Raw genomic sequence first — 72,089 nt, 5'->3', positions numbered from 1 at the left:
CTTTGACGACCAAGACACCGGACTGCCACCAAAGTATATGTTATAAGCATTGGTAGACACAAAGTTTGCTTTATCACGACCCCAATCAGCATCAGAAAACGCATGGATAGTAAGAGGAGCATCACGACGCAGAAAGATACCGTGGATCTCGTTCCAGCAAGATACAGTAACACTCTCTTCACAGCTTGCCAATGTATATTGGTAGGCCGATGCATAAACTATGAAAGGCGATTAACCGGGAAGGCAATATCAGGTCTTGTGAACGCTAGGTACTGCAGACTACCAACTACCATCCGATATTCTTTCGCATCAGCCAGTGGTGTACCAGAAAGGACCGTGAGCTGAGAGGAAGAAGACATTGGGGTCAGAACAGGTTTAGCATCCTGCATTTTAGTTTTGGCCAGAAGATCAGTAATGTACTTTCTTTGCATCAAATGAAGTCCGGAAGATGTGCGTGTTGCTTCTATACCCAAGAAGTAACTTAAAGGACCAAGGTCCTTAAGCAAGAAACGACGAGCAAGAGATGAGTGAAAAGCACGTACCAGAGACGCAAGACCAGTGATGATAATATCATCCACATAAACAAGGACGTACACATGTGAATCACCGTGTTTGAAAACAAACAAACTGTTGTCCCCAACCGAGGTCTTGTAACCAGAGTCAAGAAGGAACCGTCGTAGTTCTTGGTACCAAGCACGTGGTGCCTGTTTCAACCCATAGAGAGCTTTCCTCAAACGACATACGTGATATGGGCGATCATGATCAACAAAACCTGGTGGTTGAGATACATATACCTCTTCCTCTAAGGTACCTTGTAAAAATGCATTATTGATATCAACCTGTTGAATCATCCAATCCTTCTTAACGTCAATCTCCAAAACAAGTCGAATCGTAGTGGATTTAATTACTGGACTGAAGGTCTCGGAATAATCAAGCCCATATTCCTGATTGAACCCACGAGCAACCAATCTAGCCTTGTACCTAGAAATCGATCCATCCATGTTGTATTTGAGTGTAAAGATCCACTTACAGGTGATAACATTCTGAACCGATGTGGGAGGTGTGAGATCCCAAGAATGTTCCCACAGCTGAGCATTGATCTCCTCGACCATAGCAGCTCGCCAGTTTGGATCCCGAAGTGCAGCCGCGACCTTTGTCGGAATGGACGGTGTGGTGACAGCAGCAAGACTGTACTTGAGATTCGGTTTGTGAATATTGTTTTTGGATCGTGTGCGCATAGAATGAGGTATCGGAGGTTGCGGTGGCGATGGAGCAACCGACGGTGTGGAGGTTGCAGAGGAGTCCGATCAAGAAGGAGACGATAATGTGTTAACCAAAGATGGACTGATCGGATTTGGTGGTTGACTTGATGGGCCTAACGAAGTTGGGCCTTAGGAAGAGGAGGATTGAGGTTGGCCTATAGAAGCCCGTATGGAGGAGTCATCGTGAGCTCGCTTGGTTCGTCTCTCGTGATCCAGATCAACAGAAGTCGACGACGATGACCTCAAGACAAATGGAGACGAAGCCGGAGAAACCTTTGGCGAGGAAGATGTTGAAGCTGGATCCACAAAGGAGTCAGGATGAGGGTCATTGCACAGGGGTGAGTCCGATGGAGCGAGGGAAGAAGCCGGAGACAATGAAATTGGGGGCTGCGACACTGGAATCAAAATCGATGGATAAGGAGACGGCAAGACTGGTGACGAAACCGTCGTGGACAATGGAGTCGCAGAGAGGGGAAAATGATTCTCAACAAACCTCACATGACGCGATGTGTAGAGCCTCGTATTAGCAGTATCGAAACAGAGATAAGCACTCTGTGTGAGTGAGTAACCGAGAAACACACACAGTGTCGAGCGAGGCTCGAGTTTGTTGTTCCGATATGGACGTATCCAGGGAAAACACTCACAGCCAAAGACCCGCAGTTTGAGATAATTTGGATATGTGCGAAACAACTTGTGGTATGGTGAGTCACCGCCGAGAATGTCTGTGGGCATTCTGTTTATGAGATAAACCGCCGTAGCAAAAGCGTACGACCATTAACTCTAAGGAACAGAGGCATGACTGAGCATAGCAAGACCCGTTTCGACAACATGTCGATGTTTTCTCTCCGAAATACCATTGTGCTCAGGCGTATGAGGTGGCGTGGTGAAGTGAGAGATACCGTGTGACGACATAAACGTACGCAGGGCAATGAACTCACCACCATTGTCAGAGTACAATGTTCTAATCCGCGTTTGAAACCGATTCTCAACCAAAGCTTTAAAAGCAATGAAAACATCTATGACTTGGGACTTGAGTTTTAATGGGAAAAGCCATGTATATCTGGTAAAATGATCAACCAAAATAAGATAATACTTGAAGTTTTCAGAAGAAGTAATTGGAGAGGACCAAACATCTGTATAAATGTATTCAAGTGGTTGAGTAGAGGAGATTGTATTTGAAGAAAAAGGGAGTTTGTGACTCTTATGGATGAGACAATCTGAACAAGAGAATTGTTTTTGTGTGGATGAAGATAGAGGTAATAAAAACTTAGAAACAAGAGTGTTTAAAACAGATAACGAGAGGTGTCCAAGTCGAAGATGCGAAGATGAGAGGTCGATTTTTGATGTCACGGGCGCGGAGAAGACATTGATGGTATCACGATCAACTGGCCACTCATATAGTCCATTCTTAGTTCTCCCTTGGAGTAATCGGACCCCTGTGCTCAGATCCCTCACCTAAAAGTAAGCAGGATAGAATTCCACAAAAACCTTATGAGCATTACACAGACGATAGACGGATATAAGATTCTTGCAAATATCAGGAACGTATAGAACATCTTTTAAAGAAAGAGAACTAGAGGGTGTAGGGAGTAAGGCGGAACCCGTATGTGTGATCTTTAAACCAGAACCATCTGCAATCTGAACCTCTTCACCACCAGAGTATGGTTGATGTAGTGCAAGGTAGGATAGATCAGAGGTAAGGTGATGAGTGGCACCGCTATCCATTACCCAATTTACCGAATTGTACGTGGGGACAGCAACAACGTTAGCATGAGGAGTCCCATGCGAACCAGGAGACGGAGAGTAGCCGCCACCAATAGGTTGAAAACCACGAGCAGAGGCGGATAACTGAGAGCACCGCCGGGCACTATGACCAAAGACACCACACAACTGATAGCGACCTTGGTAACCTCTACCTTGACCATTGCGTGAGAAGGCGGAGGAACTACCACGAGAAGAAGAGCGTTGATGACAAGAGTTGTTGTTGGCATGACCATATGGCTTGTTGAAAACAGCATTTGTCGTGACAGGCACGACAGAGGAGATGGATGCATTGGATTGAAGCTTCAGCTCGAAGTTAATAAGCTTTTCATGAATCGCAGCCATGGTGGGAGGAGTATCACGACCCTCGATTTGATCAATGATTGATTTGTAATCGTCGGGTAGACCACCAAGAAGATACTCGATTTGTTCCTCATGTTCATAGGGTTTACCCAGTGCAGCAAGTTGATCAATACGAGACACTAAGCCTTGAACATAGTCATCAATCGTTCGAGTACCTTTCCACCACTGTTTGATCTGTTCCCGTAGTTGTTTGATATGACCTCAAGTTGGTTTGGCATATGTGGCAGAGAGAAAGTTAGAAGCAGTAAGCTTTGTAACATTTGACATGTTGATGTTGTGGAGAGCATTTAAAGAAGAAGTGTTGATGACATCAGAGGAAGCCATGGCACAAGATCTGAGAAAGAAGAAGGTAGAAGAGAGGAAAGGAGGAAGGAGAATAGCGGCGAAAAAAAAAAATAGGTCTAAGATTCACTGCTCTGATACCATGTAAGGAAAGGTTTAATTGTATTGATCATGAGGTTACAATATATATACTCATATACATAAGGGTTTTATACAATATTGATTACACATTTAGCCTTAGTTATACTTCTCTACTCTATACTTGGAACTGGAGCTTGTCGGTTGAGGAAAGTTGTGGGCAAGCTCGGAGAAGTTCAGATGAGACCCACACCCTCGGAGATAAAGAGATGCAGAGTCGTAGGCCACTGCGGCCATCTCGGCTGTCTCATAGCTCCCGAGCCAAATCCGGGTTTTCTTACCGGGTTCTCGTCTCTCCGACACCCATTTGCCCCATTTTCTCTGGCCGACGCCTTTGTAGGACACTTGGTCAATGGAAGAGAAGCATTGCTCTCGTTGACCAACATAACTGTTTTCCATATTATATTAGTACAATGTTTTTTGGTAATGTGTGTATGCTTGTGTGGTATATTAATGAAATGTGCTAATTAGTCTAGACGATAGAGTCTGTAGTTAAGTAAAGTTGTATATATATATAGAGAAATAAATGAGGGAATGGAATTTGTGGGAGGCTTGTTTGGTTTCAGTGGAGTGAGCTTCCCACGTAGTTACGTGTGAAGTGGAGATATGCTGTCATGCATGCATGGGTCTCTCTATTTCTACATGGACTTTGATGGATATTGTATAAATTAGCAAGGCTGTCTTTTTTAAGCGTGTACAAATAGTGTGTATTGGGCTTCTAATTTAATTTGGTATTATTTAAGAATATTTTGAGAACATTAATATGAGTTTAATAAAATTTAGTAAATGGCTTGCAAATAATCTGATGACTGGCCTTGATTTATATTTGAGAAATGAAAATAAATGTTTCATAATTAAGGATCATTTAATATCTTTACCGGCAGATATGATTATGGAATTATTTTCTTTTATGTTAATGTGACATACAATTGTGTTATGTTGTGTGAACTAGTATGAACAAATAAAAAGAAAATTTACTTAGTCCTTCTATATGTGTGGTTAGAAATTTAGGCTTTGCATCTATCTAGTTGATATCCCATGGAATAGCATTAAAAGACTTTTGTACCAAAGTCCATATACTGTATGTCATATCTCAAGAGTCAAAATGTAGAAAATAGCTCGAGTCTTGACAGCAAATGTGATACTTAAATATGTAACTACCGATAGACTATAAAATTGAACAAAAAAGAGAGAGTGTTGTTAATTAATAACGAAGGCACGGAGGAAAATCTATCTAAATAAACCATAATATGGTTCAACAAAATAGAAATACTAAAGCCAGATCGACAATTATTTCATCCTTTTATTAGTTATAGAAAAATGTTGTGTGTCCAATTCCTAAAGAACAAGAAACAAATAAAAAGAGAAGAAAGAAAGAAGATATGTCCGTGTGTATGACGTGGCTGCATATTGGTCACCACCGCTACTAACCACCACACCGTATCGTAGTACGTACCATCATGGTGGTCAAAAAGGTCTCCGGTCTCAATCTAACCATCAGGGGGCGGAGGCAGTTAAGAGAGAAGGGTCGGCTGACCGCACTAAATTTTTTTGGTATATTTTTTTATTTAGAAATACCAAAATGACTCTCCTAAATTTTGTATTTTGATCCTATTAAATTTAAAATTTTCATTCTGATACTTTTAAATTTTGCATTTTGACCTCATTAAAACAAAACTTTCAGTTTGATCCTCTAAAAAGTTTGCATTTTTACCCTATTAACTAAATAATTTTTTTTTTGACTTCCTAAATTTTGTATTTTTTCCCTATTGATTTTTTTTTTTTTTTTTTTGACCCCTCTAAAATCTGGCTTTGGCTCTGCCACTGCTAACCACCCTTTCTGTATTATTACTTCTCCACAAGTTCCTATTTTCGAAAAGACCCTACATGTGACTTGAACAATTATAAGAAATCTTGCTTTTCATGATTATGTTCTTTTGAACTCACATGTTCCTTTGTTCAAGAACTCATGAGTGAATTAATTGGAAAAAGAGTACCTAAGAATAAGATTATGTAGTAGAAATGTTGATCCTATATTCATTCCTATATAAACATCAGATCATATAATCTGACAATGTGTACTACTTCATAGGATTTTATCATTTATCTTCGTACTATAATATTCTTTCATTCTAGATTTTGTGTCGCACGTGCTATATAATACTCATTAATTTTTTTTAAAAACTTTTTTTGAAAATTCATTATACCAAAAACTTTGTAGTGACAAGAAAGGCTGAGTGGTTTGGCCATCAAATCTTATAAGATAGAATTGATCGAAGGACACAATATTATGTGATTTTTGTGAATACTTCTATAGGTACAACTACAAGTAAATAATCTTTTGTCTTTAGACTTTGATAAATTGACAAAGCTACGAACACCATATTAAAAGAATAATTGTATTAACTTTCATGATTATAATGATACAATGATACAATATGTATTCTTTCTTATATATAGTTTATAATTTTCTAATCTAATATATATATATATATAAATGTAAATAATACATTAGAGATAAATGTAAATTTTCCTAATCATGATCTTCTAAGTATTCATGATTTTTATAATTTCAACTTGTCATTTCGACTGTTGATCACTTGATCTGGTATACTATTTTTCTCCATCTCCCAATAGTTTCGTTAAAGTACTTTCTGTCTAATGCCTCTTTAAGCTTAGTCACGATACTTAATCATTTATCTGTGTTGCTTAGTACTATTTTTAGGTTCTCGAATTTAGATGATAACATGAAATTGGCGTAACACGAGTATTGAACCAAAGTCCATATATGCCCATATCTCAAGTGTCACGTTGTAGAAACAAAACTCGAGTCTCGACAGCATATGTAAACTACCCATAGACTAAAAATATGAGTACGTTGACCAAAATAAAATTGCATTGATCATACTTCATTACGAAGGTGCGGATAAACCCTTCTAGATATATACACCAAAATATGATGATTTAATGAAAATTATTTACTAAATCCAGACCAGTAGAAGATGCTCTGCTCTGTCATAACTTATTTATTTATAGTAAAATTCCTCGTGTGTCGAGTTCCTACAATAATAAAAAAAAAGTAAGAAATGGTTGCGTCATTTGGATGCATAATGTTACACCACCGCCACTAACTACCACAACGTATCGCAATCCGTATGGACCATCACGGTGGTCAAAAAGGTCTCCGGTCGTAATCTAACCGCCCATGATATATTATTGCTTGGTGTACGGACTTTACATGTGAATTCGACAAGCGTTACAAAATATTGCTTTCGTTCATATACATCATTGCTACTACATGTGACAAAATATTGCTTTCCATTCTATTCTTCTGGACAAAATATTTCAGTTCGTAAGCTATTTTCTACGAAACTAAGAACACAAACAAAATATGTTACTATTTAACAAAAGAAAAAAGAACTCATATGTTACTTTAGTACTACCTCTACTATTTAGTATGTATTTATCTCTTTTAGCATATTATCATTAGTTTTTTCTTAACATTGTTGTTTTCTTACTAACTTATTAAGATGATCATCATTATTTTGTTAACGTACTGTCTATCTCTCTCCATCTCAAAATGTCGACGATAATAATTTTTCTTTGTTTTGTTTTGTCGACATGTCACCAAAATATATAAAATCAATCCACGTTCAGGGTAAAAGAAAAGCACACAATGTTTTTAAAATAGTCACATTTTTATTTTGAGGAATCACAAAAACTGCACCTGATACTACAGGTTGGGCATTTCCATGCTGGGATCATCACTCTCTCTTAGGGATCATCACTTGATGCTTGGGATTAACATTCTGAGCTGCAGTTTGGAAACCTACAACATTCTGGGGACCTCCATGGTAAATAGGATCAGGCGCCAGCTGACGTTTTGAGGGATCATATACCAAATGACTAATAACCACCTCTTCAAAAGTGGCATTGGAGTAACGTCTATATTCATGCTGATACCAACCAGTTTTGAGTCCGTCTTTCACCAAATCAAATTTCTGCACATAGCCTATGATGAATTGACCATCTTGACTGTGAATACCTGTAGCCTTTCCTGCAACTTTCCACTTCCCAAATGAACCAACATCTCTGCTAGACTCGTACGACCATCTTCGAACAAACAACCAAAAGTGGTTCGCATGGAAATATGGAAAGGCAGTTGGCTCCCATGGACGCTGACCCGAAATAAACTGCCCTAACTCACCAAACTCTATCAAACCCGTACCACGTAATGGTGGTGTTTGCGAGAGTGTTGGTAGCAAAAACTTCTCAATTACCTATCTGGCATTAGGAGCAAATCGGGTACATAGAGGGACAGAGATATTACCTAAATGAATGAAACATGTGGAAGGAAACAAAATAAACAAAAACACCCTAATAAAATTTATATCTCTATCATCAGGAGTGAATCGAGTACATAGAGGAACAAAGTAATCACCTAACTAATGAAATTTACGTACCTAACAAATGAATTATATATACAAAACCCACTAACTGGGCCGAGTCATTGATATAATTGATTGATGATTTAATCATTATACCATAGTAACTAATAAAATTTTATAAATATGTTACCTCCTTGCGGTAACGGATTTTGCTGTGCAGCCATTGTCGTCTCTGAGCAACAGATCAAAGAAGAAGAGAGCAAACGGAGAAGACGGTAACAAAAACCGTAAAAATAACTCTGGGGTCGGGCTTTATATACAAGGGTTTAATTCTGCCAAATTTACAGAAACAGGCAATTTTCTTTTACAATTTTACAGAAATAGGTAATTTTATTTTTACAATTTTACGAAGAAAACTCTAAACTGTTCGACTTAATTAATATTCATAAATTATTTTCCCTAGAAAATAAATCACACTAGTCAAAACGTTATATAAAATTTTCAGCTGGTGTTTTATTCAGCTTACCGAATAATTTTGTGGTTTGAAAACCAATCAACCGGTTAAGAGATTTGATAACTAAACCGTCTTTTCTTTTCAATTTTTTTTTTCATTTCCCCGGGAAACTTTCCCGGTTATCTTCAGAACGATACAGTTTCACATTTTAAGTTGTATCATAAAATCCCTAATTCGCCGTGAATCGTCCTTCACTCCACTGATCAACACTTCATCCCCTCCGGCCTCTCTCCGTCATAGGTCAGATGATTACGAAACGTATTTTTTTTTTTTTTTTTTTTTATATTCCAGTCACTGATTTGATTTGTATTCATCATTCGTCTGTGAATTTTTCAAAAATCTGTTGTGTGTGTGAGAAATTTCATCAGTATCACTTTATTCAATTCTTCGATTGATTGTTTCGATTCAACCTTTTGTATAAATAGATTTGATCCATTTTTTTTTTCCTGAAAAAAACATACAGATTTGCTTATATGGATTCGTTTTCGACATCGGATTTTTCACCGGGAACGTCGTCGTTGAAACGGAACTCTGGTGATGTTGGATGGGAATACGGAACTTTGTATGACCCGAAGAATCCAGATAGAGTGAAATGCAAGCTGTGTGGGAAAGCAATGGGAGGAGGTGTGTATAGGATTAAGGAGCATATCGCTCACCGTAAAGGGAATGTATCCTCGTGTCCGCGGTCTACGAAAGAAGACCAGTCCAAATGTATGAAAGCGATCTTGGAAGCGAAGAACAAGAAGAGGAGAATGAATAGAGAAACGGATTTGTTTAGTTTCGCGGTTGGTATTAACAATGAGAGGGATAGAGAAGATGATGAATTGGTGGATATAGTTCAAGGTCCGATGGATAAGTTCGTTACTCCTGAGGATTCTTTAGGTGGTGAGACAGGACAAGAAATAGGTAATGATTTGGTTGTGCATCAGTATTGTGCTAGATGGATATATGATTCTGGTATTGCTTTTAATGTCGTTGAGAGCGATTCGTTTAGGTTGTTTTGTGAAGCTTTAGGAAGGTTTGGAACTGGTTGGGTTCCACCAAGCCAGTGTGAACTTAGGGGTACATTGTTAAAGGAGGAAGAAGAAGTTATTACTGAGAAACTTAAGAGTGTAGAGGTAGAACGGGAATATTATGGTTGTTCTGTACTGATAGATGCATGGAGTAGTGGCACAAAGAAGAACGTTGTGAATTTTTGTGTCAATTCAAGAGAAGGGACTAGTTTTGTTTCTTCTAAAGAGGTCTCGAAGGAATCTCAGACTGGTGCGTTTATCTTTGAGTATGTTGATAAATGCATAGAAGATGTTGGTGCTGAGAAAGTTGTTCAGGTGATAACTGACTGTGCGGAGAACAACTTGGCAGCTGCAAGGATGTTGAAAGAGAAGAGACCAGGTATATTTTGGTCAGCATGCGCTGCTGATACTGTTAAATTGATGCTTGAAGACATTGTTAAGTTGCCAAAGATTTCAAAGTACATTGATAAAGCTAAAGCTGTGACCACGTTCATATATGGTCATGAAAAAACGTTAGCTATGATGAGATGTCGTATAAAGGAAAGGGGTACTGTAAGGCGTGGAGTCACAAAATTTGCTACAACCTTCTTGACGTTGCAAAGCTTGTTGGAGAATAAAGAACAGGTTAAATTTATGTTTGTTAGTGATGAATGGGACAGATGCAAGGAATCCAAATATGTAAAGGGTAGAAGTTCTTACTACACCTGTTTAAGTCCTGCGTTTTGGAATGGGGTTGAACGAGTTGTGAAGGTTTTGGAGCCTTTGGTTAACGTTCTTAGGATGGTCGATGGAGAGAAAAAACCTTCAATGGGGTTTGTTTATGGAGAATTAGTAGAAGCGAAAAGATCTATCAAAGGGGCTACTAATAATTTGGAAAAGTATTACCAACCTATCATTGAGATCATTGATGAGAAAATCAAAGGTAGGTTGGATACTCCATTACATTTGACTGCCTACTTGTTGAACCCGTTTTACTTCTATAACGAACCAACCGTTCAGCTGGATGCGAGACTCATGACTGGCTTTCTCAATTGTGTTGAGACTTTTTACCATGGTGAGTTCGAGAAACAAGGTAACGTTGTCAATGAGTTTAAAAAATATGAGGATAAACTTGGATTTTTTGGAAAGCCTCTTGCTATAAGAGGATGTGAACAGAACACCGATAAGTTTGAACCAGGTTTTTCTCTCGCCTTTTTGTTTTACCTTCGATGACTTCAAGTTTTGTGAAACTATCTCTTATGTTGCAATTGGATTATTTTAGGGAATTGGTGGTCAACATACGGAACAGGTGTGCCTAATTTGTTTAAACTAGCAATGAGGATTCTCACTTTGACTTCTAGTTCATCTGGTTGTCAACGAAACTGGAGTACTTTCGAAGAGGTTTGTGTGTGTGTGTTTTTTTTTTATTTTTTTTTTGTTATTAACTCTGATTTTGTTTCTAAGTATTTGCTCAATGTTAACTCTTAAATTTATGTTGTAGATTCACAAAAGTGAGAGGAATAGACTAGACGTTGATCAAATGAACAGTCTAGTATATGTGCAGTTCAATTCAAAGTTATTCAACAAGCGAAAGAGGATCAAAGAGGACAATGCTGATGTGCTCGTTGATGGTGATGACGAAGATGTAGAGGAGTGGTTTATGGAGCTGGATGGAGAAGGAGAAGAAAATGAACTTATTGAAGATGGTGATGATCATCCCTTCCACATTGAGTTTGAATCAGAGGATGAGCAAGTGTGATTGTTGTGGGTGCGTTTGGAGGAGTAAACTATATTTAGTCTATTATGCTAGTATTTAACTTGCCTTTATTTTTAGTGACTGGATTTGAGTGCTACTAGCTAAAATATCAATATATATGATAAAGTAGCATTTGTAGGAAATTTAATTGGGAGAATTATAAATAAATGATCTTTTTCTAAAAATTTGGCCATCTACACTTTTTTTTTAAGATTGTCAATTGTGACGAAAATGCCCATACTAATAGAAATAGTGAAATTTTTAGGAGTTTGAACCAATAAACAAACAGAAAACCCATGTTAGTATACAATTGTGTAAAAAAAAATTTGAAATAAAAATGTTTTGGATGTCAAAAATCAGTTTGTAATTTGCTGATTTCTGGTCCAAATTGTTTAGAATAGACTTTCTATGATTTTTTCTCTTTCTGAAACATTTAGATTGTTCATTCTACAGTTTGTACATGTTCTACGAAGTTTAGACGGAAAATTTGTTCTAAAAATTTTAGATTCTGAATTTTGTCTGTTCTACAAAATTAAGAATATGAATTCTACGTTTTTCTTCATTCTACTTAAATTCAGAATTCGTTTTCTACGTTTTACCCTATATACTAAAAGAAGTAGAAGATATATCATAGAAATTTTAGAATTTGTAATCTGTAAACCTTAGAATACCCTTAAAATAGAAAGAAAATAAATTAAATAAGGAAAGTGAATATTTTTTAAATATTTTTTAAATATTCTTAATTTATGGTTAAGATTTCGTAATTATTGTTTAGATTTGTTCTAATATATTCTAGAATACATATTCTAAATTATTTAGAAGCTAAACAAATTAAGAAAAATCGACATTATACCTTAACGTGATCGGTCACCATCTCTTCCACCTTCCACAAAAGCTTTCACTTACCTGTTTATGATGCAAATCTATGTTACTTGTGGTGTATGGACACTGGATGCCAAGAAGGAGTGGAGATTTATTGATGATGAAGAAAAACTTGCTAGATTACTGACTTTGCAACCCACTACATCTCTTGAAGAGTTGAAGGTGATGGTTTCAGAAGACTATGAAATAGAGCAAAATATGTTTGATGTGGAATTCAGTTATCTACCCACAGAGGTTAAAGTTGATTGTCCTCCTGTTGTATTGACAAATAATAGAGGTATGAATAATTTTCTTGCATATCTGAAAAAGATAAACATGATTCGGTTGTGTGTTACATTCAAAAGAGTAGTTGATGGCGATAGGAGTAAAGTCCAGTTCGATCTGAATAAGTTGTCAGTTGATAGTAGCGATGGTTGTAATGTGGAAGTTGATGTGGGAAAATCAGTAGGTATTATTTCAAGGAATTCACCTAAGCCGACTAATGATGTATTAGAAAAGCCTACTGATGCTAATCTTGGTGATGCTGCTGGTTTAAAGTTGGAAGATTCAATGGTAAAAAATGGTGAATATTTCAGCAGTAAAGAAGCTTTACAGGGTACTATGGAAATGTATGCAATGAAATATAACTGCGACTATAGGATTACAAAATCTGATAAGAGATGGTGGTGTATACGCTGCATTGATAGTGCTTGTAATTGACGTCTCCGGGCTGAGTGTTTACAAGCATCTACATATTTCAAAATCAACAAGTTTGTGGGTAACCATACATGTGCCCCTTCAAAAAAAAACTCATTTTGTAGGACTCCATCTGCAAGAACAATTGGACATCTCATTAAGCAAAGCTATGAGGGCGTGAAGGAAGGTCCTAAACCGAATGATATAGTTAATATTATTCGTTCAAGGTACGGCTGCGAGCTAACATATCACCAAGCTTGGGAGTCTCGGGAGTATGCAGTTAACGAAGTTAGAGGAATTCCTGAGAAAAGTTATGCTAAGATTCCAAAATACTTGCACATGCTACAAGAAGCGAATCCTGGTACCTTCACGAATTATGAAATTGACTTTGATGGAAGATTTAAATATCTATTTATTTCTTTTGGTCAATCAACAAGAGGGTTTACAAGTCAATGCGGAAAGTGATAGTAGTTGATGGTACATTTTTGAAGAATAAATACAAAGGGGTTCTCCTAGTTGCTACAGCTGTAGATGGTAACTCCAATTTGTATCCAATCGCATTTGGAATTGCTGATTCTGAGAATGATTGTTCATGGGAGTGGTTTTTTATGCAACTTAAGATGGTTATAGCTGATGAAGAAGGTTTATCATTTGTGTCAGATAGACATACATCGATTGCTAAATCAAATGGAAACATCTATCCATTGGCTAAACATGGTATTTGCATCCACCACTTGCTTAGCAATGTGATAACATATCATAAGGGAAGAGGTGTCGCTGGTAAGGTTGCAAAAGCATCAAAAGCTTATAGAGTTGCTGAGTTTGAGAAAGAGTTTGGGCAAATTAACAATATTAGTCCTGCTATGGGAAGTTATCTAGAGGAAGCTGATGTGACAAAATGGGCTCGCTGTCATTTTCCGGGTTATAGGTATGATATTAACACCAACAATGCAGCTGAATCAATTAATGCTGCTTTGAGGACACCCAGAGAGTATCCAATAATTCCTTTGTTAGACAGCATCAGAGAAATGATGACACGCTGGTTTTATGAGAGTAGAGAGTTAAGTGCAAAGCATAAAGATCCTTTAACTGTTGAGGTGGAGAAAAAGATTTCAAGAAGAATAGAGAAAGGTAAATTCATGAACGGTTATTTGATGAGCAGATCGCAGATCCAGGTTAAAGGTAATGGAGTAGACTACATTGTTGACTTAGAAAGAAGGACTTGTTCATGTGGAAAGTTCAGCATCCAAAAACTCCCTTATAGACATGCTATAAAAGGAGCTTTTGATATAGGCAAGGATCTATATCCTTATGCTGATGATGTGTATACCACTACTGCATGGAGATCGCAATATGAGGAAACTGTTAATCCAATAGGTGTTCCTGAAGAAGAATGGCGAGTCCCACAGTATGTTGAAGATGCAAAAGTTCGACCACCTGAAACAAGAAGACATCCAGGACGGCGAAGAAAAAGAAGATATGAATCCGCTGAAGACAAGATAAAATCATCACAAAACTCACAAGGGTCAAAGAGACATAAGTGTGCGCGGTGTGGCAAAGAAAGGCATAACAGAACGACCTGTGATATCGTGATATAACAATGGTTTGTGCATCAACTTAAGATTCCTGTTTTTGAATTTTTGGTTTCACGGCAGCTGCTTTGTGATGAATGATGGTGTTTGATGGTTTTTATTTTCGATTAATAGACTCATTTGTTTTGAAATTCGTTGATGGTGTTGATTTAAGACATTTGAAGTACTCATGTGTTTTGAAATTCCTTGATGGTGTTTTCTTTCAATCAAACTTTCATTAAAACCAGAGTACAAAAAACAACACTAACAAAAAGTGTTAAGCATAACAACAAAATACAAAAAGCAAAGACATCATATCATCTTCTTATAAAGCCAGGCCATTGAAACTGCCAATACGACTAGTACACAAATCCTCTGCTTGTTCGACTTCTCCATACTCTCTTTCACAACCATTAGCTCTTGCCTGATGATCTCAATCATATTCTTCTCCATCTTTTCTTCCATCTCCTTCACCATCTCCTTTTGGAGCTCCACATTGTTTGTTACCATCTTTTTTAGGTCCTCTAAGAGTTGGTTTTGTTTGCTTTCAACCATCCTAATCTCCTCTAGAACAGCATCATCAACCCAACGGAACATGTGTTTCTCCTTCTTCTCCTAAAATCATTGTTTCGATAACAATATTTAATAAATTTCAGCTATTGTGATGAATAAGGACTGATAAAAGTAAATTACCTTCACACCAACAACACATCTGTAAAATCTCCTACAGGGATTCTCTTCCGTCTTTGAGGTGTAGGTTCTATTCTCTCCACCACACCAGCATCTACACGGAACTCCAACCTGAGAACTTCTCGACGGTAACCCTGACGATCCAGCCGAAGAACGTTGGCTCATGGCTCCTATCAGTTTTTACGATGAAGAAGAAGAAAGTATCGGAAAAGAAGAAGAAGAGAGTATTGGAGAGGAAGATCAATTATTGGAAAAGAAGATCCCTAATTTTAAGAAGAAGAAAGTACCGGGAAAGAAGAAGAAGAGAGTATTGGAGAGGAAGATCAATTATTGGAAAAGAAGATCCCTAATTTTATTTTTTTTCTTAATATTGAATTAAAAACCGGGTCATCGGTATGCTTACATCGGGTCAACATTTAAATTTGGGTCAATAGCTGGTTTAAATCTGATATGTTTAAATTATGGCAAATCGGATATGTTTTTGTGTTGTTATGTTAACATTTAAATCGGATATGTTATGTTTTTGTGTTCTTTGTGTTCTTATGCTTAGGACCTTATGTTATTGAGTCTCATATTAGTCAGTCCTAAATCAACACCATCGAGGATTAATACTAATGAGTCTGATATTGGTCTAACAAGCAAAAGCATCAAAAACCATCATTTATAAAACAATCATAAAGACACTTAAAAATTAGGCAAGGTCTACAAACTCAGCCGCATACACTGGACGCACATAAGTTTTCATTCGTTCCACTAGCACATGATCCTTTGCTGCTGACCAAAGATCGACTGCGAACTTCAAACGAGCTTGCTTGATGTTTTCATCGTCAATCAACTCATAAGATAGATCACGCATGTGACACTCGATATATTCAGGGCATAAACTCCACAATCACAACTTGACCGATTTAATTTAGGTGGCATACGAACCTGGATGATCTCGTATGGAGTCAACAAGGGAGCTTTTCCATCAACCTTTTTGTGAATCTCCTTCACAAGACGAGGGATGACATTAGCGAATGGCTCAACGTGTCTTCTATTTTGGTATTGATTACAGTCGAAGACTTCAATTGTTCTTAGTCTGAAGTTAATGCAAACTGAGATCCAGTGATTACCGTTAATGAAGACCGGTGCATAAATTCTATCCAAATCTACAGCCCAATTTTTTCCTGTCTTTCCATGAGATGGCAGTTCACCTTTGGCATATTCTAACAAAAAGTGATTCCAAGTGTGGGTTCGTCCTGCCGATCTAAACTTATTGTAGTCGGCCTTGACGTGCTCGCTAAACTGACAATTCATGAAACCTACACGATCCATCATTGCATCCATTTCCTGTAATTATTTAAAGACTCAGGTTTGTCTTACTTTAAAAATATAAAATATAATATTTAAAAAGATTGACACATACCTCGTTTCCAAGCCATTTGAAACCCATCATGACTCGGTTAAACAATTCTTGATCAAGTAAAGTTGGACCCAGTTGAATGCTTCTGTAAACGTAAAACAATTGTAAGATTACAAAAAAAAAATTTATAAATCATAACATGTATATAAAAATATTTGAATCACGTACTCGAGATGCCTACTCCACTCTTCGAAACCATTCCATAGATCATCAGAAACTGAAGTCAACACCGCATCCGGTTCATCTTTACCCGCGTCTTTGGGACTAAGTGTAGGATTAAATCCGGTCACAACAGACTTTTGAGATAAGTGTCCTACTGTGTTCTTTAGATAGTCTTGTGTATCTACATTGAGGTCTATCAACAGATTATCTAAATCAAACAGTTCAACCTGTCAAAAAAAAAAATTATGAAAGGCTTTAGTTAAAGTTACAACACATAAGTTACAACACATAATTTATGTTTACAACATACACATACAAACAAGGATACAACAAAAAGGAAAGACCACACAACATATTACAATCGAACAAGGCATTGAGCTACTTCTTACGTACCGAAGTTTTGGGCTTCACTCGTGATGGACTAGGATCCACTACTGCTGGCTTAGGATCCACTTCTGCTGGCTTAGGATCCACTTCTGCTGGTCTGGATATCAAGGCCTTGATATATGATACATCTTTCTCCATTGTTAGCAATCGTTCCCCAAAGGTCTCTGTGAAGCTCTTGAAAGAAGAGTCAATTAACTCCTTAAAGAACCGCTTTATATCATCTCCACATGAACAATGTGAAGTTGATGCTCTCTGAGATATCACCATTCTTTTCCGTGTCTCTGCTCCATGGTCAACTTGCTTCTTCCTCTTCTTCAAGCTAGACACTTCTGGGATATTAGCTTGCTTCTCACCACTCTCCTCTCCAACCGAAACTTCATTGTCCCCTCCAACAGTCTGAGATTGTTCCACACCAACATCCTCAATGTTATCATCTTCCACACCATATCCTTCGCCACTCTCCCAAATATGATCTCCAAAATCATAGCCAGATCTGATCAAAGCTTCCAAGTTGTCCACTTCACAATCTTTATTTTCATCAACCCTCAAATATTCAATGGACTCCAATACATCAAAGTTTCCAGTGGAGGAAATCCATGGATAAACAACATCCTGACAAAACAATAACAAAGAAACCAATAAAAAAAAAAAACTCAACGTACTCGAATTTAAACTTAAAAGAAAAAATAAGAAGTCAACTGACCTTGTTTCCAATTGATTTCTCTACAAGGAGGAGCTCATCATATGATACTTTAGCAGCACCTTTCCAATTAGAGATTCGGCTAAATGTAATCTCTGTGTCAATCTTCTCTCCCATAAGTTGTCCAATGAGAGGAATGGCTTCCATAACCCAAACTTGAAGAGCATATGAGAAACCGTTGAGGATGTAACTAATGGGGTTCTTTAGTTTCTTTCTTGCTTCCACTATAGAGCTAACTAAATGGTCAAAAGCTACAAGACCCCAAGGATAAGTCCTAACCTTCTCTAGATCCATGACCAGCTTGATGTATGAATTTGGTATAGCTTTCTTCTCATCCTTAGCCACTACCAACCCAACAATCACACAAACATACACAAACCGAATTCTATCTTCTTTTTTTCTCCACGATGGAGCTGCTTCAAGGTGGGTCTTCATCAAGTTTTGAATGGTAATGATACCACCTCTCTTCAACAATTTGCTCCAAAACCCATTATCATCTGTCCAACTCTCTGAATCATGACTGAAATCGGCATTGTACTTAAGACCAGTAACTGCATGGAATTCTTGCATTGAGAATCTAAGCGGCTTCTTACCAAACACAAACCACAGCTCATGTCTTCTCTTAGTCACCAACTGCCTACACATGATGCTGTGTATCAACCGAGCTGAGTACCCAAGACCATTCTCATACAATGCAAAGACAGATGCGAAAACTGGATCACCCTTCACAATCTCATACTCTTCTGGTAATGCCTTCTTGATTTTGTGTAAGATTGACATTCGACAAGTGTTATTTATCTGCCCAACTTGTGGCTTGCTTCCATCTTCCATAAGCCGTTTAGGGTACTTCTTTTCCATTCCTGCCGAAAAAAGTAAAAAATGAATTAGTATAAATTAGCCAAAACTGAAATAAATCAACAAAGATATGAGACTTCAATTTTACAAAACAAAAAAAACAGATTACTAAAAGTATGATTTAAGAACAAGAAAACTATGACTAATCATTTAGCTGCTAATAGAAACTTGAAAAAAAAAACAAAAAAACAAATGAGATACGACTTTTATAACCAAACTAGATACGACTTGTATATAAAAAAAAACTGTACTTTTGGCTCTTACTTGTTTCAGAATCTGATGGTGCTTTTGTTGAGGACATTGACATTTGCGACTTATGATCCAATTCTGCTTTCACCCATGGTAAGTCTCTGACAAATATAATTGACTGCAAAGAGAATATAAAGCGGGTCATGATTGATATAGACAGGTTTCCTGAACTAAAAAGAGCAAAAAAAGAAATCGAATTTTTAAAAAATTACATAAACTGTAAAGTGGTGACATCATTTGAGAATATTGCATTCAATAAATCCATATGATTAATGCAAACTTTCTCAAACACAGCTAAAATCAAGAGATGTATGCAAACTTTTTCACTAATGATGATAAAAACAAAACAACGTTACAATCTGTTGCTGCTACAAGTGTGGATACGCTTCAATCAACAACGTAATCGCTCATATCTACGCTCATATCACCCTAAACAAACAAACTAAGAAAACCAAAAAACGAAGAACTCATATGAAAAAGAGATTTATGCAAACTTTTTCACTAACCTTATTGTTCAAAAAAAGTTCACAACTGTTTCGATCATCACTCTTGTTCTTGTTAACTACCTTTATCGATCTTGTTTCATCAACCCTGGTACACAATTTTTCCTTTAAAGTCAATAGAATACAAAAAATAATAATCAACATGCAAAAAAATCAAGAATTATGTGATAAAGATGAAAAACGGATCTAAACTTATATTTACACAAATCTGGGTTGAAATCAAGTTATAAAGTTTACATAATCTCAAGAAACTAATACATCAAAATAATCGACATGCAAAAAAATAAAGAATTCTACATACCCAATTCATCAAGAGATGAACCGATGGTGAAGATGGAGATATGGTGAAGACGGAGAGAAGGTGAGCTGGAGAGACGTTGAGAGACGATGGTGAGAACCAGATAACGGAGAGAGACGGTGGACGGCGAAAGAAGGAGATATGGTGAAGACGAAGAGACGGTGAGATGGAGAGACGGTGAGAGACGATGGTGAGAACCAGATGACAAAGAGAGACGGCGGACGGCGAAAGAAGGTTTAGTTTCGATTAAAATCTTTTTCCCCTTTCCAAATTTTTTTGTATTCTCAATTGTAAGGTTATCGAGACCCAATAAAATCAAATAAGGCCCACTCAATTTCAAAATAAGACCCAACAAAAGCAAATAGTTTGTTTACACTGTTTTCTTAATTTCAGTTAATAAAAATCAACAAATTAAATCTGAAAATATAATTGAGGGTATTATTGGTTTTTTTTTAATCTTAAAACCTATTTGACCAAATTTTTTAAAAAAAAGTGTAGATGGCCAAATTTTTTAAAAATGATCATTTATTTATAATTCTCCCAATTTAATTTGGAGAGTGACGTTTACTAAATATCCTAAAAAGAACGACTCATTGTCCGTGTCCTTGTCAATGCAGTCAAGTGGTTGGGCCATTCAAAGTTTATCGAAAGACATTAACATCAGGTTGACGCAAAACCTGATTTCGTGAAATAGCCACTTGCAAGAAAGTAAAAAAAACAGGTTAGATATGGTAAGAGAAGGAAGATACAATTATGTAATTTCTGTTTCTTCTTCTGTTTCCTCTTACTATGTGTCTTGAAATGTGGTGATGATGAATTTGAAAGTAAATTGTGACAAAGGTATTTGTTACCGGAAAAAAAACAAAAATTACAATGGAGAAATTTGACTTTTATTTTTATTTTTTGTCGTCAATGGAGAAATTTGATTCTGACTAAAATAAAATCAGATTAAACATAAATAAGGTATTAAACTATGAAGAAAAATTAAAAAGTAACTGCTCCAGTTGTTCCGTCCATGAGATCATAGTGAGTCCACACGGACCTGACTTGTTATCCATCCACTGCGAGAAGCTGGGAAATTTTCGCTGCTCTGTGAAATATTGTGAAATATTGGAATATATATTTACATATTTATGTTATATTGTAATATACTCTAATATAGTTTAGGAAGTTATATAACTCGGTCTTCAAGTGTAGTGTATTCGGGTTTCTCTTTGTATATAAGCGAGATGTAATTGTTCAAGATCAATAACACAAACATTCTGAATACCTAACAATCTTAAATTTGACATGGTATTAGAGCCAAACACCTAAATCTAGTTTACTCATTTTAGTGTTCTTGTTTTTCTCGTCTCTCATCTCTGTTTTTGTTTCCAAGTTCTGGCTTTTTTGTTTCTCCCCTGTTTTTCTTGTTTCGTTTCGTCGTTGTCTTCGATCGATCACGATGACAGAAAAAAAAAGGATTGTTTCAAAAGCCTCTGACTCCATAGTCACACCTTATACTTTGTCCTCTGCTGATAACCCCAGATCTATGATATCTTCGGTCATGTTGACAAGAGATAATTATTCTGAGTGGGCTACAGAGATGTTTAATGCTCTGCAAGCCAAGAGGAAGATCGGTTTTATTGATGGATCAATCAGTAAACCACGTGAGAGTAGTTCTGAGTTGGAGTCATGGACAAGTGTGAATTCGATGGTTGTTGGCTGGTTGCGCACATCAATCACTCCGCGTGTGAGATCTACGGTGTCTTTTATTGATGATGCAGCAGAGTTGTGGGAAAATTTGAAGAGCCGTTTCTCTGTTGGAAACAAGGTTCGGATACATCAACTTGTGTATCAGCTTGCATCATGCAAACAAGAAGGACAGTCTGTCATGGACTACTACAAACGTCTCGTGAATTTGTGGGACGAGCTTCAAATGTATCGCCAGCTCCCGGTGTGTACATGTGGAGCGGCTGCGAAGATTGCGAAAGATCGTGAAGAGGAGAGGGTTCATCAGTTCGTCATGGGACTTGATGAAACTCGTTTTGGCAACGTTATTTGTCAGATTGTTGATGCAGAACCACTTCCGGATTTGGCTCAAGCGTATGCGAAGGCTGTCCGTGAGGAGCAGAGCCAAACTGCAAAGAAGAAAGAGCAACAGTATGATGCGGTAGGTTTTGTTGCTCGACAAGAATCTCAACAACCATCTTCGGGTTCAGTTTTTGTTGGCAACGACGTTGTGAAAGTTTCCAGTTTTACTACCCGTTCCGGTTCCTCAAATTTCTCTCAAGGAAACAACAGGAACAGAGAATGTTCGCTGCTCTGTTCTCACTGTGGAAGATCAGGGCATGAAAAAGGTTTTTGTTGGGAAATCGTTGGATATCCTGAATGGTGGTCAGATCGAAACAAAGGAAGTCGTCCGTAGGGTCGTGGTGGTTGAGGTTCGACTTTCGGGGGAGCAGGTCGTGGTAACAATTTTTCTGGTTGTAGGCGTGGTTATTCGACGGTTGTGCATGCTACAAGTCCACATGCCTCATACACGAGAACAGTGGCAAGCGATAAGCAAGATGGCATCGGAGAAATCCATCTCTAGTTCGGACAAACTTTATGGTAAGTTATTTTCTGGTAAGATACACGAGTAACTCATTCTTGATACCTGTAACATCCACGAACCAAATATCGCATTTTTGGTCTGAGTGTCGATCGACACCCTTGGTGTATCGATCGACACCAACATTCCTGGTTTCGACAGGTTTGTTTTAATTGCTGTATGGTTTGGTTTGGTTCAATTAGAAATCCCTAAACCGACTATATAAGTGGAGAAACGACGAATTAAGGGTTTTTGGTGTTTTGTCTGGTCGCCGTTGAGTGACAAAAGAGAGAAAGAAGAGAGAAAACGTTGGAGAGTGTTCTTGAGAGATTTTTGCTTGTTCTTGGTGGTTTTTGGTGAGATCTGTAGCTGTAGAAGGGAGAGTTGTTGTTGGGAACGAAGGAAAAGCTTCCTAAGGTGTTGTTTCCACTGTTTCTCAATAAAATCTTCCTGAAAAAGAGGTGAGTGCTGGACCATGGCTGATCTAAGCCTGAGATCTCTTTTGTTTGGTTGTTCTTTGTCTATTTGTGGGGTTTGCTTGCTTGGGTTTGTTGTTTTCGTGTTTCCCATAGGTTCCTGAGACATTTGGGTGAGATTGAGATGGTTTCGAGATGATTTGAAAGGGAGGATCGACGTTCGGGTTCGTGCAGTTCGCGTCTGCAGAAGCAGTGTCGATCGACACCAGTGTGGTGTCGGTCGACACCATGTTGTGCTAGTGTCGATCGACATCGACCTGGTGTCGATCGACACCGATCTTATCCGATGTTGAGTTTAGCCTTGTTTGATGTGTTGAATGTGTTTATTTGTTTAAGCTTAACAATGGAATCTCAGTTGCTTGTGTGTATAGCCCAGTAGATGGGAGGATGGCCTCACTGAGTGTTTTTAACAATACTCATGCATCTCAATATGTGTTTGTAGTGCAGGTAAAGGCAAAGTGTGATCGTGGAATCAAGGCGATGAGGAGGAGGATGTTCTAGAGGCTTGATTGATTGTGGTCTAGCTATTGTTAGGTTGCTAGTGTTGAGTTGATAGAACATTGTAGGATGTTGGAACTTGGTTATTTCATTGCTGGTTCTGTATTATCGCATTGTTGGTTATTGGATTGTTATTGTTGGAATTCTTATTCGTTTATTGGAATCTTTTGTTATCCGCTGTTGTTGATTGTTGCTAGGTTGTTAGTGGGTATGGGACCACTAGTGAGTTAATATTATTAATATATAAAAAAAACGGGAAGGGTTGTTTCAATACCGGAGCATCACATCATATGACCGGGAATCTTAAGTTGCTCGTCGACGTAACGTCAACTCCGGTGTGCTCCGTTGGTTTTGCCGATGAAAGTAAAACAATTTCGAAAAGCATGGGCGTGTTTCATGTTTTCGATCGGATTACTCTCCATGATGTTTTATATGTTCCGAATCTAAATTGTTCACTGATCTATGTCTCAAAGTTGCTAAAGCAGATTGGTGGTATTGCATTATTTACTGATACATTGTGTGTTGTGCAGGACCGTTTTTCGAAGACTTTGAATGGAGCCGAGGAAGAACGTGATGGGGTCTACTTTGTTACGGATGTGAATGTTGTGCGTGTGAACAAGGTTGAAGCAAGGTGTGATTCTACATTGTGGCATCGTCGGCTAGGGCATACTGCGTTTTCAGTTTGATCTACATTACCTTTAAGTTCTGGTGTTTTAAATTTGGCTAGTTCTGGTTCTTGTGACGTTTGTTTTAGAGCTAAACAAACACGAGAATTTTTTTATGATAGTTATAGTAAAGCAAAGGAATGTTTTTTGCTGATTCATGTTGATGTTTAGGGTCCGTATCGAGTTTTGGCTTCTTGTGGAGCTGTATATTTTTTTACTATAGTTGATGATTTTTCTAGAGCAGTGTGGACACATCTTTTTTTTGCTAGAAAAATCAGAAGTTCGTCAAGTTCTTGAGAATTTTTGTGCCTATAATGAACGACAGTTTAATAAACCTGTCCACATGGTTCAGAGTGACAACGGTACTGAGTTTTTGTGCCTTATATAGTTTTTTAAGCGCAAAGGCATTGTTCATCAAACATCATGTGTGGCTACTCCGCAACAAAATGGACAGGTGGAACGGAAGCATCATCATATTTTGAATGTTGCTCGATCTCTTCTATTTCAAGCTAGCCTCTCGGTTTTGTTTTGGGGAGAAACAATTCTAGCAGCCACGTATCTCATTAATCGAACTCCTACGAAGGTTCTTCAAAACAGTACTCCGTATGAGCTTCTTTATGGGGAAAAAACTTCCTATGATCATATTAAAATGTTTGGAGCGTCTTGTTATACGCATCGGTGTGATCGTGATAAGGACAAATTCGGAGAACAGAGTCGCAAATGTATATTTGTGGGCTACCCTTTTGGCAAGAAATGTTGGAAAGTATATGATCTTGACACCAAAGAGTTTTTCGTATCCCATGATGTGATTTTTCAAGAAGATCAGTTTCCTTTTGCTTTACAAACTGGAGATCCCCAATCACCAAACTTATATTTTACTATGATGATGTTGATGATGATTGATTGGTCCATCTTTCTCCTACGTATGACGACAGGGGGAGTACTCTTGTTGTTCGTGATCAACATGTGGTGAGTGAGATTCTTCCGTTTTCTACTAATGATGGGTCTACTTCTCATGATTCTCCTGTGGCTATGCCAAGAGAGATAAATGAGCCCACACCTGCAGTTCGAGAAGACATTGTTCCTACTGATAATATTGTTGTGTCATCTTCTGGTGGTGATGAGTTAGGTCGAGGACGGCGTCAAAAGTTTCAGTCTGTTCGGTTACATGATTATGTAACCTATTCCACTCGCTGTCTTCCTGAAACCCATCACGATTCACCCGAATTCGTCTCAAGTTCGTCGTCTTCGGTCCAAGGTACACATACTCTATATCCTCTCACAAACTATATCTCTGATGAAAAATTTTCTCCTGTCCATCGAGCATTTTTAACAGCAGTTATGGATGGTGTTGAACCGACTTCGTTTAAGCAAGCCATGCAAGATCCTTGTTGGACTAATGCTTGCGGTACCGAGTTTACAGCTATGGAAGACAGTGGTACGTGGAGCATTGTCGATTTACCTCCTGACAAAGTTGCTATCGAAAATAAGTGGGTGTTCAAAATTAAATATAATGCCGATGGTTCCTTAGAACGTTATAAAGCCAGGTTGGTTGCTTGCGATAATCGTCAAGTAGAAGGTGAAGATTATAATGAAACATTTGCCCCGGTTGTGAAGATGTCTACTTTTCGAAGTTTACTTCGTCTAGTTGCTGCTAAAAATTGGGAAACTCATCAGATGGATGTCCACAATGCGTTTTTACACGGTTATTTCGACGAAGAGGTTTATATGAAGCTACCCGTGGGTTTTCGTCATTCGGCTCCAAATAAAGTTTGTCGTCTTCATAAGTCTTTGTATGGGCTTAAGAAAGTTCCACGCTGCTGGTTTGCTAAGCTTACTACTGCGTTGATACAATTTGGTTTCGTTGAGTCGCATGAGGATTATTCTCTTTTTACCAACTCCAAGAATGGCGTTGAGATTCGTGTTCTTGTATATGTTGATGATTTATTGGTTCGTGGGAATCATTCTCACATGCTTAAGTAGTTTAAAGAGTATTTGGGTCGTTTTTTTCACATGAAAGATTTGGGTAAGGCAAAATATTTTCTTGGGATTGAGATTGCTCGAAGTTCTGAGAGTATCTATATGTCTCAACGGAAGTATGTTCTCGACATTGTGTCGGAAGTCGGTCTTCTTGGTTGTCAGCCATCACTAATACCGATGGAAGCGAATCATAAATTGGATCTAAGTAAGAGTGATTTTGTTCCCAATCCAGAGGTGTATAGAAGTTTGGTCGGACACTTTATTTATCTCCTTACTACACGGCCAGAATTATCTTTCTCTGTTCAGCTTCTTTCCCAGTTCATGAAGGCTCCGCGAGTTGATCATTTGGAAGGTGCGCTCCGTGGTTTGTGATATTTAAGGGGTACTCCGGGTCAAGGAATACTCTTAACTTCCGATTTGGATTTAACTCTCACGGCGTATTGTGACTCAGACTATAACTCATGTCCTCTTACACGTCGTTCGTTAAGTGGTTTTGTCATGTTTTTAGGTGGTTCACCTATTTCTTAGAAAACAAAGAAGCAAGACAAGGTGTCTCACTCATCCGCGGAAGCTGAGTATCGTTCCATGAGAAATGTTTTGACGAAAGTTTTATGGCTTTAGAAACTGTTTGTCGATTTGGGCTGTCTTCAGCCTCAGCCGGTTCGTCTGTTTTGTGACAGTCAAACCGCTATCTATATCTCGTCTAATCCGGTGTTTCATATCGAGTCTGATTGTCATGTTGTTCGGAATGCGGTTCAAGATGGTACGCTAACAATGGTTCATGTTGGTACTGATGATCAAATTACTGATATTTTTATCAAGGCTTTAAGACGTGTTTCATTTGAGAGACTATCATCCAAGTTGGGCATTTGTGATTGAAGAGTATTAGAATATATATTTACATATTTATGTTATATTGTAATATACTCTAATATAGTTTAGGAAGTTATATAAATTAGTCCTCAAGTCTAATATATTCAGGTTTCTTTTTGTATATATACGAAATGTAATTGTTCAAGATCAATAACACAAACATTCTAAATATCTAGCAATCTCAAGTTTGACATGAAACCAGCCTCACGAAATCCCTTCCGCTCTGAGAATCACGTGAGCCGAGCCTCCGCTCAAACCACATAACTCAGCTCCTGGCTTGGATCGGGCAAGTCAGTGTAAACCCAGAAAGAACTCGACCACTTGAACCGAACCAACATCCCAATTACTTAATTGCCCTCACTCGAGTCACAAGCTCACGCTACTAAGCTCAGCAATCACATACTTCTCTCTCATATAAAATGTCTCTTTGTGCATCACGTTATCCGATATGGGACTTTTAAAGTTTTTTTTTTTGTAATTGTGTCAGTTTACTTGTTAATTACTTAAACCAAAGATATTTTATATAAGGATATACACACAAGACAATTCTATGAAATAAAAAGAATGTTATTTTTGCCAATGATAAAAATAAGCATAATATTTATTTATCACTCTCTCGGTTGCTAAAAGACTGATGTTTTGGGCTCTATAACATACTGCGATCCTTTCACAAGAAATCGTTAAAAACCTGAACTGATTTTTCCACTTTATGCTTTTAGGCTAAATAATATGTTATCTAATGAAAAAAAAAGTTATCTAATGATTTATATTTTCTCATTCTTCTCGCTATTAGAACTTAATCTTCATGTTGTATACCCATTCGGTTTGGGTATAAATTATAATTAAAGATTATTTGGTTCCATTTTAAAAACTGAAGGATCAAAAGTAGAAAATAACAATATGATGAGCAGTGTAAATGATTCGTAATTGGCTTTATTGTGTTGTATCTAAAAAATTTCCATGAAAATGTGATCGCTTGAATGACCCAACACGTAATTGAGTTTGGCTTGGTAGGTCGGCTGGTATCTAATGGGGACATTATTAGCACCAATGAAGATAAGAAGATAATAACAGCGTGGTCCTAAACATAGTCCAAGTGTTACCTTGTAATAATAGTATATAGTTGGGAACTCCTTCGAAATTGCCAACTAATATCCCACTACACTTTCTGAAAAGTTTTAAACAAATTTATTGTCAGTTATTTCTAACTAATTTTTGACGATTTTATATTTTTGTTTCATGATGCTTGAATCGGATGGAATTTTTTTTTTTGGTCGAAAATTCGTGGGAATACTGTATTCTTGCTGACATTATCAATGTTGACACTTTCAATGTTTCTTTTGGTAGTGAAAAAAACACTTGTGACACAAAAATTTATCAACTAAATAGATAATTTTTTTTCCAGTGTCAAAATAGATATGAATATGTACAGTAAACAGTTGTTTTGTAATCATATTTTAATAATAGGAATATAGAAATAATATATTTAATTTGTAATTTAGTTCATGACTTATACTTTCACAAAGACTTTATACGCCCTCGTTTACGTATTCTTTTCTATTGTGATTGATGATCGGTCACAAATGAGTTTTGTTTCTTTCCGTGGCAAGTTGAGGTCACTGACAATGATTCGGAGCCCATCATAATACCATTTCCTTTTTTGTAAACTTCAGTTTTCCCTGCATATATCTATGCTATTTTCAGACAATTTAATGTAGTTATCTCTATCACCTAAGAAACATAAATGGACATCATCTCAGGACAATCTATGTTTCTCCTCTTCTGTTTCGTTTTATCATGTTTTCTTTTCTTCACCACCGCAAGATCCCGCCGGAGCCTTAGTCAAGTTTCCATATCACCTCCGGGACCTCCACGGTTACCCATAATCGGAAACATCCATCTTGTCGGAAAGAACCCACACCACTCGTTCACGAACCTCTCGAAAACATATGGACCAGTTATGAGTCTTAAGCTTGGATGTTTAAACTCAGTGGTCATAGCATCAAGAGACGCAGCGAGAGAAGTACTAAGAACACACGACCTACTCTTGTCTGCACGGTACATAAGTGAAGCGACACGATCCAACAATCATCATGAATTTTCCGTTGGTTGGCTTCATCCATCGTCTCCTCGTTTCAGGTAACTGCTTTTTATATAAAGAACATGTTTTTGACTGGTCTAAGCTAACCACACTTGAGTTGTTTCTAAATGGTTACGTATGATCATCGTTTCTACTAATGTAATGTTTTTCAGAATGCTGAGGAGATTATGGGTTACTCAGCTGTTCTCACCGCAGCGTATCGAGGCTACCAAATCTTTGAGGATGAAGAAGGTGCAAGAACTTGTCAACTACATGAGTGAAAGCAGTGAGAGAGGAGAAGCTCTTGATATTTCTCGTGCATCCTTCGTCACATCTCTCAATATCATATCGAATATTTTGTTTTCAGTCGATCTCGGTAGTTATGCTTAGAAAGATCCCACTGCGTTTCAGGAGATGGTGACTGGTTACCAGGATTCCCTCGGGAACCCAGACCTTGCTAACTTCTTCCCTTTTTTGCGGTTTCTTGACTTGCAAGGCAATAGTAGGAAGATAAGGGGTGCTCAGAGAGCTTGTTTCAGGTATTTAGAGGGTTTATGATGCTCGGGTTATCGAAAACTCATCGCGTACAGATGAGAAAGATGTTTCGAGCAGAGACTTCTTGGATGCGCTTATCGATCTCCAACAAGGAGATGAACCTGAAATCAACATTGACGAGATCGAACATCTACGTCTTGTAAGTCTTAGCTTATTAGCATAACATGATCTGTATTTATATATATGTTCACTGATAAATATAAGTATAACATCTACTTGTATGTGTCGATTAGGATCTGTTTGTAGCGGGGACAGATACAAACTCTAGTACCGTGGAATGGGCAATGGCAGAGTTACTTGGAAACCCGAAAACGATGACAAAAGTTCAAGAAGAGATCAATCATGTGATAGGGCAAAACGGCGACTTCCAAGAGTCTGATATCTCAAAACTGCCGTATTTACAAGCGGTCATTAAAGAAACATTCCGATTACACCCGGCTGCTCCATTTCTCCTCCCAAGAAAAGCCGAAACCGACGTAGAGATTCTTAGATTCCATGTGCTTAAAGATTCTCAGGTTCTTGTGAACGTCTGGGCCATAGGAAGAGACCTTAGGTTGTTAGAAACAAATCAACTTGATATTTGGCTTAACTTCAATGCATTGATCATGTCTTGACTGCTTACATATCACACTCTTTTGGATTTACATCCTTTATGCTACAACTACATAATGGTATTGAAACACCTTTCATCACATCTGATCATCATAGCCTATGTCTGTTTGTTTGTTATCATTCATTCATCCATAAGTTTATCCTAGAAAAAACCCATGTTTCAATTGACGCTGTTGCCGGGGTGGGGGGGGGGGGTGGGTGTTTATATGTTTTGTAGTCGAGATTTCAATGTTTCAAGATTAAGTTATGTTACATATTATTCTATGACTCACCTCTTTGTTTTTCTGGTGTTCTCGTAACGCCCCGACCGCCACCTCTTAGTGGGCCATATGCCCAATCCCAGTCCATGAGCCCACTTTTCTTAATGGGCCTCATCTCCTTTCACTAGGTCTGTGAGCCCATCCATATCCGGCAGTCATTTTGCTACGTCCGAGAGGCTTTAAAGACTTGTTACCATACCTACAAATCACCACATGATTTTTCCCTGTGTTTTGTCCTCACTCGCACAGTTCTGACAGTCACTACCCAAAAGGTCACCCATCCTGAGACTACTCCAGCATAAGCACGCTTAACCGTGGAGTTCTCTCAGGATCTTTGACCGAAAAGATAAGTGCACTTTGGTGACATAGGTGGCCAAATCAATTCTTTCAAATCTCTCCGCAAGTCTTTGAAACCGGGGTGTCGTAATTCACCCCCACTAATAGATCGCAACGTCCTTGTTGCACACCAAGACTCTCACCCCCGACGGTGTGAGCTCACTCGACTCCACACTCGTCTGGGTTAGGCTCTGATACCACTTGCAACTCCCCGACCGCCACCTCTTAGTGAGACACACACTACAAAAAAATGGTCTTATTGAAACCAAATATTTCGTCTCAATAATAACAAATTCGTAACAATAAAAAATTTGTGACGAATTTGTGACAAATTTTAAACAGTTGCAAAGTCGTAACAAAAAAAACTTTGTAACAGATGCGTCACAATATTGTGACGAATATATCTCGTAACTATATTGTCACAGTAAGTGACAAAAAATAAGAGTAACAAAAACGTTATAAATACCGACTAAAAAATTGTCTCAAAACTGTCATATTTAATAACTATCAAAACGTCTCAGTTATGTCACGCATTGCGACACCACTGTTCTCACTAAATATTCGCAAGTGATGACTACAAAATATAGTCACACTTACCGACTAAAAATATAATCTCAACACTGTCATAATTTGTAACTATTATAACGTCTCAAATATGTCACCGTAATAAGCATACCTACAAATTACCACATGATTTCTCCCTGTGTTTTGTCCTCACTCGCATAGTTCCGACAGTCACTACCCGAAAGGTCACCCATCCTGAGACTACTCCAGCATAAGCACGCTTAACCGTGGAGTTCTCTCAGGACCTTTGACCGAAAAGATAAGTGCACTTTGGTGACATAGGTGGCCAAATCAATTCTTTTAAACCTCTCCGCAAGTCTCTGAAACCGGGGTGTCACAATTCACCCCCACTAATAGATCGCAGCGTCCTCGTTGCGCACCAAGACCGTCACCCCCGACGGTGTGAGCTCACTCGACTCCACACTCGTCTGGGTTCGACTCTGATACCACTTGCAACTCCCCGACCACCACCTCTTACTGAGACACACACTACAAAAAAATGGTCTTATTGAAACCAAATATGTCGTCTCAATAATAACAAATTCGAAACAATAAAAAATTTGTGACGAATTTGTGACAAATTTTAAACAGTTGCAAAGTAGTCATAAAAAAACTTTGTAACAGATACGTCAAAATATTGTGACGAATATATCTAGTATCTATATTGTCACAATAAGTGACAAAAAATAAGAGTAACAAAAACGTTATAATTACCGACTAAAAAATTGTCTCAAAACTGTCATATTTAATAACTATCAAAACGTCTCAGTTATGTCACGCATTACGACAGCACTGTTTTCACTAAATAGTCACAAGTGATGACTACAAAATATAGTCACACTTATCGACTAAAAATATAATCTCAACACTGTAATACTTTGTAACTATTATAACGTTTTAAATATGTCACCGTAATTACCATACCTACAAATCACAACATGATTTTTCCCTGTGTTTTGTCCTCACTCGCACAGTTCCGACAGTCACTACCCGGAAGGTCACCCATCCTGAGACTACTCCAGCATAAGCACACATAAACGTGGAGTTCTCTAAGGACCTTTCACCGAAAAGATATGTGCACTTTGGTGATATAGGTGGCCAAATCAATTCTTTTAAACCTCTCTGCAAGTCTCTGAAACCAGGGTGTCACAATTCACCTCCACCAATAGATCGCAGTGTCCTTGTTGCACCCCAAGACCGTCACCCCCGACGGTGTGAACTCACTCGACTCCACACTCGTCTGGGTTCGGCTCTGATACCACTTGCAACTCCCCGACCGCCACCTCTTAGTGAGACACACACTACAAAAAAATGGTCTTATTGAAACCAAATATTTCGTCTCAATAATAACAAATTCGAAACAATAAAAAATTTGTGACGAATTTGTGACAAATTTTAAACAGTTGCAAAGTAGTCACAAAAAAACTTTGTAATATATACGTCACAATATTGTGACGAATATATCTAGTATCTATATTGTCACAATAAGTGACGAAAAATAAGAGTAACAAAAACGTTATAATTACCGACTAAAAAATTGTCTCAAAACTGTCATATTTAATAACTATCAAAACGTCTCAGTTATGTCACGCATTACGACAGCACTGTTTTCACTAAATAGTCACAAGTGATGACTACAAAATATAGTCACACTTATCGACTAAAAATATAATCTCAACACTGTAATACTTTGTAACTATTATAACGTTTTAAATTTGTCACCGTAATTACCATACCTACAAATCACAACATGATTTTTCCCTGTGTTTTGTCCTCACTCGCACAGTTCCGACAGTCACTATCCGAAAGGTCACCCATCCTGAGACTACTCCAGCATAAGCACACATAAACGTGGAGTTCTCTAAGGACCTTTGACCGAAAAGATATGTGCACTTTGGTGATATAGGTGGCCAAATCAATTCTTTTAAACCTCTCTGCAAGTCTCTGAAACCAGGGTGTCACAATTCACCTCCACCAATAGATCGCAGTGTCCTCGTTGCACCCCAAGACCGTCACCCCCGACGGTGTGAACTCACTCGACTCCACACTCGTCTGGGTTCGGCTCTGATACCACTTGCAACTCCCCGACCGCCACCTCTTAGTGAGACACACACTACAAAAAAATGGTCTTATTGAAACCAAATATTTCGTCTCAATAATAACAATTTCGTAACAATAAAAAATTTGTGATGAATTTGTGATACATTTTAAAATGTGCAAAGTCGTCATAAAAAAAACTTTGTAACAGATGCGTCACAATATTGTGACGAATATATCTAGTAACTATATTGTCACAATAAGTGAGAAAAAATAAGAGTAACAAAAAAGTTATAATTACCGACTAAAAAGTTGTCTCAAAAATGTCATATTTAATAACTATCAAAACGTCTCACTAATGTCACGCATTACGACAGCACTGTTGTCACTAAATAGTCAGAAGTGATGACTACAAAATATAGTCACAGCTACCGACTAAAAATATAATCTCAACACTGTCATGCTTTGTAACTATTATAACGTCTCAAATATGTTACCGTAATTACCATACCTTCAAATCACCACATGATTTTTCCCTGTGTTTTGTCCTCACTCGCACAGTTCCGACAGTCACTACGAAAAAGGTCACCCATCCTGAGACTACTCCAACATAAGCACGCTTAACCGTGGAGTTCTCTTAGGACCTTTGACCGAAAAGATAAGTGCACTTTGGTGACATAGGTGGCCAAACCAATTCTTTTAAACCTCTCCGCAAGTCTCTGAAACCGGGGTGTCACAATTCACCCCCACTAATAGATCGCATCGTCCTCGTTGCGCACCACGACCGTCACCCCCGACGGTGTGAGCTCACTCAACTCCACATTCGTCTGGGTTCGGCTCTGATACCACTTGCAACTCCCCGACCGCCACCTCTTAGTGAGACACACACTACAAAAAAATGGTCTTCTTGAAACCAAATATTTTGTCTCAATAATAACAAATTCGTAACAATAAAAAATTTGTGACGAATTTGTGACAAATTTTAAACAGTTGCAAAGTAGTCACAAAAAAAACTTTGTAACAGATGCATCACAATATTGTGATGAATATATCTAGTAACTATATTGTCACAATAAGTGACAAAAAATAAAAGTAACAAAAACGTTATAATTACCGACTAAAAAATTGTCTCAAAACAGTCATATTTAATAACTATCAAAACGTCTCAGTTATGTCACGCATTACGACAGCACTATTGTCACTAAATAGTCACAAGTGATGACTACAAAAAATAGTCACACTTACCGACTAAAAATATAATCTCAACACTGTCATACTTTGTAACTATTATAACGTCTCAAATATGTCACCGTAATTACCATACCTACAAATCACCAAATGATTTTTCCCTGTGTTTTGTCCTCACTCGCACAGTTCCGACAGTCACTACCCGAAATGTCACCCATCCTGAGACTACTACAGCATAAGCACGCTTAACCGTGGAGTTCTCTCAGGACCTTTGACCGAAAAGATAAGTGCACTTTGGTGACATAGGTGGCCAAATCAATTCTTTTAAACCTCTCCGCAAGTCTCTGAAACCGGAGTGTCACAATTCACCCCCACTAATAGATCGCAGCGTCCTCGTTGCGCACCAAGACCGTCACCCCCGACGGTGTGAGCTCACTCGACTCCACACTCGTCTGGGTTCGGCTCTAATACCACTTGCAACTCCCCGACCGCCACCTCTTAGTGAGACACACACTACAAAAAAATGGTCTTCTTGAAACCAAATATTTCGTCTCAATAATAACAAATTCGTAACAATAAAAAATTGTGACGAATTTGTGACAAATTTTAAACAGTTGCAAAGTAGTCACAAAAAAAACTTTGTAACAGATGCATCACAATATTGTGACGAATATATCTAGTAACTATATTGTCACAATAAGTGACAAAAAATAAGAGTAACAAAAACGTTATAATTACCGACTAAAAAATTGTCTCAAAATTGTCATATTTAATAACTATCAAAACGTCTCAGTTATGTCACGCATTACGACAGCACTATTGTCACTAAATAGTCACAAGTGATGACTACAAAACATAGTCACACTTACCGACTAAAAATATAATCTCAACACTGTCATACTTTGTAACTATTATAACGTCTCAAATATGTCACCGTAATTACCATACCTACAAATCACCACATGATTTTTCCCTGTGTTTTGTCCTCACTCGCATAGTTCCGACAGTCACTACCCGAAAGGTCACCCATCCTGAGACTACTCCAGCATAAGCACGCTTAACCGTGGAGTTCTCTCAATACCTTTGACCAAAAAGATAAGTGCACTTTGGTGACATAGGTGGCCAAATCAATTCTTTTAAACCTCTCCGCAAGTCTCTGAAACCGGGGTGTCACAATTCACCCCCACTAATAGATCGCAGTGTCCTCGTTGCGCACCAAGACCGTCACCCCCGACGGTGTGAGCTCACTCGACTCCACACTCGTCTGGGTTCGGCTCTGATACCACTTGCAACTCCCCGACCACCACCTCTTAGTGGGCCACATGTCCAATCCCAGTCCATGGGACCACTTTTCTTAATGGACCTTACGTCCTCTCACTAGGCCCGTGAGCCCATCCATATCCGGCGGTCAGTTTTCTGTGTCCGGGAGGCTTTAAAGACTTGTTACCGTCCCTACAAATCACCACATGATCTTTTCCTGTGGTTTGTCCTCACTTGCACAGTTCTGACAGTCACTTTCTGGAAGGTCACCCATCGTGAGACTACTCCAGCATAAGCACGATTAACCGTGGAGTTCTCTCAGGACCTTTGACTCGAAAAGATAAGTGCACTTTAGTGACATAGGTGGCCAAATCAATTCTTTTAAACCTCTCTGCAAGTCTCTGAAACCGGGATTTCACAGTTCTGTTTTGATCCTCAGGTACCACTCGACCTGGCACTCTGCCTAGCACCTCAAGTCAAACGGTCAAGTGCATGTTCGAGCACCTGTCAGAGTCTCAAAAACACAGAAGAAGAGATGGAAATAGAACTCCCACAGGATAAGAATGAACCTCAAAGGAGAAGGAAGATTGGTGATAGTGATGCTCCCACTACTCCTACTCAGAGGTATGGGATAGTGCCTCCTCCTGTCCACAACACAACCTTCATAATCAAGAGTAGTCTGATCTCAATGGTTCAAAGTAACAGATTTCGTTGAAGGTAGGAGAAGGCAAATACGACAAAGAACTCTTGATAACAGTGGCTATAAGATCATAATCTCTAGCCAATCCATTCAGAAACAAAACAACCTTCATCGACTCATTGACATGCATTCCTATCGAACTGAGATTATCACAAACATCACAAAACTCTCAGCAATAGACAGAAAAAATTCTATCTTTCATGTTCAGAAGAATGAGACGACGCAGTAACTCACATTCGCTAGCCACAGAACTTCGATTGATGCTAGACGCAAGAGACATCCATACCTCTAGAGACGTAGGCAGAGCATGAACAAGACCAAGAACCTCTTCAGAGAGAGTTCCAAAGAGCCACGAGTTGGTGAGCTCATCAGTTTTGATCCAAGCTTCGTATGCTGGATTAGGATTGGTGACTTGAACATTGCTGATTGTGGTGACACAAGTAGCCGCAAGTGCTGGAATCTGACCATTGACAAAACTAAGCAGCTTCTGAAAACGAAGTAAATATTTAAACTGAGTCTTCCACAAGAAGTAGTTTGTGTCATTCAGCTTGATGGTGACAGAGCTAGCAACATGAATATTGGACGGAAAATGATAAGAATCGAGTTTTGCTGCCATGAAAGCAACCTGTTTGGGTTTTTAGAAAAGCTCTAATACCATCAGAACAAACGAAAAAAGGATTTTTTATTGTTGAAACTTTTGTTGTATTATTGATATCTTGTTCATTACATCAAAACTGTATTTATATATCTAGAAGAACATTGTAGACTATTTCAACAGTCTAAAGATCTTATGACAAGTGTTTATCATCTACTCACATTCTAATGATAAGAGAAAATCATAACGGCTAGATAGAACCGGCGCACATCTCTCTTCAGCTGGTTCATCTACCTTCGTATCTTTGTATCTTTGTCATTTTGTTGCAGAGAAAGTGGAACAGCTTGTTGGACTACTGAACTGGTATTTGTTATTGAGCTTGAAGTAACCAAAACATTTTCTATTGCCTATTCTCAATAGGAGGACCATATTGACAGTGACTCATGACTTTTAATATCTAAGCTCTATCCGTGAGTTTTCATCTTCAGTTTATGGTTTCCTTTGAGTTATTTATTTTTTATTTTTAATGCACATACACACCAATTTAATGATATAGAATGAAAATCATGTTTGTAACTAATAATTAGGCATACACAATCTCTTCTTCTTCCTTTTAAAACTAAGTTTTTACTAAATCTTCATGTTTAAATTAGAAATATCCTTTCGGTTTGGGTTTAACTAACGAACTGGTTCAAGTCATGATATAAAATATACATTGTTGAAATAACTTCATATATATAACCTAATACAACATACTAAAAATTTATTTTAAAATATAAAATACAAAATTTTGTATAAAATAAAATTTAACCATTGTTATAGCACGAGTACTTATCTAAAATCATTAACAAATATAGAACTTACAAAGTAGATATCTTTTTTCAAGCCATCATATCTAGCATATGGTTTTATTGCATAATGATTTATTCAAAAAATCTTTTCAAAACAATCACATAAATTATATTTTATATAAAAATAACAATACTATATGGTGAGTGATGAGCGGGTGTAGCAAAATTTGTAATTGGCTTTCTTGGGCTGTATCCAAAATTTCCAGGAAGATGCAACACGTAATTGAGTTTGGCTTGATTAGTTGATTGATCAGCTGGTATCTAAGGGGGACATTATTAGCACCAATGAAGTTGAGAAGAAAATAACAGTGTGTTTCTAAAGATAGTCCCAGTGTTACCTTGTAATTTAGTTGGGAATTCCTCGGAAATTGGCAACAAATATCGGACTTCATTTTCCGACCCCAGTAATTTTTTCTATGATTTTTTGACGATTTCTGTTTTTCATGCTTTGTAACTGATACGTTATCTGACTGAACGGGCAAAAAAAACTTTAAGTCGCAGAACTGAACAGAATTTAACCGAAATAAATGATTTGGTTTGGTTATAGTTTAGATCATTTGATTTTTATTTTTATTAAGTTGTTGATCTAGTTTAATTATATAATTCTAATTGTTCCACTTATACTGTGTTAAATAATGTTCTGTAAGATTTTTTTTTTATTGGGCGTATAAATATTTGATTTCTATTATCTACATTTCATTCTTTGACTTATTTAGGATCTTTCGGTTTACGAAAATAAACTTTTAAAAACAAAACGTAAAAACATGGAATAACATTATGAACAACATGAACCAAGCCAGCTGAAATACATATGATTTTAGAGGAGTGGACATTTAAACCGAACCAAATCAAACCAAACAGAACCAATTGAATTCAAATTGACCCAAACCAAACCTAATGGTTTGGTTCGGTTCAGTTTAAACCCGAACCAAACTAATAACCAAATGTGTTTCTTAAATTAATTAATAATATTAATAAAATTATAAATATGTGATATTATCTATTACCACTAGTATTTGTTTTATACATTACTTTATTTTAACTTTTCTAATAAAATTAACTAAATATAAACATAGATTTAATTATATTTAATATTAGATATTAATTTTAATTTTAATTTTGATTAATTATATTTATTTGATTAATTAACTTTCTATCTTTTCTAATTTATTTAATTAATTAACTGTTATAAACTCATAATCAATTTTATTTTATTACATTAATTAATTTTTAAACCTAATTAAAACTGAACCAAACTAAGATCTATGAACATCCAAATAGATATGAATATGTAAAGTGAGCAGTTGTTTTGTCATCATATTAAAGAAATAGCAATATAGTTTTTTGTAGTTTAGTTCAGGACTTATACTTTCACAACGACTTTTGGCGCCCTTGCATACGTAAACTTTTCTACTGTAGTCACAAATGAGTTTTGTTTTTTCCGTGGCAAGTTGAGGTCACTGGCAAGGATTTGGAGCCCATCAATATGAAATTGTAATACCATTTCCTTTTTTGCCAACTTCTGTTTTTCCTCTATATATCTATGCTGTTTTAGACAATGTGATTAATGTAGTATTCTATCACTTAAGAAACAAAAATGGACATCATCTCAGGACAGTCTATTTTTCTCCTTTTCTGTTTTATCTTATCATGTTTTCTTTTCTTCGCCACGGAAAGATCCCGACGGAGCCCCAGTCAAGTATCCGTGTCACCCCCGGGACCTCCACGGTTACCCATAATCGGAAACATTCATTTAGTCGGAAAGAACCCACACCACTCGTTCACGAACCTCTCAAAAACATATGGACCAGTCATGAGTCTTAAGCTTGGATGTTTAAACTCAGTGGTCATAGCTTCACGAGACGCTGCGAGAGAAGTACTAAGAACACACGACCTAATCTTATCTGGGCGGTACATAAATGAAGCGATACGATCCAACAATCATCATGAATTATCTGTTGGCTGGGTTCATCCGTCGTCTCCTCGTTTCAGGTAACTGCTTTATATATTTTAAAGAACATCTTTTTGACTTGCCTGCGCTAACTACACTTCATGAGTTGTTTCTAATGGTTACGTAATGTTTCTACTTATGTAATTTTCTTCAGAATGTTGAGGAGATTATTGGTTACTCAGCTGTTCTCTCCGCAACGTATCGAGGCGACCAAAGCTCTGAGGATGAAGAAGGTGCAAGAACTTATCAACTTCATTAGTGAAACCAGTGAGAGAGAAGAGCCACTTGATATTTGTCGTGCATCATTCATCACATCTCTCAATATCATATCGAATATTTTGTTTTCGGTCAATCTCTGTAGTTACGATTCAAAAGATCCCAGTGCGTTTCAGGAGATGGTGACTGGTTACATGGAATCTAACGGAAACCCAGACCTTGCTAACTTCTTCCCTTTTATGAGTTTCTTGACTCGCAAGGTAATAGTAAGAAGATGAAGGGGAACTCAGAGAGCTTGTTCAAGGTATTTAGAGGGTTTTATGATGCTCGGGTTGTGGAAAACTCATCCCGTACAAAAGAGAAAGATGTTTCGAGCAAAGACTTCCTGGATGCGCTCATCGATCTCAAACAAGGAGATGAATCTGAAATCAACATTGACGAGATCGAACATCTACTTCTTGTAAGTCTTAGCTTATTAGCATAACATGATGATTCTAGATTAGTTATTCACTGATATATAATAAGTACTTGTATAATCAGGATCTGTTTGTAGCGGGCACAGATACAAACTCTAGTACCGTGGAATGGGCAATGGCAGAGTTACTTCGAAACCCGAAAACGATGACAAAAGTTCAAGACGAGATCAATCATGTGATAGGGAAAAACGAAGACTTTCAGGAGTCTGATATCTCAAAACTGCCGTATTTACAAGCGGTCATTAAAGAAACATTCCGATTACACCCGGCTGCTCCATTTCTTCTCCCAAGAAAAGCAGAAACCGACGTAGAGATTCTTGGATTTCCTGTGCTTAAAGACTCTCAGGTTCTTGTGAACGTTTGGGCCATTGGAAGAGACCCCAAGTTGTGGGAAAATCCGACTCAGTTTGAGCCAGAGAGGCTTTTAGGGAAAGAGATTGATGTAAAAGGTACTGATTATGAGCTTACACCGTTTGGGGCAGGGCGTAGGATTTGTCCGGGACTGCCTTTGGCTTTGAAAATAGTGCCTCTCATGCTTGCTTCGAATCTATGTGCCTTTGAGTGGAAGCTTCCAAACGGTGTCGGTTCTGAGGATTTGGACATGGAAGAGACCTTTGGTTTAACAGTGCATAAGACCAACCCTTTACTTGCCGTGCCTCTAAAGAAACGCGCCAAAAATTAATACTTATAAATTTGTTTGAATATAATAATTTCACAAACGTATGAATTGAAGAAAAATAATATCAAAGGCTCTGTCTTTCTTCCCTCTCTTTTTGTATTTTTCAGCTGTTTATACTCTCTTTTACAGTAAGCCTAAGTAAAATACGTTTGTTGCTCAACATAATTAATGCAATATAGAAAATTATAATATAATAATAAAAATTATTGTTATATTTCTTTTAAAAGATTATTTTATTTGAGATAATATTTATTTTTAATATTGCAGTTGTTTGGTAAATCTATATATATCTTTTTGCATACAGTAATTTAATTTGTTTGAGGTATATTACAGTTTTATATTGTTTGTTTGTTGTATATGCATCATTATTTTGTGAAATCTTTTAAATTAATAATTGTAATATTGTAATTGTGAGCAAATAAATCAACCATATAAATTTAGTTTTATCAACCCGTCAATGTATAAAATTAAAAGATGCATTTTTTCCTTCATAGATTGAGTAATATATCTTTGTTTTTTTAAATTTAAATCACAACATATGCAGAAAAAATTCTACATATTTATTAATCATAATTCTTATATGATAATTTAAAATAATTTGTAAATTAAATAAAAGAGAGATGATAGGAGAATCGTAAATTTAAATCTTAACAAAACTCTTTGAAATCTAGTTATTAAAAAATAATCATATTGTCTACTTTGATATGAAATCTTAGTTTTTTGAAATGATTGGCTTATATTTTTTTAAAGACTATTTAGTAATTTTCGTCCATGATTAATTAGAGAGATAACTAATAATTATTTAAAGCCAATGGCATATTGATGTAATTTTTTACACTTTATAAGGTTAGTTTAATATTTTTACTTCTCAGTTAATATAGTATGATATATAAAATCATATAGAAGGGGCGACCTTTTTTTATTGAGTTGACAAAAGTAGTGGATATTTAATAATTTCACCCTTTTATTCAGTAGCTGTAATTTTTTTGTAGGGTTGCCATTTCAATATTAGATTGAGGCTATATCAATTCAATACTTTTGTTTTTAGAATTGTTTGATTCAGAAAAATTGGGGGGGGGGGGGGGGGGGAGACAATAAGAGGCACATGGATAAAAGTTGATGTACAACATCATAAATGCTCTTAATAAATATAATTTTGGTTTCGATATTTTTAGTGTACAACATCACAACTGCATGATTTTTTTCAAAATAAATATAAAAAAACCATTTAAAGAAAATGTATGATGAAAAATCGTAATTATTTCATCGTAATTAAATTTGATATTTTTTCTTTACTCAGATTGTTATTATTATATAGAAGTAAAAATTCATATTTGGAGACTAACTATGATTCGTCTACAAAATGAAATTCGACCTCACCGTTAAAACTCGAACTAGGTACTAACCCACGTTTAACCGTGGGCTGACCATTTAATTTAAATTAAATTTTAAATTTTTTTCTTTATTTTGTTATTTATTATTAGCAATTCATCTAGCCTATTTACAATCAGATTATTGCCAAAAAATCTGTATAAAATCGGTTAATATCTGTAGATTTTAGTTGTTTAATCGAATGAATATGTTTAAATATCTTATTTTTAATACACTAATTTTTTCTATCCTAGTTAAATTGTCTTAATTATCCTTAATGATCCTACCTTTTTTTTTTACTATTTCTATTGCCATTCCAATAGAAATTTTTACACTTTTAATGTTACTAGGTTGGTATCCGCGTTACGCCGCAAGTTGTTTTTAATTTATTTTATTTTATCACTTTGAAATTTATTTTATGTTCTTTGAAATCAATTAGAGAAGGTGTTTTGTCTAACTAAAGTATATTTTTACATTCTAATATATTGTGAGACAATTGTATAATCTATAGAAAGTATAATTATCATTTGGTAAAAAAACAAAGTAATTATAATTTCTCACGTTCAGGACTATTGTATGCAAGGTTGATTGTTATCTTGATTTCTTATAAATTGTTCTTTTATCTACTATAATTGAAATTTATTCTGTATTTTTTGAATAAAAAGAGATGTAAAATATAGTTGATAAAAGACTAGCAAATAATATATTAAAATGCAGCAAAATCAGAACATTAAAAAAAAGTACTTTGCTCATTTTGAACATGAGATTCACCATTTTGCCTCAACCCTATTTTTTAAATCAAAAAAGAGAAGAAAGAGTAAATAGTTCTAGTTAATGTACTCAGCTCTAGATAAATAGTTCTACTCCCAAATTGCATTGTCCAAAAGTTACAAAAACAAAGGATTAAAGACAACAAAATGGAGCTTTGAAACAGATAAATTATGTCCAAATCACATCAACTTTCCAGACACTGTTCTCCACTTTCACCTGCAGTTTAAAAGAAGAAAACTCAGGTCCAATTCACATTGAGAGAAACCAAACATCAGTTTTTCGAGAGACAAAATAATATTCGGTTCTAGAAGTAATCAAAACAGGTTAAAAGAGAAAAACATTCATGATTGGACTGTGACAATTCATTTAATGCCTAACATATTATTATAGTATGTAGAATTAGGTAGTTGCTTACTGTATAAGTGAGCAACAGTTGAACAATACCAAAGTGCTTGTAGAAATATTGCTATTTCGATACAATTTAAAAATAAAGTATCAATACAATTTAAAAAGCAAGTCTAAGGTCTTAAATCTAATCTCAACAACTCATCCAAATACTTAAGATACTATATGTACATTACTCTCGTGTCCTACTAAGAAAGTGAAATTACCTACAACCTCAACACTATATAACACCATCCCCCATTTGTTGAAAGCACTATTTAACACCATCTTCCATCTGATGAAAGCTCACCAACTGCCATGAGCTTACCTGCAATCTCACCAAAAAACAGTAAAGCTTCCAAAGTTATCACAAAAACGACCAAATCTCAATAAACCATTCAGCCAACAAACAGAAAAACAAAAGTATAAAAAGATTAGAACCAGCTTTTTGGTCTCCTTGACGAGAACCTTGAAGTAGACATCAACGGACTAAGGCGCAGTAGAAAAAACACATTTCAATTGATAGGGCCAATGTTCAGTTCAGGGATGTGCACCAACGTTTCTCAATTTGATGTCACCACAACCTCAGGTCATTCCTTCTTCTCCACCTATTCAACAGTCTGAGAACACCACTGATACACATGAGGAAAAACATAACAGAAGAATCCTCCGTGGTGGTCTTTTTGTATCTGATTTTAATCTTACCAAAGAGCATAACAACTCAAGCAACGAGAACCTCCGGGACACCAAGCGTCCAAGCCTTCCATGTCAATGGTTGTATCTCAAGAACCTGACAGATGAAATCAACACCCACGTAGACTTAAGTTCACCATTTCTATAGCTCTTGCTAACACAATTTGAAATCATCAAACACTAAATTCAGTTGTAAATTTCTAACTTGCCTTGTTAGCAGTATTTGTTAGCTTTCACGAACAACTTCGAGATTGAAAAGACATAGTAAGAGGAACGGGGTTTAACACTAATGATTCAAGCTAGGAGTCGTTGCAAAGTGAGAGTCGTTAGCAGATTGAGCATCCTCCACTTCACTGTCTGATTGGGAGACTAACGAAGACGGAAATGAAGAACCTTCCATCGCCTCTTCGGATTGAGATTGCATCAGTTTGCCCCGAGTCATAAGCATAAATCGTCATGACCATCGTGTTTCTCGCTCTTATCATCTTGGTCACGGCGATTGGGAATGTGGAGTTTGTCGCGAGAAGATGGATTGGCCCTTTGGAGGTTTCTCTTGCAAGCGTTGTCCCAATTACTCTGTTCACTCAAAGTGTGCGACAAGGGACGATGTGTGGGATGGAGACGAACTTGAAGATGAGCCTGAAGAAGAGGACGACGAAGATCCGTACAAGGAAATAAATGAGAATGAAATCATTCATTTCAGTCATGAAGAACATAATCTAAGACTTGGTAATGATAATGTCAACGATTGTGAAAAGATGTGGTGTGACGCTTGCATCCTTCCCATCAATTCCGATACATTCTTCAAATGTGTGCAATGCAAGTTTTTTCTTCATAAAGTATGTGCTAGTCTTACTCGGAAAAAAACGAAATATCCTCCATAACCACAAGGTTGATCTCCGGGTTAAGGATAAGGCGGGCACGTATTGTACATACTGTCTTCAGTTCTTCGATCGCTTCAGGTACAAGTGTAATTTTCTCAAATCATTTACACGTTGTTCTTTAAAAATAGATGTGCGATGCGGTTCAATTTCTGAGCCTTTTAACCATGAATTATATCGTACCTCGCGAGAGCCTAAGACTTGTGGAGCATGTAGTAAAGATTCAGAGTATGTCTTAAGTTGTACTGTGTGTGAGTTTTCTTTAGGCATGCAGTGTGCCACTTTACCAAGAAAAGTGAAGCACAAATGCGATGGTCATGTTTTGTCGTTACATTTTGGGGCTGGAAACTCAAAGGGTCAATTGTGGTGTGATATTTGTGAAGGAAAGAAAGATCCAGAAGTATGGTTTTATGGTTGTGATAGCTGTGGAACAACTCTCCATATCAAGTGTGTACTTGGAGACATGAGTTATTTCAAGCCAGGGAACAAATACTTGGGAGCTGAACTAGTCTCCAACGATGGTATGACTAGACCTTTTTGCATAGTTTGTGAAAAGCGTTGCATGTTCCCTTCCTACCTCAAGGCTACTGTTGATGATTCAACTGTTGAATATGGTTGTTCAATGGGCTGTTGTGGTAAGTGAACCTTTGAGCATGTCTAAAATGCCCACAAGACAAACAAAAGTGCCAAGTCGATCTCCTAAGGAAATTGTATATATATGATATATCCGCCTATTACCTTGTTTATTGCTTCAGATCTTCTTCTTTTTTTCTCTAACCGGTGGTATACCACGGGACAATTATTTGATTTTATTTAAAATGATGTTTGATTTTAGTGGTATTTAATTTAGTAATAAAATTATATGTTTTTAATTTTTAATATTTTTTATATTTAAACGGTGATACAATTATTTTTAAAGTATTGTAATTTTATCAGGATAAAACACTAAAATTATACATTATACAAACAGTTATAATTTATAAATTATAATTTATAATTTATAATTTATAATTTATAATTTATAAAGTATTGTAATTATAAATTATAACTGTTTGTATAATGTATAATTAATCAGAATAATGTTTTTTTTATTTATTTAAAATAAAAATATTATTGTTTTGTTTGATATATAATTATTTAATTTAACTGATTGTTTATTTTTCAGTGTATACAGTTTAATGATTGATTTTTCTATTTTTCTATTTTTCTATTTTTATTTTGGGACACATATATAGAAAAGAAATTTGCTATTAATAAAAAATTTAAGTAGAATTAATTAGTTTATATAAAAAAAATTGATTTTGTCAATTTATCATATTTTACTTATTGCTTTTAGTGCAATTTTGTAGGAACTAAAATTTTAAATAAGCAAAATTAAAAGAGTATAATCCAAAATGTACTTCAAAAATATATATATAGATATCTTCTCTGTTTGTTTGGTTTATTATTTTATGTGTTTCGGATTCTTCTAGCATCTGATATAACTTCTAGAACCTGTGTGAGAGGTTCATAAATATGATCTATTATCTTCCATGTAATGTACTTTAATAGATTTTATTTCTTTTCATAAGTTGGACAATAACCACAAAACAAAAAAAGTCGGGCAACGAAAAAAAAAGGACATTGAAATTCAGACGGATAGACCTATTTAAGGCCACAAATTATGCTTGGCCGGTTTAGCTTTCTGGTCGGCTCTGTTTCTACCGTTTCGTTTAAGTACTCTCAACATGTAAGTAAACATTATACTACTGCAAAAAAAAAAAAAAAAAAAATGAAAAGAATACTATTTTAAATGATCAAAAACTGTATCCATGTGCATGGATAATCACTTAATTACCCCACATATATCAAAATGAAATACGTATAGGTTGAAATTGAATGAACACAAATTAAGACAACTTGTAACCTGACTTTGTTATCCATACATTATAATTAATAGACTAAAATCTCTAAATAGTATAACTGAATAATGAAAAAAAAAACGAAAGTTGGCATTAAAAAATACTATTTTGAAATTTTTAACGAAAGAAAACATCACTACTTTGAAACAAAATAGTACTGTTAAAACATTACTTAATAGTAAACTAAATGTACGTATCAACGTCTAGAAAATCAAGTGGTACAATTGTTTCAAGTTAATATTTGACCACTTATATATATCATTCTTCAACTATACAAATTTATTACATTATAGAACCGTAGCTTAAGAACATAAGATTAAATAATTAGAATTCAAATACAATACATAATAACGCGGTTTACACGAACGAGAGAGGAGTGACGTTGTAGAAAGCACGTTCACATTTGTTAGCTCTGTTGATGATTTCTCTTCTTGGTAGACTAATACACTTCAACGTAAACAGCTCACTTTCTTCTTCTTCGTTTTTGTCTCTTATTTCTTTATGTGTCAAATTCACCAACCAGAATCTCATGACTTTTTCTTCCTTAGACACTTGGATATTTAAAATGATTTACGATAAAATTATATTGATAGACTAAGAATGAACCTGAAGCTAGCAACATGCCAACATCAAAAGGTCGAATGTGAGAGTAAATTTATTAAAATCAAATATATAATCATGCCTCACATACTCACAAAGATAAATATATAGATGCTTGCATTTTTATAGTAATTCACTAGAAGTGTAGAACATATCAAAACTATTCAATTTCTTCAATATATTTTCCAGGCAAATGGAATAGTCGTAAAATATTATCTTTAGTGAATTACCAAGTTTTATTGGTCAAAATTCAGGACTCTATAAAAATACTATCTAAGAACAGCTTACTTCTTGACAAGGAGAAATTTATAAATACGTATTATATTATAGAAGTTTCAAAGAAAAATGTATAACGACCGAAAACTATATTGGATATACATTATATATTATACAAATGGCTAGGGTCAATGTATTTTCGATGGAAATATAAGATTAATTTCAAGACATAGCAAAAACAGGAACTCCAATCAAAATGAAGATTAATACTGTGTCTACTTTTACGTAAAAATATATACTTCGAATATAAAAATAAACTATGTTATTTTAAAAGGTTTGTATTTTGTACAATTTCTCTAATAGGTAAAAAGATGATGTATGGTTCAATCAGTAGATTGCGTGAGTCTTTAAATTACACATGAGTGTTAGTTCGAATATGCTTGTCGTTTGACATTCTGTCCATTTCAATTTACTTATCTTATAGAAATGGTCATATCACTAAAATTTTATACTGTCTATTTATTTTGGATAAAACAGAAGAAACCAATTTATATAATAGTAACAATCTGAAAAAAAAATGTCAACAGCACTTACAATTTTTTTTGTCGTACCTTTTCGTAAAATATATATATATATATATATATATATATACTTTTTTGACAGAAAATTTCAACGGTTGTATCTCTTTAAAAAGTTGTGTCTGTTAAATGTAGAGTTGTGTCTATTACAAACAGTTGTGTCTATTCAAATGTTCACATCTATTTAAATTTATATATAAATGAATTCTCATCACTGTATTCAAATTTTCTTTATTTTATATTTTTGACAGAAAATTTCAACGGTTGCGTCTCTCTAAAAAGTTACGCCTGTTAAATGTAGAGTGTCTCTTACAAACAGTTGTGTCTATTTAAATGTTCAAATCTTTATAAATTTATATATAAGTGACTTCTCATCATTGTATTCAAAATTTCTTTATTTTATATTTTTGACAGAAAAGTTTTACAGTTACATCTCTCTAAAAAGTTTCGTATGTTAAATGTAGAGTTGTGTCTCTTACAAACAGTTGTGTCTATTCAAATGTTCACATCTTTATAAATTTATATATAAGTGACTTCTCATCATTGTATTCAAATTTTCTTTATTTTATATTTTTGACAGAAAATTTTTACAGTTTCGTCTCTCTAAAAGTTGCGTCTGTTGAATATAGAGTTGTGTCTTTTACAAATAGTTGTGTCTATTCAAATGTTCACATCTTTATAAATCTATATATAAATAACTTCTCATCATTGTATTCAAATTTTCTTTATATTTGTATTAGTTAAAAGAGATTTTGTTAGAAATGACGTCTCATCACTGTGAGAAATTTATTGCAGTTTGATATATTTTGTTAATCATTGTAATATTTAATTATACTCGGTCTCTAGGTATACAACCATCTATTCATCAAGGGTTATCATTCTATTGGTATGAATCCAAGTCAATGTTTTTTGTTTTTAACTGTTAAAAATGTGTTTCAAGTTGGTTTTTCAGAAAATGAGAGCATATTAGCTCGTATATGTTTGTTTATTTTTTTTGTCATAAGTATATATATATATATATATATATATATTTGTCTACTCCATGTTTTTTGAATAGAGAACTAATTGTATTATAGAAAACAATATGGATTTCTATATTTCTATTTTTTTAAAAAAATATCTGATTATGAAATATCAAGGTAAAAATAAAAATAAAATATCATAATTTGTTCTATTATATTTTCTACAGTTGGGAATATTCAGTTTATTGGGAGATGGAAAATTGGTGATCAACAGAAAGATTGACGGTTGAGATGATTGCCCAATAAACTATCTTGATGACAAAAACTTATCTACAACTTCATATAGGTTAAGATAATTTGTATATTTAGTTCTAGTCATAATACACTCAAATTGAAATCTTAACAACAAAAAATACTGAATATAAAATATTATAAATGTTTGAAAAGGTTTTGGATTCTGACTGCCAAAAAAAAAGAGGAGCGTGTGAGAGCAATGAACCCGGCCGTCCTTGGCCGACCATCTTCCTTAGACGCGCACATTGTGATGCTACATCATACACCTAAATATTATTGTTATAAGTTCTAACTATTATTGTTCCCTTCTAATATTTATTATATTATTTATTTATGTGTGGCTCGGGATAATTTTCTATTTAGTTATATTCAAATTTGAGAAGATTGGTAATTTTCTTACTGATTGACTGAATAGTAATATTTATATTCATTTTTTATGAAGTAAAAATTGATTTTGGAAATAGAAATATGTTTGAGTTATGCTAAAAAGGATTAAAATAATTAATAGAAATGAATTTAAACAAATCATTATGTCAATTTAAGAATGGTCCTCAATTAATATTTTTAATATTTTGTATTTTGTTATATGATTATTAAAGAAATTTATAGTGTCTTATACAATGTATTCATAATTTTATCATTTAAAACAAAACAAAAAAAAAAAGAAATTTAAAAATATAATCATTTACATATCATTTTTGACAACAAGAGAATTAGTTGTAACGGTTCATAAAATATACAAAAATATGACTGTAAGGTTAAGAAGAGAACACATGACTCTAGATTGCATTCATTTTTCAGAAATTAAAAAATATTTTACGAAATTTTTTGACGAAAAGACAGAGATAAAATGTTACATTGAAAAGATGTGAACGAAAGGTTAAGACGAATAAAAGCGAACAAAATAACACGACTGCAATGTTATCTCATGTCAGTTAATCGTAAAAATTTGTTTAATTTGATGTGTGTAACATTGATAATTATTTATTTAATCATATGTGAAAGTAAGATTATTTTAAGAATATTTTTCAATAAAAATATAAAGAATGTTTCAAAAAATTGTATGTTTTCGAAATTTTTATTAAATAGTTTAGAAATACCAATAGTTTAATAAATAAATTTAATTAAAGAATTTTTATAATAAATATTTTACTAAAATAAGTTCTTCCGCGATATCACGGGATTCGTACCTTGTAAGTGATAGTGCTCCTTATCCTTTTTACCAACTCTTTTACGGGGTCAGCTATTAACTGGGCACCTGCTACATTATTTTACCGAAAGCCAAAAAGCAAACAATCATGATGTGCATTCCCACTTCAGTTATAACTTTCTTTCTAGTCATATATTATGGAAGATATGCAAAAGTAATATTTTCAGTGGGTGGTTGCACTATTATAGTTGATTTATTATTTATTTACAAAAATATTTGGAGATTATTACTTATAAGTCACATGAGATTTGGCTACAGAATCCTTCTTTCAAAATGAAAAACAATAAAATAAAATAAAATGTGGATTCAGTGTGGAATTCGTCTACAAAATTCACAAGAAATTGACCAAAAAGAATTATTTTGTTATATAAACGTTCATACGGCTTTCAATAAAGGAGTTTTAAAACGTCAAGTAGACAACATACTCTTCGTAATCTTATTTTGCAGTTTAGCACCAACCAAAGCTATATTGTGTGGTCCGCATGTTGTCTTATATTTCTTCTTACTTTGCTTCTTCTATTTAAGTTACTTCTCTTTCCCCTACCTAGAAATTTCTATAGACACCTGTCCCTTCGTGTTTCATTTCGTTCATATATCATTCACATTTCTCTCTCTCTCTCGCTCTCTGCTCTGGAGACTTGAACAGAGAATCCTCTTTTGGTAAATTTCACATTTTTGTTTGTAGTTGGAATTGTAATCATAATTCTTATCTATACATAATCATCTCATCAAGCTATATTTTCAATTTTCAAAGCTGTTTCTCTTTCTCTTTTCTTGTTTTTTTTTGGGTATAATTCTTTTCTTGTTTCTTCTGTTTATCTTTTGTGCATGTTCTTTATTTTGAGTAAAGGTTTAGCCCTTGTGCACTTGAACTCTTGATCTTCCTGACAGCTTCTATCTTGACTAGCTATTTTTGTGGTAAAAAATCATCAATATTGTTCTTGCAAAAGCGATGACAGAATTCAGTTTTCTCATGCAAAACAAGCTGTTTCTTGGGTTTTGTTTTGTCTTTTTTGTTTTTTGCTCTTTGGTGGACCGTGGACACACTGTCCATCCAGATTTTCTGACAAAAGACTACTTTTTCACCTGAAATAAATCCAGAAAAAAAAACCAACTTTTGTCTTTTATGATTATATATATCTGATAATCTGAAATCTCTAATGGTTTAGTTAAAAGTTTCTGCAGGTTTATTATACAAAAGATGCAAAACGTTTCTGAAGACCAAAACCAAATGGTATGTTTTATTTTCTTTCTTTATCATAACTACTAATTATGTGGTTAACGTTAAAAACCAAAACAAAAATAAAATATAAAATAAACGTGAATACGCACAACAGTGACGCAAACTTAGCTTCTTCTTTGATTATATATTGGTCAAAACTCTTTCTGTAGGTTTAAGGTCTGATTCTTATTATTATGCTAATGATTGTACAATATATATATATATATATATAGAACATATGAGAGAGACCTAGGTAATTGACTAATTACATTTGTAACGTTAGTATTTAATATATATGTCTATATTATAGGTCACAAGTGATAGACTTCCTCCATTTTCATGGGAAAGGAAGTTGAATAGCCAAGCAAAAAACCCTTCTGAGTTCAAACTGAGTAAGCGAGATCATCTTCATCTGGTAATTTCATCTTTCTCTCCCTCACCATTCTTTATGATTGAATATTCTTCAATTAAAGAAACAGATTCTTAAATCCTCTTTCTTGCTGTAAAAGTTATGCTTTAGGTCAGATGCTCTGTTCTTTGGAAATTATTAAAAAAAATTAAACCTCTCTCTGTTTTGTTTTTTTTTCGAATAGTTCCCATTAGGGTACAGATTGTGGCGTCACACCAAAGAAGAAGCCGCAAAAGGAAGAGTAAGAGATATTCTCATAGCTATTGTTTTTAAGCTCACAAATATTTGATCACCTTTGTCTTCCTTGAATGCTGAAAACATACCTAAACATACAGGCTTCGATCTTCGACATCTTTAGAAAACACCATATAACGGGAGATCATGGCGTCCCTTTAGGAGGAATTGGGTATGAGATCCACATTTGCTTCACAAATTTTCATAAAACACAAAGTAACAATGCTCTAGAGTTATAAGATCTCCTCTGTTGCAATGTTCTAATGTACAAATACCGCGGGGCGTGTTTCAGTGCAGGAAGCATTGGAAGGAGTTACAAGGGTGAGTTTCAGCACTTCAAGCTATTCCCAAAAATTTGCGAGGAAGCTCCAATCCTCACGAACCAATTCTCTGTTAGTTAACGATCATGAACATTGCTTGGTTTCTTGTGTAATATTGGTGGCTTGGTGAAGTATCCCTCTCATGGTTCTTGATCCTTTATAATTATAGGCTTTTGTTTCTCGCCCTGGCGGTGTTAAACACTCAACTGTTCTATGTCCAACAAAGCCACAAGTTATTAAGTAAGCCAAATCCTTTTTTCCTTGTGTCTTCATCAGATCCCTAGTTAAAGAAACAGAGTGAAGGTGCAAATGATATTAATTATGTTACTGTTTATGATTGTGCAGAGACAATGGAGGTTATTTATGCAAAGGCCAAGCTCCAAAAATAGGAATTGAGTCTTGGGACTGGAACATGACAGGGGAAAAATCTACCTACCATGCTCTTTATCCGCGGTCTTGGACCGTTTATAATGGTATAATATTTGTCCCAAAATGTTTCTAACCATGCTTATAATACAAAATTAATCTATTGCAAACTTCTTGATTTATAAAGGTTTTCAAAAATGTTTTACTTGATGAACAGGTGAACCTGACCCTGAACTCAGAATAGTGTCTCGTCAAGTCTCTCCCTTTATACCTCATAATTATGAGGAAAGCAGTCTTCCGGTTTCAGTTTTCAACTTCACGGTATGAATACTCTACTGACGTTTACCTCAACGTTATATCTTAGGTAACAACTTGTGGTGAGTTAATTGAGTTCTGTCATGTTTTAGGTGACAAATACTGGAGCAGAACAAGCAATTGTTACTTTGCTCTTTACTTGGGAGGTACGTAATCTCAGTACATAGGAAATCATCTTCTCTAGTTCATTTCCTTTAAGAACCTTTAGAAGATTGGTCTCTTCTTCATATTTTCACTATGTAAGATATTGACCCATTTGTCTCTTTTTGGTTAATTAGAATTCTGTGGGAGGAGCTTCTGGATTAACCGGACAGCACTTCAACTCAACAATGAAGTAAGACGCGTCATCTTATGCTGTAACAGATTTTGCTATTGCTCTCTTTTTCTGACATGTATCTTCCTTCTCTTATGGAATATTCTAGGGCAGAGGATGGAGTTCATGCAGTAGCTTTACAACACAAGTAAAAACCCACTTTCTTTGATTGGTTTGGTACTCGTTTTTTTTAGCGTCAGTTCCTGGAAAATTTGTGTTGATGATTCGTTTTAATTTTTATGTAACGTACCTTGCAGGACAGCAAATGGACACCCACCAGTAAGCTACGCAATTGCCGCGAAGGAAACCGAGGATGTTCGTGTTTCCTCGTGTCCTTGTTTCATAGTTTCAGGAACTACTCCAAACAAAATCACCGCAGGAGATATGTGGGATGAGATTAAAAAGGTAACATATTTTTTTCAAATATTAATCTTTTGCAAGTGTTCACTATTATTGTTCTAAAAAAAGATCAAAAGTTTTATTTCTTTTTCGTTTCTGCTCTTTAGAACGCATCATTCGACAAGTTAACCAGCAATGCATGCTTTCCTTCGAAACCTGGAACTTCCATTGGAGCAGCCATAGCAGCAAAGGTGAAAGTTCCACCGGGCTGTGACCGAACAGTCACATTTTCTCTCTCTTGGGATTGTCCAGAGGCTAGATTCGACGAAAAGACTTACCATAGGTATGTGTGCCTGACGACCCCATTAGACTTGGGTCCAATACATATATTTTCTTTCTAACTTAAAAGAGTTCTATATGTAGACGATACACAAGGTTCTATGGCAGTTTAGGAAATGCAGCAGTAGCAATGGCTCACGACGCTCTTCTCAGTATGCAAAACAATTCTCATTTCTTGTTTCTTGAGTCTAGTTAAAGTAAGAGATCATAACATTCTGATGCTTTCTCCTTTCTATTCTTTTTTCTTGACTTGTTATTAGACTTTTCTGATTGGGAGACTCAGATTGAAGAGTGGCAAGCTCCTATTCTTTCTGACACAACACTTCCTGAGTGGTATTAAACTTTGCTTCGAACCCTTTTTCTTCTTTGCCAAATTCAGTTAAGCAGAAGAAAATAATCCAAAATCATTTTTAGGTATCGGATAACTCTCTTCAACGAACTATACTATTTCAACTCAGGGGGAACCATGTGGACCGGTAACAGACATTTGATTCTTACAACAAATTTATATGTTTCTGTAACTTCAATTTTTCTAAACTCGATTTTTCTTGATTGTTATTCTGTAGATGGTTTACCTCCAAAGCAAAGCTTAGATAGTATAGGAAGAAGAAAAATCTCTCTCGGTCTATCAACCTTAGACAATACTGATCCAGACCAGAACAACATAGCCTTAGACATCTTGGGAAGAATCGATGCGGTCTGCTCACAGATTCATGCTCCTTTATCCTCAAACGCTGCACTTGGAACCAGTATGATTCAGAACACCGCAGAGAACATTGGACAGTTTCTTTACCTAGAAGGAATTCAATATCTAATGTACAATACGTACGACGTTCATTTCTACTCATCTTTCGCATTGCTTATGCTTTTCCCAAAAATCGAGCTAAGCATCCAGAGAGATTTCGCGGCTGCTGTTCTGATGCATGATTCTAGCAAGAAACAAGTCATGAGCTCTGGCGAATTTGTCACCAGAAAAGTTCTAGGAGCTGTTCCTCATGATATTGGTTTGAATGATCCTTGGTTTGAAGTAAATGCTTATAACTTGTTCAACACGGATAGGTGGAAAGACTTGAACTCCAAGTTTGTTCTTCAAGTTTACAGAGACGTGGTTGCCACTGGTGATCTAAACTTTGCGAAAGCGGTTTGGCCGTCGGTGTACACTGCAATCGCTTACTTGGACCAGTTTGATAAAGACGGAGACGGGATGATTGAGAACGAAGGGTTTCCAGATCAGACTTACGACGCGTGGTCTTGTTCGGGTGTTAGTGCTTACTGTGGCGGTCTCTGGGTCGCGGCTCTTCAGGCCGGATCCGCGTTGGCACGTGAAATTGGGGACAACGGGGCTGCAGTTTACTTCAATGCTAAGTATGAGAAAGCGAGAAGCGTTTATGAGAAACTTTGGAACGGTTCTTATTTTAATTACGATAATAGCCGAAGCGGCTCGAGCTCGTCGATCTTGGCTGATCAAATGGCTGGACAGTGGTAAGTGTTAAAGAGAGTAATGCTGCTTTTAGAATTTGACTTCTCGAGTCAATACTTAGTATTGATATTTCTGCGTTATGTATAGGTATGCGAGAGCTTGTGGACTAAAGCCAATAGCGAAGGAAGAGTGGATTAAGAAAGCGTTGGAGACTGTTTATGACTTCAATGTGATGAAAGTGAGAGATGGTACACGTGGCGCTGTGAACGGGATGTTACCTGATGGACGAGTAGACACAAGCACGATGGTGTCAAGGGAGGTTTGGGCAGGGACTACTTACTCGGTTGCTGCTTGTATGATTCAAGAAGGACTTGCAGATAAAGGGTTTAAAACAGCAAGTGGAATCTATGAGGCCGCTTGGTCTGACCAGGGTCTCGGGTAACCTCTTCTTGGAATTAGTGTTTTTCTTAATTTGTCAATTTATCAATGTTAGTGTTCGACTAATAGTTTTGGTTCCACCTTTTTTGGTTGCAGCTGCTCATTTCAGACACCAGAAGCATGGACCACTACTGACGAGTATAGGTCACTTTGTTACATGAGGCCTTTAGCTATTTGGGGGATACAATGGGCACACACAATGCAACAACCTAAGAAAGAACAAGAACAATCATTAAAGTCACAAGAGGAAGAGGATACGTCTGTATTATTTCAACAACACGCTGGGTTTATCAAAGTGGCTCACTACCTGAAAAACACCAAGGGAAAGGACCATAGAAACCGCCTCCAGACTACGTACGAAACCTTCCTCCGAATAATTCGCCTATAGGCCAGGACACAACCTAATTATGCATAGTCGCAACTCGCAAGACGTCAAGTTCTGTTCAGATATGCATCAACTTCTTTTGTTCGGTTTTTTCTTCGGCTTTTTTTACGCCTCTTTCTACACTCTTCTTCCATGCGTTTATTTCAATTGTTAGATGTCACTTTACAATATGAAACAGAAACAACTGTTAATAAAGTCTCTACAGTCTTGGCGTGCGCAGCAAATGCTTGGATCTAACTTATTTCATTTAAAAAGACAATTGAGTGTGTCCCTGAGAAAAAGACAATGTATTTTACAACTAAAAATCAAAGCTTTCCAAGCAAGAATCAGTAATAATGATCACAACTTCTTAGAAATACATTGAGCAATAGCAGCAGTACATATACAGAAGAGGAGCGAATTAGGGTGCTGCTATTGCTCAATGTATCTGTACAAAATCTATGAACTAGTTAAAATTGAAGAGTATGAACTAGTTAAAAAAGAATTGAAGAGTATGAACTAGTTAAAAAAAGAATTGGAGAGTATGAACAATTAATACTGCATACTTTTTATAATATTGAAGAGTGTGAACTAGTTAAAAACTTAAAATTCACAAAAATTAATAGATGACGTAGACAAAGGGGATGCTGTTCACATGTCGATGTTATATCGTAGTCTAAGTCTTGTATATTTGATCCAACGGTGCTTTTATGAGTAAGAAAATGAAACGAGTACTACTTTTGTTGAATGAACAAGGCTAAAAATACTACTTTCACTGTTGGGACTTCTTCGTATCTTTATCGTTGTGATGGGACTTCTTCGTATCGTAAAGTATAACTTATTTTGATCAGTACATATCTTATTTGGAGCTACAAATTTGTAGTTTTCATGCTGCTAAGCTTTTCAAGGAGAAAGTGGTGAGCCACAAAGACAGTCGTTACCTTGGAACACGCTGGCCGGGAATTTTGTCACTGGAAGCTTTCCGCAAAGATGGTTTTGACTTAAGTTCAGGGTTTGCAGTCCAGCTACCGTCGCAGGTACCTTCCCAAATACCAAGTTCCTTGACAGATCCAATATTCTCAATGAATTCGCAAATGTTAGCTTCCCCATGTCGAACTGGAGTTTGTTGCTTGACGCTTGAAACTCCAGCAGCTCCTTCGCTTGGTTTAGGAACCACGTTGGATTCCCAGACATCTCGTTTTCTGACAGATCGAGGTAAAAGAAAAACTTTGCTCTCGTTGGCTTCCAATCGTCTAACCTCATCTTGATACTGCATTTTACCAGTTTCAACGAGTAGATAGACTGCGACGAGGTCACCCATTTCGGTATTGTTTTAAGGTGGAATTGGTTGTACGACAAATCAAGTAAAACGATGCCACCAACAATCTTCAATGTAGGGAATGGACCGCTTAAAAGATTGTGGGAGAGATCAAGATGAGTAAGTTTGGTCATATTGGCAAAACTTTTTGGCACGACCCCCGAAAACTGATTCTTGGAGAGATGCAATAAGGAGAGCGCCTCAAATCTTGATAAATAGTCGGGGATCGTCCTCGAGAGCTTGTTATGGCCTATGTCGAGGTACGTGAGACTTGGTGCAAGCAATGCAAACGACGGAGGAAGTTTTCCGAAGAATCGGTTGCGGGAGAGATCAAGAACTCAAAGCTTGGTCATAGATTTGAAGATATCAGGAATGGTGCCAGAAATGCGGTTTCCGCCGAGACTGAGCCAAGTTAACCTAGTCAAATTAGATATGGAAGTCGGGATCGGACCAGTGAACTGGTTGTCCTCCAGGGTTAACTCTTCCAACTGGGTTAGCGCGCCGATGTTAGCCGGGATGGGACCAGAGAGACGAGTATCCCTGAAGTCAATATACTTTAGCTTTGGTAATTGGAAAAGAAACTGTGGAAAAGATCCAGTGATATTTCGAAGATAGGTGAAGTAAACACCCTCGAGGTGCTGAAGTTTTGCCAAAGCCGGCGAGATTGTGCCAGAGACGACGCTTTGGCCAAGAACGCTAGATCCGCTGATTCTCAATGATGTGACGCGGTCGCCGGTGATGCAAATGACACCCATCTAGGAGCAACATTCAGTACCTTTTTTCCACTGGCTTAGAATGCCCAAACGATCTCGGGTTATACCCGATTTGAAAGCTAAAAGACCTGCCTCGTCATCAGGATGACATGTGGCAGCTCCGGTGGGGCTTAGACACCGGAGGAAGAGAACTGCGGCAAAGATGAAGGATCGAGTGTTCATTGTGGTGTTGTGTGGTGGGATTGAGAGAAGCAATAAGTTGCTATTTACAGAAGGAGAGTGTGGACTCTCGAGTCCTCATATTCATTTTTGCTTTGCTTTTAATTCTTGTAACACGTTTCTTTTTTGTCTACTTAAATAAACTGTAAACAAAAAGTTGACGAATTTTGACCAATCCATTTGCATGTGGTATCCGTAATAAGTGGCGATAAACATGGTCGAGTTTTTAATTTCCCCCGACAGACTTCAAAAACACTATGTCGATAGAGCAATATAATATTCATGTATTATACTAAAGAAACACATGTATTTATTATAAGATCTTGACAAAGTAAAGAGACTTGATGACCGCATGTTACAGACTTGGAAGCGCTCCTGTATATTTCATTATTTCTTAAAGCTATTATTAACCTGGGATTTTCGTTCAATATATATACTGGTTTAATTTAAGAATGCAATGGTTATTGCGTAGAACACAAGTACAGATCCGAGATGTGGTTGTTACCACCTGTGTATCATGTGTAAATAAGAGATTTCAGACACTACTTTTTGTAAGTTAAAATCGCAGATTATCTACAATGCTCTGATCAGGTTGTTTAATTTCTTAAGATTTATTTCTTCGAAAGTTTCTTCTGAGCTTCTTGTATTTCAGTTTACTACTCCATAAAGTGTTTATTTGAATCTGACAAACATTGAAAAGCAAAACCTCTTTCTTTTATACAAAAATGTTGAATGTTGGATATATGCTCTGCCCATATGCCAACTCGGCCCAAAGAGACTTAATAAGCACAACAAATCAGCAGGCAGGTCAGCCAACAAGCTAAATTGGCCAATTTCGGAAAGCAATTTCAGAAATACGTACTGAAGAACTAAGGAACCTTAGGTCTACAATCGCTACAAATAGAACAAGACATTTATTGGGATCGCTATTATGACTTCTCGACATTATCCAGAGAGCAATATTCTACCTCAAAATCCAAGTTTACTGTTCTCTTTGTAATTCCTTTTTCAACTTGTATTTTTGTGTTATGCTTGGCTGCTTGCCTGTAAGCTGGCGACCTCAATCTCGATTCTTTGTAGTTGTCGACCTCGTTTATCCTTAATAAAAAAAAGCTGCTCCGCTCTTACCCCCAGAATCTTGTATATTAATATTGTTGCAACCTCGGTAAACATTGAATTTGTGTTTACCGTGTTTAGATATGGAGCTATGATTGAAGTCATCAAACCAAGACGAATTCAGAAGCATAGTAAACAGGAGTTGGTTTAGATAAGGTTACAAAGCTGTAAATTCATTTCTTCTGTCTCAAGAATCAATCCTAAGTTGATTCCATCGTCGTCATCTTTTGCATGAAACTTCATAACCGTTTAAGAATCCACCGGGAAATATGATCTTTAAAATGGTACTACAATAAGTAAACATAAATTAGTATATAGATTTGGAGAACAGGGGCATAGTGTAGGGAATCCATTAAAATAGTTTTCTTTGATTCGAAGTTACAAGAGTTTTTTTTTTTTTGTTTTTTTTTTTGTAACAACTGATTTATTTACATCGTAAAAGGATGATACAGTTGATACATTACATCAAGAAAGGAAGCTAGTTTACATAACACATCAGCGGCTACATCGTTTAGATTCACGTGTCCTAACGAAGAATAAGGTAGCTTTTGCATCCAAAACCGTTGTCATAAAGAATCAGTCCAAGACCTTGATCACCTCCATTGTTTATCAAGTTTGTAAGTTCCAAATTTTCACCTTCAAAACAAACATAGCGTACACCTTGTGCCCACATATATAGCTTGAAGAACATGAGAAAGCCAAAAGCCTCTGCTTGAAGGGGTATAAGTGCGTTTTGAAATTTGGCACATCCAGATATAATGTGCTTTCCTAAACTGTCTCTAACAATCCAACATGTTCTTGTGCAATCTCTATCTTGCACTAACGAAGTTACATATAAGTATTTAATTTTAACCCAACCAAGAGGTGGTTGCTCCAATTGATTTGACCTTTGATGTGAAAGATTACTACTAAACATATTTCAGACTGTAATCGGACTGTATCCAAACCGTAACTGTATAAAATGGTTAAAAACTATAACCATTAGGACTCAGACCTCCCGCGACATTATTTCAACAAAAGTTAAATTAAAATTCAAATTTAAAATTATATATTATAATATTATTTGAAAATATATGCTAAATAATAAAATTAAAAATTATCTCAAAAAAAGAAAATAATAAGAAGGGCTAAAACTTCATAAATATTAAACATATATAACTATGAGTTTAAAAAATACACCCATCAAAACAAAACCTTATAATAAAAAATAATATGGTAAAAGACTCAACTTTAGTTAAAAATTATTAAATAAAAAGTCATAATGAATCAAGACAACTCTACTTATAATTTGTATGTATTTTTCAAAATTTTCTAAATTTATATGTATTATAAGTATAAGATATTGGATGAAAATTTATTATAAAGAGTAACAAGCATCATAACAGTTATTGATATTTATATTACTCATAAACAAATATTATGACGAAGTGATCCTAAGTGAGAATATCAAACGAACGATTATAATAAGTAAATACAATTCTCTGGTAAATAATTTAAAAATAAAATAAATTTAATCTTGAATGAAAATTAATCAGCCAATAATTATAATAAAAATACAAAACTCTAAAAATAAAAGATGAAATAGTTAAATCTTAAAAACACATATTTTATAAAAAGTTACAATAAATAAACGCAACTGTAAGTTACATAATTAAAGTTAATTAAATTTCTATATTACTATAATCATCATTTCTAAAATCTTTGGTTAGATTATATAGAATAATGTTGGATATTAAATATTAAAATTCATATTATTTATACAGCATGAAATAAAAAATTTGTGTCAGCGAACAATGATTCATTGATTTGTTAGTTATCTAGGTAGAGCCAAATATATATATATATATATAGATATATAGTTCAAAAGATATAAACATTTAGATAAATATAACTATTTAAATGAAAAGTTGTAAATAAGATATGATGAGAAGACATAAATCTACAATGAACAGAAGCAATACTTTGATTTTCTTTTATGGTAAAAGACACAACTCTACAATGAAAAGACGCAATCATATGATTTTTTCAAAAGAGAAAGAATATTTAACGAAAAGGTACGATGAAAACTGTTACTGACATTTATTCAATACTGTTATTATTATATATATATTTATTGTAAAAAAAACACCTCTGCAATAAACATACGCAATCGTATGATTTTGTATCAAAATAAATATATAATATTGATATTTAATGGTAAAAGATACAACTTTACAACGAACAAACACAATTGTATAATTTTTAAAAATAAAAAAAAATATATTTAACGAAAATGTCCTTCTTTTATATTGAAGTGACAAATCAGAATTATTTACTTTTTTTTAAATTGAAATTTTATCTGGAAAAAATACTATTTAAAACGATTCATTTCACGTTTACTACAATTAAAATGTCCAACACAAATGAAAATATACAAGATAGCCAAATAGCTTGAGGATATATTTTCAGATCTGGACTTTGTAGTAAATGCATCATCCAAATTCCGATGTATGCAATCCATATAAACTGATTTTAAATAGAATGCATCTTTATTACAATATTCAACAGTCAAAATCCAAAAACTCAATATATAATCCGTCTAACTCTTGGAAAAAAATCTAGGTATTTTTATTAAATTTATATATATAAAATTAACTAAAAGTTGTAAATTAGATTTATCATTCTGAAAATCTTTTGTTAAATCAAGAATTAGAAGAATTTCTTTACTTTAAAAGAAGAAATGTTAGAGAATGATTTAGGAAACTGTAAAAGCCATTAAGATTGAAATTTTATAATATTTTGTGTCATGACAAAAAGGAAAACAGTTCAAACAGACAAATATATATAGATTTCAAAAGATACGAATATTCGAATAAGCACAACTTTACAATGAACAGTTCCAACTTTACAATGAACAATAACAACTTTTCGTAAAACACACAATTAAAATTTTATATAGATTTTATTAGAAAATTATCCAAAAGGTACGGTTAAAAAAATACAACTTTTGGTGGTATTTATTCAGATTAATATTATATATATATTAACCGTAAATATATGGTTAAATTATATTAAATGTAACAGTTAATTAACCTTATAGTTAAACCATAATTTTGTAACCATAACCGTTTTTAAAACATAATAAAATATACCAATAATTATTTATTTAATATGAATCATATGATATATAGACATATGAGTACACCAAAAAAACATATCAATTAAAAGTTAAATAATATCAACCCTATCATATCATCAAATAATATCAAAAGTATTATATCATTAAATAACCATAACCATATATAATTGTAATCGCTTTAACCAGAACCGTAGTTAACCAACCGTAACCATGGTCATCCCTAAAATACACTAGTACAAATCTTTGTTATGAAGCTTCTTCATCATATCATAAAACATTTTATTAATAAAAATATTATGGCAAAATCATATCATAGCTTTTTTACCGCAAAGCTTTAATTACAAGGAGAAAGTGGATAGCCACAGAGACATAAATTTGTTGTATGAGAGATCTAGAGATTGCATGTTACTCACGTCCAAGGCAGGAAATGCACCGGTCAGAAGATTGTGGAAAAGATTGAGATCATAAATTCTGGTGAGATTGGTGAAATTCTTTGGCACAACACCGGAATACTGATTCTTGGAGAGATCCAATGTGGAGAGAAGCTTGAATCTTGATAAATAGTCTGGGATGGTCCCCGATATATTGTTCTGGCCCACACTTCGGGCCCAGAGAGTCCGTGCGAGTGATGCAATCGACGGAGGAAGTTTCCCGGATAATTTGTTACTGGAGATATTAAGATATCCAAGCTCCTTCATGGATTTGAAAATATCTGGGATGATGCCAGAGAAGCGGTTTCCACTGAGATTGAGCCGAGTTAATCGAGTCAAATTGGATATGGATATCGGGATCGGACCGCTGAACCGGTTTCCTTGAAGATCGAAATGTTCCAATTGATTTAGCGCACCAATGTTTGTTGGAAGGGGACCGGACCGGAGAGACGGATATTCTGAATGGAAATGTACTTTAACTTTGGTAATCCGTAAAGGAATTGGGGAAAAGATCTCTTGATCTTTTGGAAATTGGTAAAGGAAATCTCTTCGAGGTGCTGGAGTTTGGCCAGCGACGGCGAGATAGTGCCGGAGATAAATGTTTCTTCAGTATCGGAATGTCCGTCTAATGCTAGTGAGGTAATGCGGTCGTTGGTGATACAAGTGACACCCTTCCATGAGCAGCAATAAGTGCCTTTTTCCAGGAGTTGAGGATACCCAAAGGGTCTCGGTTATACCTGATTTGAAAGCTAGAAGACCCGCCTCATCATCAGGATGACATGAGGAAGCTTGGATGGAACGTAAACACCGGATGAGGATAATGGTGGCAAATATGAAGAGAGTGAAGGAGCAAGAGTTCATGGTGGTGTATTGTGTGGTGAGACTGCGAGAAGCAATAGGTATTAATGGAGGGAGAGTGGCGAGTTGAGAGCTGCAAAGTCAAATGTATGAGATCTCATTTTATTCTCTTTGCATTTTCAGTTTCTTGTTTACTAAACTTTTACGAAAAAAGTTAGTTAGACGACTTTGACCGAATCATTTGCATGTGGTATCTGTAACTAGTGGCAATAATCAGTCTAGATTTTTTTTAGTGGTGTTGTGTGTTGTGGGATTGAGAAAAGTAAATTGGTTATGAATAGAGTAGAGAGAGAGAGAGAGACAACTCTATCCTTTTTGCATGTGGCTGGTATATGCGTATCTCATGTCTCGTTCTCTTGACGTTCATTTCATGATACTACAACGATTCATATATCTCAATCATCCACAGTTCCTTCATCAGAGATGGTCTTAGACCGCGACAAATGTGTCGGAATTGATAGTATTCTAAAGCTTACACAATTTCTTAGATAAAAAGTGAGTCAATATATGTCCTTAATAGATAGGTATGTACGGAGAAAGACAAGATTATATTGGGGGCACCTCGAGGTGTGAAGACGGGTTATACGGTAATTCTCCCCTTTGTGTTCTTTGGTCTTAGTCATTGTAATCTTGCATAAAATTAATCTATGTTTATTCTGGAGTTTTCTTGATATTTGTCAACAAAAACTAGTGTAACTAGTTAGAAAATTCATTTGATCAATTACAATTTATTAGAAAACTAGGATTACAACGAGTAGTATTTTGAAATGAACATAACGTTAAGATAACTCTACACCAGTTTCAACTGGTTGTACGACAAATCCAAAACTTCGATGCAGTTAATGCTCTTCAAGGCAGGGAATGGACGAGTTAAAAGATTGTGAGAGATCAAGATTGGTAATATAAATATTGGTCAAATTGGCAAAACTCATTGGCACAATCCTCGAGTACTGATTCCTAGAGAGAACCAATGTGGAAAGTGCCTCAAATCTTGATAAATAGTGTGGAATCGTCGCCGACAGGCTACAGATTGTTCTGACCTAGGTTAAGGATTGTGACAATGAGACTGAAGCTTTGTCATACTCCTCGAGCGATGCAATAAAGGGAGGAATTTCCCGGAGAAGTCATTGTGGGAGAGATCAAGAGACTGTAGCTTTGTCGGGAAAACGGCCAAAATCAACTCAGAATATTTGCCGAACGTTTTTTCATACACAATCTATGATATTATGCATTTATCAACCTGAACTAATTAATAATTCAAATTTTCTACCTTGACTTTGTAAATTTAGCCGATTTCAACATTTTCATAAACGATGTTAGTTGACCGTTTAACGGCTCTGAGTTAGACATCAACACAGAGACCACATGACATCTAGATATCATAACGATGTCATTTTATAGCTGAAAAAAAAATTGCTATAGGTAGGAATCAAACCAACGTGGCATAGTAAATCAAATAGGCTCCTTAACCACTTGGATACATCAACGTTTTTGAGTTTTATGAACAAAGATGTATGATATTGTCTTTTGTCTTTCTTCTTCTTCTTCTTCCTCCTTCAGATATGGAAAGAGAACAACGATCATAAGCAACTAAATCTGGATTTCAAACTCCAAAATCGATTCGTCTAGGGTTATTTATATGGTTGATTCATCTCTCATATCACCAACGTTCTAGTTGTTATTTGTGTCTCTTCATGAAGTTCCATGAATTTTGTAAAACCCAGATCTGGATTTCGTAATTTTTGCTCTATTTTTCGTTTCTTATAGAGCGTTAGCACATATAAACAAATTATAAACGAATCGATTCATTTGTTTTCATGTTGATCTCTTCAATCTATACTTTTTTATTTTGGATTTTGAAATCAAGATTCATTTGTTTTTTTGGTGACTTTCTCTCTCATGTGCATCGGACGTAGAAGAAGATGAAGAGAGACGGAAGCCAATATAGCCAATATATTATATCTTTGTTTATTAATTACCGAAACATTGATATGACTGAGTGGTTACTAAGCACATTTATTTTACGATGTCACACAGGTTCGAATCCCGCTTGTAACTTTTTTTCTTAACATATCGATATGCTAGTGGTTGCCTTGTTGACGTCTGAGTCAGTTCCATTAAACAGTTAACTAAAACCGTTTGCAAAGATGTTGAAATTGGCTAAGTTTAAGTAGGAAATTCGAATTATTAGTCAGTTGTTGATAAATGCAGGGTATTATAGATTGTGTATAAAAAAACGTTCGGCATATAATTTGGGTTGATTTTGACCGTTTTCCCGAGCTTTGTCATGGATTTAATAATATTTGGGATGACAAAAGGCGGTTGCTGCCAAGATTAAGCCAAGAGAACCGAGTTAAATTTGATATCGAACTTGGAATCTGACCGTTGAAGAATTTGACCAATCCATTTGCATGTATTATCCGCAATTAGTGCATTAGATATGAACGATCCAGTGTTTTCAGACCCAGACAGGATAGGCCGGTCGAACCAGTTAATCCGCGACCCTTCACTATTCTTGTTCGGGTTTAGCATAAAACTGGATTGTTAATAACTCGAGAAAACTTGGATAAACCCGTTAAAAACCGGTGACTTGGCGTTATTAACTTACTCGCCGGGTTTCAGGTTTGATTCTCAGCCATCTGATTTCATGATTTCATCTGTCAATCCTTTTTATCACTTAATTTTAATAGATCTATAACTTTTTCTATGAAAATTGATGAGACATTGTCTTGGACTTGAGTTGAAGCGAGGTAGAAGACAATATATTAGAAGAGAGGCGTGAGATACGAGGGTTAGAAAGAGAGAGAATCAAACATTTGTATTATAATTTTAAATTAATATTGTATTCGTTTCAAAATAAACTAATATCTCTCTTTTCTTATACAGTTATACAAAAACATGTAAGATGGCATAAAAACATGTATTTTATGGAGATATTATTTTATGTGTTGGAGACTTGAAGTTTTGTTGTAATTTAAACTTATGTTGTAGTTATTAAACTTCTTGTGTTTTGTTGTGTTTCTTATACAGTTATACAAAAACATGTAAGATGACATAAAAATATGTATTTTATGGAGATATTATTTTATTTGTTGAAGACTTGAAGTTTTGTTGTAATTTAAACTTATGTTGTAGTTATTAAACTTCTTGTGTTTTGTTGTGTTTTAGACACGAAAATATATGCATTAATAGTCTTACTAGTTCAAAAAATATGCAGTTGTGAAATTAAATATACAGTAAATCCGAAAAAATCTGTAGTAATTTATAAAAATCTGCAGTTCCAAGTATAAATCTGTAGTAATTTCGAAAACATATGTAGTAATATACAAAAAAATTTGCCATCAAATAACTATGGAGAAGGGATGTCGACGGAGAGCTAGTCGAATCACCCTTCGTCGCCGGAGAAGTTTGTGGCCTTGAAGAGAAAAACGAGAAACAATGGGTGAGAGAAACCACAAACAAAAACATTGTAATCAAAGAACATTAACTCAATAATTGCAAAGCAACAAATAAATCTGGCACCAAATAACAAACAAATCTGGCATGAGCTAACTCTCCAACCTAAATCTAAGCTAACTCTCTAAACATGCAAACTGTTTACAAACTTAAGCTAAATAACTAACAAAATTTGCAACTTAAAACAAGAAACCTGCACTTTATCAAACTTCAATCTGCAAATTCATTAACAAAACAAATCTGCGATGAACAACAATAAATCTGCAAACACTATTGAACAAATCAGCCATCAAAGGAGAAACAAATCTTTCACAAACAGAGATTAGGGTTTTTAAAATTTTTACACCATTATCACTGCCGCCACCTTCTTTTCCAACCTCTGAGCATCAAAACCAGAAAAAGATGGATAAATATAGTTGCCACTCTCTTTCACAAAAGAAATTTATGAAACCTAAATCTGTTGGGTTTTGAATAAGTCTTTGCTTACTTGTTTTGAATAAGCACCTGGTTTGTAGGAGTCAAGTAGTGGTAGTCCTAGTCTTTGGTTCAGTTCCTTAAGTTTCGTTTTGTTTCGTTGTAGAAGACTTAGTCTTCATTTCTTTGGCTATTTAAGAGCCTGCAGTCATATCAATAAAGTATCGAACTATTCAGCATTTGAGTGTTTAATAGCTGAGACCAACAAATCTGGTATCAGAGCTATTGAGTGAGAAAGAGAGAAAAACAAGTGAGTGGGTGAGTGAAATGGGAGAATCGAGTAGTTTTGCACAACCAAACATTCCTAGGTTTAATGGGGATTATGATCACTGGAGTCTCCTTATGGAGAATCTGCTGAAATCAAAAGAATACTGGGGTGTGGTGAGAGATGGTTTTGTTGAGGCAACGAGTGAAGAGACGTTGTCCGATGCGCAGAAGAAGACGCGTGATGAAGCGAGGTTGAAAGATCTCAAAACAAAGAATTATCTGTTCAGTGCAATCGATAAAACCGTTCTCAAAACGATTACACTGAAAGATACTTCTAAGCAACTGTGGGATTCGATGAAAGTGAAGTACCAAGGGAATTCACGAGTGAAGCGTGCTCAATTGCAGACCTTGCGGAGGAACTTTGAGCTGTTGGAGATGAAGACTGGTGAATCTGTAGAAGATTACTTTGGGTGAGTAATGGTGGTGGCTAACAATATGAGGAACTGTGGAGATGACATGAGAGATGTCCAGATCGTGGAGAAGATTCTGCGCACGTTAACTGAGAATTTCAATTACATTGTTTGTTCGATCGAGGAGTTGAAAGACATTGATAATCTCTTGGTTGATGCATTGCAAAGCTCACTCTTCATACATGAGCAGAAGATGAGAAAGCCTAGCAACAATGGAGATGTTCAAGCACTAAAGGTCACGTTCGACGATAGAGGAGGAAGAGGCAGAGGAAGAATGAGTCAAGGAAGAGGTAGCGGAAGAGGAGGACGATCATTCAACAACGCCACAATTGAGTATTTTAAATGTCACAGAATTGGGCATTTTCGATACGAATGTCCAAACTGGGGTGGAAAAGCTAATTATGCTGAAGTGGATGGCGATGAAGGTGGTGCTACTCATGGCGTCCACAGAAGATAATCAGAAGGAGGAAGCATGGTTTCTAGATTCAGGCTGCAGCAACCATATGTGTGGAGAAAAGATGTTGTTCTCCACATTGGATAAGAGTTTTCGTCACTCTGCAAAATTGGGAAATAACTCTCATCTGAGGGTGCTGGGGAAGGGAGACGTGAGTCTGCAGTTAGGAGGAAGAACAAATGTTATCTCCGATGTTTACTTTGTTCCAGACCTACGAAGTAACCTTCTCAGCATTGGTCAGCTCCTAGAGAAAGGGTGTGAAGTGCTAATCAGAGAAGGAGTTTTCAAGCTGCTTCATCCAAGAGTTGGGCTAGTCCTGCAGTCTCCAATGACATCAAACAAATTGTTTAAGGTCATGACAGCCATAAACCAAACTGATGTTGTACCTGAATGCTTGCAAATTGCATCGTCGGTGGACGACTTTCAACTATGGCATCGCAGGTATGGGCATCTAAACTACAAAGGTTTGAGGACGCTAAAATATCAGAACATGGTGAGAGGACTGCCATATTTAAAGAATGGTGGAGGAGATGGTGCGTGTGTTAGCTGCTTGGTCGGGAAACAACATTGAGAATCAATTCCAAAGAAAAGCTTATGGCGATCATCACGAAGGCTACAATTGGTGCATTCAGACCTCTGTGGTCCGATTTCTCCAGCATCAAACACCGACAAACGACACATCCTCACCTTCATCAACGATTATAGCATAAAGGTGTGGATTTGTTTTTTGTCAAACAAATCTGATACATTTGTTCTGTTCACAAGATTTAAGAATCAAGTTGAACGAGAGACTGGAGAAACGTTGGTGTGCCTGCAAACTGATAGAGGGGGAGAGTACACATCTAATGAATTTAAGCAGTTCTGCGAGGAGATGGGAATAAGCAGACAGCTCACAACGGCGTTCACACCGCAACCGAACGACATAGCAGAGCGCAAAAACCGCACTATAATGAACATGGTGCAATGCATATTGAAGGATAAAGAAGTTCATAAGAAGTTTTGGTTAGAAGCAACAAAATGGGCTGTCCATGTCTTAAACAGAAGTCCCACTTCTGTATTACAAGGAAAGACACCAGAGGAGATGTGGAGTGGAGTAAAACCATCAGTGGATTATTTCAGAGTTTTTGGGTGTCTTGCGCACGTCCATGTGCCAGATCAGAGAAGAAAGAAGCTGGATCATAAGAGCATTACTTGTGTGTGGATTGGAGTGAGTAATGAATCAAAGGGTTATCGACTCTATCATCCAGCCACCAAGAAAGTCATGACCAGCCGAGATGTTGTCTTTGAAGAAGAGAAGGGCTGGAACTGGGAGGTTAATGGAGAAACAAATGGGGAGCAGTTGATTTGCGAGGAAGAAGACGTTGATGCAGAGCTTCCGCAGCTATCATCAGATCAAGAGGCTCCACAATCACCAGAGCTGCCGCTGTCACCGACAAACCAAGCCGCTGCACAGTCACCACCGAGAAAGGTTGAAGAGACAACAATAAGTCAAGACAGAACTCTTAAACCACCTTCATACTTACAAGAGTATACTACTGGTGAGGAATTGTCGAGTGAAGAGGAGGAAGAAGTCACCAATATGGTCATGTTTGTTTCTTTTGATGATCCGGCCACGTTCGAAGAAGCATATGGAGACAATAAATGGATAAAAGCTATGGAGTATGAGCTGGAGTCAATAGAAAGGAACAAGACATGGGAACTGGTGGAGTTGCCTCAAAGAGCAAAGAAAATTGGCGTAAAATGGGTATACAAGACAAAGCTAAATGAGAAAGGAGAAGTAGACAAGTTCAAAGCACGACTTATAGCAAAACGGTACGCTCAACAACATGGTGTTGATTACAATGAGGTATTTGCTCCGGTGGCGCGATGGGACACTATTCGAATGATGTTAGCAGTGGCGGCTCAGAAGAATTGGTGTGTGTATCAACTAGATGTAAAGTCTACATTTTTATATGGAGAGCTTCATGAGGATGTGCATGTTGAGCAGCCACAAGGTTACATCAAAAGGGGAGAAGAACATAAGGTATACAAGCTTAAGAAAGCATTGTATGGCCTTAA

General features: G+C 36.0%; 4 protein-coding genes and 8 pseudogenes across 7 annotated transcripts; 7 read left to right on the top strand and 5 right to left on the bottom strand.

The window, feature by feature from the left end:
- LOC104743762 (ethylene-responsive transcription factor ERF022-like) overlaps nucleotides 1–4,205 on the bottom strand; it is a 4,982-nt pseudogene extending 777 nt beyond the window's left edge.
- A 4,513-nt stretch (nucleotides 4,206–8,718) lies between these two features.
- LOC104741953 (uncharacterized) lies at nucleotides 8,719–11,641 on the top strand. Its single transcript, XM_010462895.2, has 4 exons — nucleotides 8,719–8,948; nucleotides 9,172–10,898; nucleotides 10,983–11,101; nucleotides 11,202–11,641. Exons 2-4 carry the CDS (start codon nucleotides 9,182–9,184, stop codon nucleotides 11,457–11,459), a joined length of 2,094 nt encoding a protein of 697 aa, XP_010461197.1. The 5' UTR covers nucleotides 8,719–8,948; nucleotides 9,172–9,181; the 3' UTR covers nucleotides 11,460–11,641.
- Nucleotides 11,642–14,041: 2,400 nt separating this feature from the next.
- On the top strand, nucleotides 14,042–14,611 carry LOC147928340 (uncharacterized). Its single transcript, XM_087484095.1, has one exon. It carries the CDS (start codon nucleotides 14,042–14,044, stop codon nucleotides 14,609–14,611), a length of 570 nt encoding a protein of 189 aa, XP_087340221.1.
- A 285-nt stretch (nucleotides 14,612–14,896) lies between these two features.
- LOC147928339 (uncharacterized protein At4g04775 pseudogene) lies at nucleotides 14,897–15,439 on the bottom strand (annotated as a pseudogene).
- A 1,691-nt stretch (nucleotides 15,440–17,130) lies between these two features.
- On the bottom strand, nucleotides 17,131–18,786 carry LOC147928338 (uncharacterized). Its single transcript, XM_087482965.1, has 2 exons — nucleotides 17,932–18,786; nucleotides 17,131–17,840 (listed from the first exon to the last, which is right to left on the bottom strand). Exons 1-2 carry the CDS (start codon nucleotides 18,784–18,786, stop codon nucleotides 17,220–17,222), a joined length of 1,476 nt encoding a protein of 491 aa, XP_087339091.1. The 3' UTR covers nucleotides 17,131–17,219.
- A 9,696-nt stretch (nucleotides 18,787–28,482) lies between these two features.
- LOC104743759 (cytochrome P450 76C4-like) lies at nucleotides 28,483–30,224 on the top strand (annotated as a pseudogene). Its single transcript, XR_015580984.1, has 3 exons — nucleotides 28,483–29,036; nucleotides 29,151–29,671; nucleotides 29,766–30,224. The product of XR_015580984.1 is annotated as a cytochrome P450 76C4-like (transcript).
- Nucleotides 30,225–39,532: 9,308 nt separating this feature from the next.
- LOC104743758 (cytochrome P450 76C4-like) lies at nucleotides 39,533–41,344 on the top strand (annotated as a pseudogene). The gene is made up of 3 exons (XR_015580712.1): nucleotides 39,533–39,927; nucleotides 40,041–40,562; nucleotides 40,643–41,344. The product of XR_015580712.1 is annotated as a cytochrome P450 76C4-like (transcript).
- A 3,010-nt stretch (nucleotides 41,345–44,354) lies between these two features.
- LOC109128699 (uncharacterized) lies at nucleotides 44,355–46,000 on the top strand (annotated as a pseudogene).
- A 5,381-nt stretch (nucleotides 46,001–51,381) lies between these two features.
- LOC104741951 (uncharacterized) lies at nucleotides 51,382–57,442 on the top strand. 2 transcript variants are annotated; one of them, XM_010462892.3, is made up of 20 exons: nucleotides 51,382–51,778; nucleotides 52,304–52,352; nucleotides 52,651–52,755; nucleotides 52,934–52,990; nucleotides 53,085–53,155; nucleotides 53,276–53,375; nucleotides 53,473–53,543; nucleotides 53,649–53,776; nucleotides 53,887–53,990; nucleotides 54,077–54,130; nucleotides 54,263–54,318; nucleotides 54,407–54,445; nucleotides 54,555–54,702; nucleotides 54,804–54,979; nucleotides 55,060–55,127; nucleotides 55,236–55,308; nucleotides 55,390–55,451; nucleotides 55,542–56,457; nucleotides 56,543–56,833; nucleotides 56,930–57,442. In XM_010462892.3, exons 1-20 carry the CDS (start codon nucleotides 51,417–51,419, stop codon nucleotides 57,219–57,221), a joined length of 3,222 nt encoding a protein of 1,073 aa, XP_010461194.2. In that variant the 5' UTR covers nucleotides 51,382–51,416; the 3' UTR covers nucleotides 57,222–57,442. The 2 variants fall into 2 exon arrangements, with proteins under 2 accessions (XP_010461194.2, XP_010461195.1); XM_010462893.3 differs by having other exon boundaries at nucleotides 51,609–51,778; nucleotides 52,295–52,352.
- Nucleotides 57,443–58,019: 577 nt separating this feature from the next.
- Nucleotides 58,020–59,540, bottom strand: LOC109128805 (uncharacterized; annotated as a pseudogene).
- A 4,262-nt stretch (nucleotides 59,541–63,802) lies between these two features.
- On the bottom strand, nucleotides 63,803–65,045 carry LOC104741950 (uncharacterized; annotated as a pseudogene).
- A 4,122-nt stretch (nucleotides 65,046–69,167) lies between these two features.
- LOC147928337 (uncharacterized) lies at nucleotides 69,168–70,034 on the top strand (annotated as a pseudogene).
- The last annotated feature ends 2,055 nt before the right edge of the window (nucleotides 70,035–72,089 follow it).

Source organism: Camelina sativa, chromosome 14 (genome assembly GCF_030686135.1).
Source record: "Camelina sativa cultivar CO46 ecotype springtype chromosome 14, ASM3068613v1".
NCBI lineage: Eukaryota > Viridiplantae > Streptophyta > Magnoliopsida > Brassicales > Brassicaceae > Camelina > Camelina sativa.
This window is presented reverse-complemented; position numbering and strand designations above follow the sequence as displayed.

Bases quoted from the DNA above. Each gene is read 5' to 3' on its own strand.
- LOC147928338 (XM_087482965.1), bottom strand. From the start codon at position 18,786: ATGGAAAAGAAGTACCCTAAACGGCTTATGGAAGATGGAAGCAAGCCA. The intron at 17,841-17,931 runs GTCAGTTGACTT...TTGTTTTGTCAG, and splicing joins AGAAATCAATTGGAAACAAG to GATGTTGTTTATCCATGGAT.
- LOC104741953 (XM_010462895.2), top strand. From the start codon at position 9,182: ATGGATTCGTTTTCGACATCGGATTTTTCACCGGGAACGTCGTCGTTG. The intron at 10,899-10,982 runs GTTTTTCTCTCG...GGATTATTTTAG, and splicing joins CACCGATAAGTTTGAACCAG to GGAATTGGTGGTCAACATAC. The intron at 11,102-11,201 runs GTTTGTGTGTGT...TTTATGTTGTAG, and splicing joins ACTGGAGTACTTTCGAAGAG to ATTCACAAAAGTGAGAGGAA.
- LOC147928340 (XM_087484095.1), top strand. From the start codon at position 14,042: ATGATGACACGCTGGTTTTATGAGAGTAGAGAGTTAAGTGCAAAGCAT.
- LOC104741951 (XM_010462892.3), top strand. From the start codon at position 51,417: ATGTGGATTCAGTGTGGAATTCGTCTACAAAATTCACAAGAAATTGAC. The intron at 52,756-52,933 runs GTAATTTCATCT...TTTTTCGAATAG, and splicing joins AGCGAGATCATCTTCATCTG to TTCCCATTAGGGTACAGATT. The intron at 56,458-56,542 runs GTAAGTGTTAAA...CGTTATGTATAG, and splicing joins GATCAAATGGCTGGACAGTG to GTATGCGAGAGCTTGTGGAC.